This window comes from Epinephelus moara, chromosome 7 (assembly GCF_006386435.1).
Source record: "Epinephelus moara isolate mb chromosome 7, YSFRI_EMoa_1.0, whole genome shotgun sequence".
Lineage (NCBI taxonomy): Eukaryota > Metazoa > Chordata > Actinopteri > Perciformes > Serranidae > Epinephelus > Epinephelus moara.
In genome coordinates, this window is record NC_065512.1 from 17,586,711 (window position 1) to 17,656,800 (window position 70,090).

The window sequence follows — 70,090 nt, forward strand, 5'->3', positions numbered from 1 at the left end:
CTCTACACAGCCTGCGGCGGTGTTAAGCCACAGCAGTGTCTCCCTGTGCTGCTGGACGTCGGCACTGATAACCAGGTGTGTTTGATCACAGAGCTGCAGGTTGGCTGCGGTGAGATTTTACGAGCCAGTCCAGCACTTCATATCTGCCTCTTATCAGGCGTTGGTAGATAGCGTCCATATCAGACGAGTTTTATGAGTTCTAAAACAGAGACGTGACAGCATGTCGTCTCTTACAGGCGCTACTCGATGACCCCCTGTACATCGGACTGAAGCACAAGAGAATCAGAGGAAAGGAGTACGATGATCTGGTCGAGGAGTTCATGCAGGCCGTGACAGACAAGTGAGTGGGAACAAAAATGATCAACTATGTGCGAGTGACTCCTGACGTCTGACGCTGTCACTCTGTCGTTCTGCAGGTACGGGATGAACTGTCTGATACAGTTTGAGGATTTCGCCAACAGCAACGCCTTTCGCATCCTCCATAAATACAAGAATCAATACTGCACCTTCAACGACGACATCCAGGGTACTTTCACACTCATCAGACAGCCAGTGCCCAAACTGTAGATTTTTACACACAATGCATGCATTTTTTAAAATAAAAATAGACAAAAATAACTCACTTTGTACCACCTAAACATTCCACATGACCTTCACAGGAGAGACACGCAACATTCTCATAAGGAAGAGTAAAAAAACTTAACATAAGATTAAAATTTAAAGCGTTTCCAAGTGGTGTTCGTATAGGCGCCGCTGTTGCAAAGACAACCGGATCGCTTTCCATTTTCCTCAGAGCCTAGAAACTACAACAGTTTCCACAGTTACTTTAGTTGCTCAATCATCCACTATTTCCACTACTGAGGATATGGTTGCACAGTGGTTGATAAACTTCCTCTGTGCTGTAAATCGAGCCTTTTTTTTCCCAGAAAATCGTACTTGATGGCAGACAGAATTGGATAGTGAAAGCGAGGATTATAGGGAACCAGTTTAAATGCTGATGGTGTCATTACTCTACAGCCATCACATTGTGCAATCAACAATTACTTAATTATGATAAGATAAAGCTAAAAACTTTGCTTCTGAGATTGTTAAAGGGATAGTTCACCTCAAAATCAAAGATGCATATTGTTACTCATGAATCACACCAAAACAATCTAAACTGATTAATAGCACTACAGGTAAGAGGACATGTCCCTTTAAGTACAATTCAGAAGTACAGCTATTTGACAGTCTCTTCACCCTATATCCTGTGACTATCCAGAGAGATAAAACAACTCTCACGGAGATACAAGTGGCTCTTAACCTTAGAATAACATCATCAACAGCACCACCATGTGTCTGATCATGAATACTGACACAGTTCAATCTGTTTGGAATTTTTTTTTAAAGGAGCTCATAACTTTAGTAACTTTTCATGTGACATCGTGGAGAACATCAGCAAGGTCACCTCATCCCTGGACCCTGACTTTATCTATTTGATTATTTATTGAAACTTTCCAAACATGTAATTAAAAACTGTGAAAGTTGAGTTCACTGCAGAGATTTATTTGCTCCAGATTTCTAAAAATCTGCTGATAGACTCAACAAGTGACAAAATTATTATGTTAATATTTTTTTAAATTACACATTTTATCATCTTAATTTACCTCTTTGGTCATGATGCACCTAACGCACATTCATACAGACTCTTAAGATACATTTAAGGGCTCCCGAGATGATGAGCAGAATAGGGTAGCAGGAAAAAGCACTTTGCTACAGAAATTTAAATATATTTTTTTAAGAGTACTTTGCTTTTCTGTCTGAGTCATTCATTCATTCATCTTCTAACTGCTTCATCCTCTTGAGGGTCGCGGGGGGGCTGGAGCCTATCCCAGCTGACATCGGGCGAGAGGCAGGGTACACCCTGGACAGGTCGCCAGACTATCGCAGGGCTGACACATAGAGACAAACAACCATTCACGCTCACATTCACACCTACGGACAATTTAGAGTTATCAATTAACCTAGTCCCCAATCTGCATGTCTTTGGACTGTGGGAGGAAGCCGGAGTGCCCGGAGAGAACCCACGCTGACACGGGGAGAACATGCAAACTCCGCACAGAAGGGCTCCCACACCCGGGAACGAACCGGGAACCCTCTTGCTGTGAGGCGACAGTGCTGTCTGAGTCATTTTATCAAATAAAACAAAGTACTCTTTGAACCCCACCTTTCCATGTTAGTGGATGAGATGTAAGACAAACAAGAAGATCAAAATTTGACGTGTACTTTGAGCCAAAGATGACCCAAAGACGGTTTCTGTCATTTTAGGTAGCTCTAATTACACTGATGTATGTTTGATACACTGCGGCTACACTCTCCGATTGCTACTGCGCAGACTCTGGCTCCAAATATCATCACCAGTGCAAGATGGCAGTGCCCGAATCTAGGATATTTTGGCTTCACTTTTGTACAGTAGGAATAAATGGAGACGCTTCTTGCATCTTTATATAGTCTATGGTCACAACTGGTAGACGTATACAACCAGTGATGAGTCACAATTAAATATGATTTATTTATTTATTTTTTTTTTTTTGAGGGGAAAACAATACATATACAACAGAACATGCAAACAAAACTCAACTCAGCTTGGCTCACAGGTCAAACATCTATAAAGGGAAGAGACTCGGGAATTACACACTATAACTATAAGAAAGAAAAACAAATGACAAAACATGTTAGTCCCCCACTACAAAAATCCTCGAATAAGAATAGTTGGAATATCCAATCCAATATAGGATATAAAATTGTTTTCTGTCTTTCCAGGCACGGCCTCAGTAGCTGTTGCTGGAATCCTAGCTGCTCTGAAGATCACCAAGAACACACTCCTAGACCACACAGTTGTTTTCCAGGGTGCGGGCGAGGTGAGAAGATGCTTGCTCACTGGGATTTTGTACAGTAAATCCCTGGGATGAGACTCAACTAGGTTGACTTATCCTCTTTTTTATTCTTGTTTTTTCTCCCAGGCTGCTCTGGGTATCGCTCACCTGCTCATGATGGCCATGGCCAAAGAGGGAGTAAGTAGAGAGGAAGCTGCAAAGAGGATCTGGATGGTGGACTCAAGAGGCCTCATTGTGAAGGTAGAGTGTGCGTCTATCACTCACTCAGCCTTCCCACATGTCCCCTGTTGCAAATAACTACACAGCACCATCATGTTATATTGATTAGGGACGAGGTCATCTGAACCACGAGAAGGAGGAGTTCGCTCATGAACACCCGCACATAAAGACCCTGGAGGAGGTGGTGCAGACCCTCAAACCCACCGCCATCATCGGTGAGTCTGCCTGGACACTCACACTGTGGTTTTTAAAGGTTCAGTGTGTAAGAAAACATGCTTATTATATTACATTTCTGCCAATATATCCCCTTAAATCCTACACACTGGACCTTTACTGGTGTCTTAATAAAAACCTCTGTAATAACTTTTATTGTTTGTTTCGTCCATTTATGGTCATTCCTGATCAGTTGCAGAAAAACAGAGAAACCTATTAAAGGTGAATTTTTTCTCTCCAGCTTTGAACAGCCCATTAACAACTTGGTAATTTGATCCAAATCAACTAATTCACTCACAGTTTCCCAAAGGTTGTCGACGTGAATCTTACAGGTGTAAATTAAAAGACTGCATGAGTGATGAACCAAGGCATTTTAATCAAAAATATGACAGCATCGTTACTGCGTTACAGGATTAAAGAATAAATTATCAGACAACAATTCAAAGTAGAAACTGATCCAAAGGTTTACAAACTACAGTTTGGTGGTTTTAATTGGTCTTGCTTGACAATAATTAGCCCACGTTGGTCTTAATCCTACAAATGACACATTTTGTTCACGTTATCTCGTTGCAGCTTGTTAAATTTAAGTCTTTTTATTTTTTAATTTTTTTTATTATTTTTTTTTAACTCATTTGTGTTGACGGACTGTCCCTCTGCCCTGTTTCCTGCACATGAAGGAGTCGCTGCTATCGCAGGAGCATTTACTGAGAAGATCATCAAAGACATGGCGTCCTTCAACGAGAGGCCGATCATCTTTGCTCTGAGTAATCCCACCAGCAAGGCGGAGTGCACAGCGGAGCAGTGCTACACGCTCACAGAGGTAATAACCAGCCTCACTGTAGATTATAGGTGCTGTAAAGTTTCCAGTCTGTCTGTACTTTGATTTTCTCAACATCTGTTCATCCAATCAACTTCACATTTCTTGGGTGTATTGCTAAGGACCCAAGTGAGTGCAGTGTCAGTTTGAGCTGTAGAGATCGTGTGTATCAGCAGTGTGTATTTACACACTGTGCAGTGTATTGGGAGGGGACAACTACTAACTGTTGAGCCTGATTTATGGTTGGGATCTACATTGCTCGATCTGCTCCCAGTCTGTGTGTGAGCGGCAGATTCCCCTCACTTGCCACACTAGGCTGGGAAATAAAATCAGTGAATCAATAAATATAAACACTGGTGATTTCCTCCTGTTGAGCTGTCATGAAAGCTATTTTGGTTCAGTAAATATCTGCTGTCAGTCGGGCTGTTTGCTCTCTGTCACTTGCTAGACCAGTGGTTCCCAACTGGTCCAGCCACAGGGTCCAGATTTCTCTTTAGTCATTAGTTCAAGGTCCACAGAGTTTAAAATATTCAACGTCATACCTGCGTTTGGCCATGTCGTGGAGCTAGTTTGCTGTCTCTGTCAAGTAGCCGTCTGTTATTTACTCACTCTACAGCAGGAAACGGCACTTCAAAGTAAAAGCTCTGTGCTGGATATTCACTGTACTTAAAAATAAAGTGTCATTTTTTATAAACTTGACACAATCCTGAGTCACTTGCAGTGCATTCAGAATGGACCCGTGTCGCACTTTTGGACCGCCTATCATCACCTTCTCATTGTGCCCTCCTCAGCAGTGGCACCTGAGTGGAGAATTAGCGCCACCTACTGCTTATCACCATTAACCAATATTCATTTTACAGTAGTGGGTGGAAAAGTGCTCAAATTTGCTTTTTTTGTCAGTTTTCTAAAAATGTGGTTAAAATTTGCACTACATTTTGCTGGAAAATCAACAGTGGCATGGCAGGTGTGTTGCTCAGGACTCAAGGAAGCACAGTGTTGAGAGTCAAGTTGTTTGGATGACAGGTTTTAGAGAAAGCCACAATACCACAGGCTGAGGCACATTTTGAACAGGCACTGCACTAGTTGATTAAAATCATTACATTCAGTGTTTCTCACACAAATATAGGCTACATATGTGCTAATGCTTGACGTAAGGATGCTAAATACATATCCTAAAATCCAATTTCTTAAATGAAATCTGAGTTGTTTTGTTTGCTGCCCCCCTTTTTTTCAGATAAATTGGTGCCTCTCATGACACATTACTGCCCCAGCTGTAATTTATATGTGGAACTGATACACAAACAGCTGTTATAGTCTGTTTCATTTAGCAGACAAGGCCTGATTTTGAGGAAGGTTTTATTTGGCAGCACGTCAGGAAATCTGAAACCAAAGCCTCGTTAAAAAAAAAAAAAAAAAATGGTGGAAACAAGACATTTCAAGGTTCAGGAAGAATTTTCCAAAAATGTTAAATTTAGAAGCTGAACTTGCCTTTTTAGTGCAACATACAAAACAATCACATGTGAAAACTAAACTTACAGAAAGATGATTAAGTGTTTCATCATCAGCTGGAGCCATAATGATACAAGTTTATTGTCAGGATGCAGAGTCATTACAATGTGAATCTTTTTCTGTTGACATCTACAGTACGTCCCAGTACACAAACACACACACGCCGATATTTTTCCACAGCACCCTAGTGGAAAAAAAACTCAACATACAAAAAAAAAAAACAGAAAAGAAACACATCTTTCTGTTCTTCTTCAGGGTCGGGGCATCTTCGCCAGTGGAAGTCCGTTCGACAAGGTGACCCTGGCTGATGGACGCACCTTCTACCCCGGCCAGGGAAACAACGCCTACGTCTTCCCTGGAGTCGCTCTGGGTGTCATTGCCTGTGGAGTGCGCCACATATCTGACGACATCTTCCTCACCACAGCCGAGGTATTCTCCTTACTTATCACATATTACAAACCCCCTCCAGTGAAAATCAACCTCGTTAACATGTCCATATCATGTTATAATTAGTGGAATATTTAAAATATAAAAGTAAGGCACACTAAGGGCTATAGCAAGGTAGTACACTTGATCTAGAAAACAAGTGTTGTCTGTACAGAAAGAAAATGAATCCCCAACAATAATCATGCAACAGTAAATACCAGTAAGCTTTCATGTAGCGGTGTGAAGGTCAAAAGACGTCAGAACTTGGCTAAATTTGGTTGAAAAGTGAGAGTCTGTTAGATGATTAAATATAGCAGATGTTTCCACAGCATTTAAATGAGGATGTGTCATTTTTGAAATATAGTCATTTGCATATTAATAGATCCATGCATACCAAATCAGGCAAAGGTGCAGAGCTACATCCAAGCAGTTTTAAAGGAAGAGGGGATTTTGTTTCATGGAAAAAAATATTAATATGTTGTTTTGATGAACAGAAATGAGCCTCTAGGGGTTTAATCAAGGAGAGGAACTTTACATTAACATATATTTATGAGGACGTGATTTCTTAAGCAAAACTAGGTGAACTTCAGCCATGAAGAACTTACCTTCCTTTTGCATCTTTACAGTATTTTACGCCCTCTCTTTCTCAACCTGTACTGCACTGCCTGTTCTTATACTTCATTAGAGTCCAGGCAGGCAGTCCTGCCAGGACCCTCTTGTTTTCCTGCTCGTTCTTTCTTCTTCTTCTTTCGAGGAAATCCTACTTCCCATGCGCGAAAAATCACCAAACTTTGCACAAAGGTCCAGTCCTATGCCAGATTTGCTCAGCTGCAAACACAAGTCAATAGTCCTGATGGTGGCGCTACAGCAAGCATCTAAAGTTCAAAACTTTGAAAATTCACAACAAATCGACCGTATGTGCTACAGCTTCGCAACTTTCACCAAAATGTAGCTCCAATACTGGAGCAACAAGAAACATTTGTACATTTAAACCTATTGCAAATTATGAAGTCCATCAAAAACTGTGAAACGTCTTAAACCTATCTCCTCCAAAAATTTTTGCTCAATTGACACCAAACTTGCTACAGAGCATCTTCAGACTGCCCTCCACAAATTGTCCTCACAGATTTTTGATTTATCAAAAATTGAGCCTACAGTGCATCAAGATGTTTGACTGTAAACAGTACTGTAAACACAAGTTTTCAATTTTCATGAAAAAAAATGGTAGATGATGTTTGGCAAATATCAGAATTTTATATCTAAACTGAATTTTTGACAGCATTTTGAATTTTGTTCTCATGTGAACAACTGGAGTCAATGCAAAAATGGTATTTTAAAACATTAGTTTTTCACGTATGGAGTAAATCAATCATTGTTAAAAACAAATTAACAACATCTCCATGCTGTCTGGATGCAATATGTGTATTTTCAGATTTTTGTCTTCATAACTGAATTTATGACAGCAGTTTGAAATCTGCCTTGACAGCTGCTGTCATCCAGGTGGCTGGCTTAGTCAATTTGTGAAGCCACAGATGAGTTGTCACTTGCTATAATTAGGTCAGTCAGATAGAAGATGCTCCTTGGTGTCAGAGGTTATGAGTTCAAGCCTAAACTGATGCAAAATGTACATTGTAATGGCAACTTACTTGTTGTCCTCCTATTCTGCCTCTTGTTGCTCAGAATTGCCTAAAATTGCCTAAAATTGCCCGGCCCTGACCATTGCTGCGCAGCAGCTATAATCTCAGCTTTGTTGTTCCAGGCGATAGCGGACATGGTGACAGAGGAGAACCTGGCCGAAGGAAGACTCTATCCTCCTCTCAATTCCATAAGAGAGGTGTCCTTCAAGATCGCAGTGAAGGTGGGTCATCTTTCTGTGTGGTCGCAAGGGAATATTTAACCTCGTTTCATTTTTAGCGTAACAATTTAATTAATTATGTTTCTGGCGCCAAAGGTGCCATACCGCAAGTGTTTGGTGGAAACGGGACATAAGAAGCTGATTGAGAACATACGTTTTCAGTATTGTAATTTTGAGTTGATCCAAATGTCTTCACCACTTTTCCTTCTGTTTCCTTCTCTGCCAGATCGTCAACTATGCATACAAACACAACATCGCTTCACTGTACCCGGAGCCTAAAGACAAGGAGGCGTTTGTGCAGTCTCACATCTACAGTCCAGATTACGACGACTTCTCTCTGGACACCTACAGCTGGCCGCAGGAAGCCATGGAAGTCCAGGACGTGTGATCCCGACTCTGTGTCTTTCTCTCAGTATGCTGCCATGGTGTCGCAAACGTTTCTGCATTGCCTCCATTCAGACATGTTGCCAATGATTTACGCCGTTTAGCTCTTTTGTTTCTTTGTTTCTTTCCTTAAGTCTCCGCCCCCTCTTACAGATGGACAGTGGTCATTAGCGTAGATGTCTCTGTGACGTCTTAAGTGTTGAAATGTCGAGCTGTTTCTTCTTTCAGTTCTGTACTTTGTTGTTTTATCTGAAAAATACTTCGCCGCACAAACAGCATATCGTATACCTCTGTAACGTCACAACTACACTCCTGTCACTAGAATATCCGCCTAAGATGTCATCGTATTCAGCACTCACAGCAACTCAAAATCTGTTTTTCGAGATGACTCAGAGCTAATGCATAAAATGAGAGCACAGTGGCTCACAGTAACGCACAATGCTTCCTCTTGTCTTGACACAAATCAACAGAGGACTTATTCTGAAGCTTGAAAAAAACAAAACAAAAAAAAAGATAGAGCATAAACTTTCAGTGCCTCTTTCTGTGTGACCTCAGGACATCACTGCTTCATGTAATGAATTAAAACCTTTGTCGAGGCCACATATGACTCCTAACTGTAGCTGCTTCTTTGTATTTTACACTCCGATTTATCTGCACACAAGTTTAAAGCTGCACACACACAACTAAAAACACTCCACCACACTAACTCTGTCTCCGTCTCCCGTGAGAATCATGCTCTCAGCAGAGGCTCTTCCGTTTTCTTGAATGTGATCAGAGGAGGCATTGTTTGGATTTTGTGTCACCATCAGGATGTGTTTTTTTTGTATACAATGCTGTGTTTTCCCTTAGTTTTGTACAGAGCTCTCTGCCTGTTGTGGTGTTTTTGCCAAAGTTATTGATGAACTGTATCTTATCTTTTACTCCTAGAGAACATGACGCTCTGCAAGCTTTAGTACGGACAGATATGCCTGAAGTTTTTAAAGGGAACATGAAACTTTTTGAATAAAATTGTCAAAAAATTATAAGTGATTTATAGCATTTTGTCATTTTTAGGAATCTGTTTGATGCAGTTTTGCTTCTTGAGAGCTGCGAAAAATATTTAAGCACTTAGTGTGAGGGTGTAAAATATAATTTGGTCATTTTTTTCTTTTTGGAACTTTTTATTGAATTTTTAATTTTAGCAGAAAAATATTCTCTGACATACCCAGACCTCATAATAATAATAATAATAATAATCATGGTAAAATATATTTTTTTTTAAATATAAAAATTTGGAAAAAAAAAAAAATACAGAGAGAAAGTAAGAAAGCAACTCTCTTAATTGCTATAAAATAATAATAAAAAATACATTTAAAAAAATAAATTTAAAAAAAAAACAACATAGAGGGAGCATGCCATTGGCATGCTGACTGCAGGAATCTCGACCAGAGCTGCTGCCCATGAACTGAATGTTTATTTCATGACCATAAACTGTCTCTTGTTATTGTTTTAGTGAATTTGCCAGTACATCCAACCGACCTCACAACTGCAGGCTAAGTGTAACCACACTAGCTCAGGGCCACTACATCAAGCGTCTTCACCTACAGGACATTTTCACATATTATCAGAAACTGTCTTTGGGAAGTCCTCCTGCATCGTCATCTTCCTCACCAGGGTCTATTACCTGCCAGCAGTTCATCATCGTAACCAACTTGAGTGGGCAACTGCTCACCTTCAATGTTCTCTTCACAGATGAATCCTGGTTTCCAGTGTACCAGCAGATGGCAGACAGTGTATATAGTGTCATGTAGGTGAACGGTTTGCTAATGGCAGTGCTGTGAGTGTGAACACAGTGTTCCATGGTGGCGGTGGGGTTATGGTATGGGCTTGTTTAAGCTACGGACAGTGAACACAGACGATGGCAGTTTGAATGCACAGAGATACCGTTATAAAACCCCCACCATCATGCCATTTATCTGCTGCCATGACCTCATGTTGCAGCATGATAATGCTCAGCCCCATGTTGCAAAGATCTGTACACACTTCCTGAAAGCTGATAACATCCCAGTTCTTACATGGCCTGCAGACTCATCAGACATTTCACGCATTGAGCATGTTTGGGATGCTCTGGATAGGCGTGTACAACGGCATGTTCCACTTCCTGCCAATATACAGTTACTTCACACATTCACTGATCAACTCCATGTGAAGGAGATGTGTCGCACTGCATGAGGCAAATGGTGTCACACCAGATACTGACTGATTCTTGAGTATCTGTGACCAAAAATTGCATTTCTGTGTTGCTAGTCATGTGATTATCTTGGAAAAGGAGAAGTGTTCACAAATATGGATTTTTAACAAATTTGCGACCAAAATTTGACAGAAACACATCTAATGAGAGCATAAAAAAAGTTTCAGATCTTTTACCTGTGAAAAATAACAGCATTTAAAGTTGCAACATTATTTCACTGTAGGTCACTGAGTAACAACTGGAACTGAAGGTAAAGGTAGAGGGTGGTGCAGGCTCTCTCCCTGCACATTTAGAGGAGAAAAATGTAGATAAATATCACAGTGTGGGAACTTAAAGAGCTCAGAACAGCAATTACAAATCAACGTCCAACCATTCTATTCCTTACATTTTGAAATTCTCTGCTATTTGCCACAGTTGCAACACATTTGTCTTGATCAAGAGTGAGGGTAGAATGGAGCGTGAGATGGATCGGTGGTTTGATGCGGCTTCTGCAGTGATCTGGGGATGAGCCAGAAGGCGAAGCTTTCGATTTACTGGTCAATCTACTTCCCAACCCTCACCTATGGTCATGAGCTCTGTGAAGAGAGAGAATGAGATTGCAGATACAAGAGGCCGAGTTTCCTCCATAGGGTGGCTGGGCTCAGCCTTAGAGATAGGGTGAGGAGTTTGGACATCCAGACAGAGCTCGGAGTAGAGCCGCTGCTCCTTCACATCACAAGGGGTCAGGTGAGGTGGTTCAAGCGTCCAATACAATGGAGGGATTACATATCTCATCTGGCCCACATGCTTTGAGGTTCCCCCAGGAGGAGCTGGAAAGCATTGCTGTGGAGAGGGATGTCTGGGGTGCTTTGCTTGGCTTGCTGCCCCCACGACCCAGCCCCAGATAAGCGGATGAAAATGGATGAATGGATGCATCATAAAAACTTCCATCAACAATGCAAAGTGGTCATTAAAGCGCTGAACAGATGTTCCTCTACACAGATTATCTCCATATGGTTTGCTCCACAGGGCTAACTAAGCAATGTAATTCCATCGAATGAGAGATGAAATGTGATTGAGGGCTGCAGCCGCTGAGTCCGAACGGCAGCTGCTGGAGGCTCCTTCAAACTGACAGATGGTGTAATGTTCCTCTGCTTAAACTATATATAACCAAAAATAAATATTAGAATGATTTCCTACTTCAGTTCAGTATGTTCACATTTTAATTTGGATAAAGAGCACTGTAGGATCTTTGAGTCCAGTGTGACACATCAGATGCAGTTATTAGTGTTCATCATGTTTTAGCCTGTCGTCAACATGAATATGTGGGAGGAAGGTGATATGAGGTGAAAGCACGCCAGTCGCTGACAAATGAGGGTTGCTGTTTTTATTTTCTTTGAGGGGGCGGCTCAGCAAAGCATCTGGGGAATAACTGATCTATTTTTTCTATTGTGTGACAGTTGTATTAGCCTGTTTATATTGTGTGTATTCATTGTAGTAACAGGGTTTTGATGCTGCCTTCTTAGCCACACTTTTACCTGTTTAATACAGAAAAAAATTAACTAGGGAAGGCATATTAAAAGATGCATCACCAGCATGATCCTGACGATCGTCTTAGTGATATAAATACCGTATGGATATATCATTCAGCTTCATCTCAAACCTGCTTTTACTGCTCGATATAATATTATCTCGACTTTGGGTAGGTAAATGACACAAATACAGTCACGACTTTGCTCCTTTTAAAAGTTAAAAAAGCACACGTTTGACAAAAGCAAATACTGACAGCAGCTCTGCTCTTACTAGTCATGACAAAGTCTCTTATTAGTCAGCCTCTGATCGCCGTTGGGGACAAACAGGTTGAGACAGAACACAGGCACATTTTCTCTTTGTATCACACAGACCTGACACCTCCAGTCGTCGCTGTCTCCCCATGATGAACACGTGACAACACGCAGTATTTGATCATGAATGCTGTGTGGAACAGTGTGTTACAGACGTTACCAGCGAGAGGTCAGCTGATACAATGGCTGCAATTCATTACATGGCCCTCTTTCACTTCCCCTTCATTCACTTCCAGCCTTAGGTAACAGCATATGTCACACAGAGGCCACTTATGCCTCTTTTTCACCACCATGGAATCGGTTTCGTTGCAGTTCCTGCACCTAATTTAGAAATTGTTCAGAGCGTTCACCAAAAAGAAATTGGTTTAGAACCTGAAAAGTTTGTTCTCAGCCAAAACCAAAAAGAAGCAGGTTTTTCTTAACCTGAAGTGCGAAGTCAAGTGAGAAATTGTCTGGGGGGAAAGGAGGATGCAGTGGTCTCATTAACAGTTGGTCTGTCCTTATATATATCTGTAACAACAGGACAAAAGCGGGGGAAATAAATGGTACGCACCTGCCCTTGAACACTTTCAGCCTAAACTATAACAGATCGCCCACAAGTTGAAGGTTTAGCGTTATTCTGCCTTTTACAAATCACCAGAAACACCTGCAGACTCATTTCAGTGACGTTAAAGGATCTTTTGCAATACAGTGCTGCAGGGATGATGTTTTTTTGGTAGGCCATCATAGAAGTTAGGGTCACCTGGTTCCCTTCTCAAAAAGCCAATGGTATCTTTCCATTGGATTTTGGATCACTGCAGAATATAAGCCCTGTGGCAAACCAAACCTTACATGTTGTGTTCACCAAGATAATCTTCACAAATGAGCACTGCATTTATTATTTTTCAATCGTAAATGCACTTGCCAGAAGTACAAAATTAACATCAGACTACAAACAAACTACACCACAGTCACGACTTCAGCCTCACCATCACAACAAGGCTGTAAAGCCACGTTAGGTGTGATGACGCTCTGTAGTCTCATTTAGCCACTTGTTAGCCACTGCCATTTTGAGGACACATAAAACCTTATAAATTAATGAGTTGGGTATGTACTGACATATTTTTTGTCGTAGAACAAAACGTGTTAACCACAGACCTTATTCCAGGTATCTAACCAAAAACCCACTCAAACATTCCATGGACTTCAAGACAAAGGAACCAGGAGTGCTAAAATGCTAACCCTTTACTAGTTCCTGGAGCACTCTATACATTAGTACCCAAGCTGCAGCTTCTGAGGCTGACATCTATTGCACGTCTGTCCATCCTAGAGGAGGGATCCCTCCTCCGTTGCTCTTCCTGAGGTTTCTGCCGTTTTTTCCCCCCGTTAAAGGTTTTTTTTGGTGAGTTTTTCCTTATCCGCTGCGAGGGTCCTAAGAACAGAGGGATGTCGTATGCTGTAAAGCCCTGTGAGGCAAATTGTGATTTGTGATATTGAGCTTTATAAACAAAATTGATTGATTGATTGATTGAATTTTTATATCAATCACCCATTAACATTTTATTAGGACACAATTGTAAACAAATTCAAGGGTGTGGCTGCTCTGAATGACAGGCTGTGTGTGGATAGTTGGAGGACAGTCGCAGTATGTGCGTATCTTGGATGTGTGCTGCTTACAGTCTGGCACCTGGTTGCTAACTTTTGTAAAGCCCTGACCTCACCTGACGGCTGTGGGGGTACACGCCCATCAAATAACAAGAAAATTTAAAAATACAGGCAGGGGGCAGAGTCTCTGCAGAAAAATACACCACATACTTTTTGTGGGTCGTAAGTGATGACTGAGAGGGATTACTTCTGTATGAGTCTTTGTTTTTTTTTAATGGGAAAAAGAATATATCTACCTTATTTAGACAACAAAAGAATTGTAAAGCGCTTTGGATAATAAATGCAACCATTTTCACCTTTTGTTTGCTATAATGATTTACAGTGATGTCCACCATGAGGACTATACACACCTAAAATATAACTTAAAACTATAAAACAAATTTCACACACATATAGATGAGATTTAATTTATGTTATTTTTTTCTCCAAAACAATTAACCCAAGAAAGCTGCATGTCATCATTTTAAATAATCAGACACAAAGAACAGAGTGTGGTCAACGTGGAGCGTAAGAACACGTTTTCAACACTGAGCAGCCTGAGGGAAAACCTTAGGAATCAGAACTCACTGAGACGTCAGCTTTGGCAAAACTAACAATCAAACATTAACAAATATAAAGGTTAAACTGAAAGAACAGATTCATGGCAACTTATGTAAAAATACTGCATACACTCACACACATAGAAAAGACTTTGGTAACAACAGCAGATGGAAAGTAACAATCACTGTGTGTTACGGCTGTAGGAGTCCCTTTTCCCTCTGTAGATCTGCCCAGGTGTGCTGCATTACATAACGAGGTGCACTGCACAAAGAGGAGAGATGCCTCTGGCTTGGGAACTGCTGGTCCTGCTGCCTCTCAGCCTGGGATTTTACTGTCTTGTCTGCATGGTTTGTTGTCATGGATTTGACTGTTTTAAAGGTGTCTTATGTGGTTATTTTTGGCCAGCGTTGGAGTGTTTTGTTCACCATAGGGCCGCCCAAGGATGGGTCGCAACAAATGGGGGCTCATCTGGGGCCGAACATCCACGAGGTAATGTAAATGCAAGTTTTTGTAACTTGTGGCCTTTGTTTGAGTGTAGAGGTCATCCCTTTTGTCAGACCAGTTGTGGTTTCAATTTTTAACTGACTGACTAGGTAGCCATTGGGTAGGTTTAAAGAGCTTGCCACTTTGTTATTTTGCCTTTTTTTTTCTGGTGGCAATCCTGAGTGGGGGCACGCTTCAGTGTATTACAGTTGGCTATTTCTTTGGTCTCCTGTGATGCAGTAAATTCAGAGTTTAAAGCCACCTCGAGCTTGGCAGGCCACTGAAGACTACCTAGGGTTAGCTTGCCATGTTGGTAGGCAGGTCAGTTTTCCTAGTTTTGCACTTCAGCAATTTAGTTGTGATTTCTTTTTGTTTGGTCACTTGTGGGCTGCTGTGTAAGCAGGATTTATACCTCTATGTCAAACTGACGCCGTACCTACAGCATAGGCCTACACCATACCCTACGCCGTGGTCTGACGTACACCTCCTCAGAAATGTAACTACACGTCACGGCGACGCAGAGCTCCTGTCTATTTTTGTGAGGTGAAACCATTTCCCTCGGTGGAAACAAAGCTATTATTTACTTTAATTTCACAGATAAGAAACAATAACTTGTGAAGACAGTAAAGCCTCCACAAAATAAACAATAACTTGTGAAGACAGTAAAGCCTCCACAAAATAGCATTTTAAGTTGTGTATGATTATCCTGGCTTCATGTGAGTAGAGGAAATCTCCACTTGTCGCTAGGCTAATTCATACAATGTAAAATGCCATAGGCTTGTGCTAAAAACATTAGCATGTTATATTTGTGGGGAAAATGTGTCCAGCAAGAGACAAATGTTTTGTCTGTGAATGCTGCAGGTTATATTGAAGCTGATTTGTGTACTTGTTTTTGAAGCTGTAGCTATTAAGCCATATCTAATGTGTGTTTTGAATCAACTAAACTCTACAGCACTTCACAGAAGCTATGCCGCTGACTAGTGTTATGGAGGTGTAACTGCAGAGTGACACAGACACACCACTGTACAAGTACAAATGCTCACAACAGTGTAGGCCACGTGCGTAGGCTATGGCATAAGGCTCTGCACAGAGCTGACGCACAAGTATGAATCCCGCTTTAGGTGTAAGTTCGCAACATCTGTGTAGTGGTTAACTACATCGTGACCATTTTGTGATTTTCCACTATTTGGTGTGGTCACTTGTGTGTTACTGCTGTTGGGTATTTGTTGTAGCAAATTAGTTGTGACCTTTTTTGAGTTTGGGATGTAGTCACCCCACAGATCATTAGATCTTGTAGTGGTGGGTGTGGCTTCCCAATTCATCAGGTCCATTTGTGTTGCTGGTTTCCTACATCCATTACAGTAACTTGTGTATGTGGCTGGAGACCACATGGTGTCATCCATTGATTTGGCTGGTTGACTTAGTTGGCCCTTTGTATAATAAGATCTTGTTTGATCCAAATTTGACCCAAGTTGACACCTTCTGTCAGCAGCAGTCCCAATCTGTTGTGACTTAATTACACCATTTGCTTTGTATTGAAGAGATGCTTGCATGTAGTGTTGGGGAAACTGAGCATCATTGTTTCAGATTTGAGCGCAAACTAGATTAATCTACATACTCAGAGTTACCGAGGTGTTTTTCTGAGTGCTTTTGATCTGTGTTTACCTTTAGCATAAAGCCTCTGTAAGGAGCACTCATTTCCTTATTGTTAAGTACACTTAATTTCAATGAATAAATAGTATTTGTCACTGAACTATGGTTTGTTACAGTCGTTCTGTGTTAAGCTTTAACTGCCTCAGTACTTGTGTGTGACTGAGCGACAGTGTGACAACCTATTTATTCATTGTTTTAAGGGTGGGGGTGTTGTGGCTATGTGTGTTCTGTGCTGCTGTCCCCTTTCCCTCTATTGCAGATCTGCCCAGGTGTGCTGCATTGCCTAATGAGGTGCACTGCATCTGGCATAGGGAGGAGGTGCTTAAGAGCTTCTGTGCCAGCAGCAGAGGAGAGAGGCCTCTGGCATGAGGACTGCTGGTCCTGCTGCCTCTCAGCCTGGGATTTTACTGTCCTCTTTGCAGGATTTTTGTTAATAACTCCCATGGATTTGATTTAAAGGATGTGGGTATTTTGGGTCAGTGGTGGAGCTTTGTTCAGCCCATAGGGCCGCCCAAGGGTGGGGCGTAACACCGTGCCAAAGTCTTTGACTTTTTCCAGAATAAATTTAGTTTTGTTGGATTGATAATTAAATTTAACAGGCAAGTAAACAGAGATCAGTCCTACATTAGAAGTCTCTCAGTATTTAAAGGGTGTGTAGCTTTGAAGAGCGCTAAAAAGAAGCCTTACTGTCGTGAGCTGAAGAACCGGTTGGCGAATTGACACATTAATCTCAGTGTCCTTCAACAAGATCCATTATCGTCACTGTTCCTCTACATCAGTTGTCTTTGCTCTTTGTCTTTTCTGGGCAAACGTAAGACAAAAGCATGTCTATCATGTTCTTGACAATGACTTGAGGAGGATGGAGGGCGTGAGGAAGGTGGTGAGCTGAACTCATTTGCCAGGCGTCCACCAGCAGCACGTTCAGTCCTTTAAACATGGACCGCAGCACCATATCGAGCTGTAGGGAGTACCAGTCGCTGTTGTACAGGCTCACCTCTTGGTCCAGGGCTTGGAGGTTGCCCGAGCGGATCACAACGATCGTCCCAGGCGCTCGGTCCAGAAGCTGCACCAGCGAGCGTCTAATGTGACGGAGCCGCCGTATGTACACCTCCACAGGAAAGGTGCTGAAATGGGCCCAGATGCTGAGGACGACGACGGTGTTAGGACCCCCAGAGAGGTTGTCCAGCTCATTTGAAATGTACCGCAGCTCTCTGGACATGACAGTGGAGAAGCGGATGGGTGGGCCATGGCAGCGGTACTTCAAGAGAATATTATGGGTGCTGTCCACCGCCATGAAAGGCCCGACGTTTTTAGGACTGTGCAGGTTGAACTCCTTTAAACCTGGGGAAAGTGAAATGAATGGAATTTGCAGTGGGAAAGATACACAAGGCAGAGTGTAAAGATAAAGATGAGACAAAAAGGCATCACTCACCTGGTACTAAAGCAATGAGGTACTCAAACCACTGCCTGACGGTCGAGTCTCCATACATGTTGATCACCTTGTTCTTCAAACACTGAGTGGTGGCAGATGATTCATTGAACTGGCGCATTGTAACGCCATTTAATGGCCTCCATGTGTCCTCGTAGTAATATCCAGATGGTTCTAGCTTAATAGGTTCTGGTTTTATACTGCTGTTTTCTACCTCTACTTTATCTGATACAAAGCGAGAAATGTTGCAGACAAAATTAAATTAATGGAATAAATCAAATCATGTAACATGACGCACAAAAGTTTCTCTGCAGGTATACTGTACCTTTCCTGGGAGGCAGCACGATGATTCTGTCGGGTCCTGAAGCGTGTATGTGAACTTTAATGTTTACACCACTACGATAAAAGAAACAGAATTTAGTGTTAAAACACTGTCAAAGGTTGAATCTGGTCATATTCTATATTTTTGTTACTGTGAACAAACCCCATGAAAAAAGACCCAAACCAACAGTCTTAACACTTTCCGCTTTTTTGTACCTGACTGACAGTCAAATCGGATTTCAGGGTGACAGTTAGCCCTCAGAGCTAATGCGTGCTAACTACACCGACGATGGATCGTAAAGGTGCAACATTTTTGGCCGGCACTAGTTATTAAAAGTACGTCAGAGGCAGTATCGTTGCTGTGAGCTGTAAATCCAGCACTTCGAACCACAAGGCAGAAGATAATGTTATCTCAGAGCCCCCCCTCCTCTGGGAAGCTGCCTCCATCTCACACAGACTCACCCTGGGTCTAGGTCTGCAACTGCCTGTACCACAGAGGAGCGTAACAGTGAGGAGCGCTCACTCTAAGCTACAAGTTGGGACCAAAACATCCCCTGAAGAACACTGCACAGTGACTGACAGAGAAAAATAATGACTGCTCGATTTGAAGAATGTCAGTAAACAGGGTAGGAAAAATCCAGTGTTTTTACTGGTTTTAATTACCTTGTCCTTTTGTTTTTGGAGATGAGGAGACCTCTGCAGATAATTCAGCTCTCTGTAAAACCTCCTGAACAAAGACCACTGAAGGAACTCTAACCAGAAGAAGTTTAAGCTGGCTGCAATCTGCAATCCTCACCACTAAGTACCACTAAATCCCCATGAATCTTACACACCGGACACAAATATAATGTATGTCATATTATGAAATGTTTCCCTACAAACCTCTGGAAGAGCAATGCTTCTTTGTTGGTGATGAGGTGTTTCAGATAGCCTCCTTTGGCGTGGTTGATTCTGGTGTCACAGCTGAGCATCTTCGGCTTGTAGCAGTACCAGGGCTCTCCTGTGTAAAGGTCTGTGTAGTTGCACAGAGGCTGCTGGTCAGGGGGGAGGCACATGTTGCACACAGTAGTTTCAGACAGGAAGCCCAGGCGAAACAGGCTCTTAAAAAACACTCTATCAGGCCGTTCCTCCCTCAGCCGTCGCAGCACAGCAACAGCCTCGCTCGAGTGCACCAATGTTATCTCAACATGTGCCGTCCCCTCCCAGAGGAGCGGGAACATAGCGGAGTAAAATCCATTCCTGTGGTCCAGCACTTTACCTGCTACACCTGCTCCAACCTCCGGGGAGTGCAGTCTGGCCAAAAGGAAATCCCCACCGTAGCGTTTGGGGCGCCCCTGGAAGTCATGCATTTGGACGAGTACCTCCAGCTGGTCGCCCAAATGCCACTCCCTTCCTCCCTTAGTGGGAAGGATGGCGAACAGGCTGTGGATGGGGTCGCTCGTCTGGCGCAGGGAGGTTGGCGCAGAGCGAGGCGGAGGCCCAGGCCAGGCAATAGAGTCCAAAAGGTAGCGCTCTTCCAGCTCATCTTCAGGGGAGGGTTTCTGGCCCAGATGGGCACAGAAGGTGCGGTTGTGATGGTAAGTGGGGAGATTCTCTGGGACGAAGGATGACTGGATCCTGCTCTGGAGCTGGTAGAGGGCTGAGACGGTGTGGCAGTTCCAGTTCTGAAGAGAAAGGGAGATTTAAAAGGTGCTGCATGAGAAATGAACATCAACCTATGACTGGCAGATACAAATGTATAAAGGAGCAAAATACTGTTGAGGTTCTGTGCTTTAACTGCCCCCATGAGCTTCAGTGTTATTAAAAAGATCAATAAAATGCCGTTAAAAGATAAAAGGGTAAATGATCGTCCATCCATTCCCCTTCAAGTTAACTGAGGACTCCCACGTGTAGCCCAGTTTTCTGCTCACCTCCACAGTGTGGATGTTGCGCAGCAGGAAGATGAGGCCAGACAGGGCTAGGAAGAGAAAGATGAGTGCATATTTGGACAGATTTCGGCACATGGTGACCTTCTTCTGTCTCCCATGATCAGGCCCTGTGTCACTCTAATCTGTCACATCTGCGATGATGGCATCATTTCGTCATCAGCAACCGATCCTGGCGAATGAACTCTGTCAACGAGAAGGAGGCACAAACAGACAACTGTTTATAAAGAAGCACAAAAATCATACTGTCTTTACATCTCTGTGTTGTCTGTCATGATCATGCTTTATTCTGCCGTTAAAGTTGCAAAGGCTGCATTTTCCACGGCTCTTTTTAGTTATCGTTAGTAATTTTTTGTAGTTTTTGTGTAGTTTTGCCCTCTTTTCTGGTTAAAAGAGGTTGTATTTTTTATAATTGATATTCAGTTGTATGCAGAGACTGCAAATGTCCATCTTTAGAAAAGGAATTTATTGTTAGTTTGGACATGAGGGTGATGTTGTTTCACGAGTGTAAATGTATAGCATCCAAATTTATTTAAAGGGACAGTTCACCCCTATGCAAGAAATACATATTATTCCTTGTATTCGTAGTGCTATTATCAGTCTAGATTATTTTGGTGTGAGTTGCCGAGTGTTGGAGAAATCGGCCGTAGAGATGTCTGCCTTCTTTTTAATACAATGGAACTAGATGGCACTCAGTTTGTGGTGCTCAAAACATATTTGAAAAACTCAACAGCATTGTCTCTTTCTAGAAATCATGACCCAGTTGACCTTGTGAACAGTTTCATGCAGGAACAATTTTCTTTCAAACTACACCCGCAAAATGAATCACCACGCAGAAGGAAGCATGCATCTAATCCTGGACGAGAGGCTTGTGCTCAAGAGATGTAAATATTAACTAATTAATGTAAAACCTCAGCTAGCTCAGTGGTGCTACGTGAACTAGCAGAAGACACTTCCCCCTGCATGGTGATCGAGATGGTGGGTGTAGTTCGGTACAAAGAAAATAGTTCCCACATGAAACTGCTCACAGCAAGGTCTGTGGATTATCTTGAGTGACCAGGTCATGATTTCTTTTAAGACAAACTGTTGTTGAGTTTTTCAAATGTATGTGTACGGCTGATATCTCCAACGCTCAGCAACTTACACCAACAATCCAGACTGATAAATAGCACTACAGGTAAGAGGAAAAATATGTATTTCTAATTTTGGAATGAACTGTCCCTTTAAGAAAAATGACATCAGTATCATCATGATTGTAATTATACATGAAATTATAGTGTGTTGTTAATACTGATGCATTGTGTGAGCAGCATTTTTCTGTTGTATCTGGTTGAGAGGGAACTAGTGGTTTTACCTCCTCTACACACAGCTTGGTGGTTTAGTCCATGTTCCCGACCTAAAATACGATACTGCACTCCCCACAGCCGCAGGTCAGACACACACTCGCACATTTGAGGAAGCACGGCAAGTTACAGACAGAAGCACAAATATTTACAGCTTCCTGATCACTTGCTCCTGCAGAAATCAGCTGTATCCTGGTGGCCTGTTCAATCATTTGTCTTCCTCGTTAAAAGCAATTTTGTTGCACTCTCTCTCTTGCAGTACATAACCACACTATTTCCTCTCTTCCTTACCTTCGCCCACTCGCATGTGTTTTGGTAATGGACTCTGACTGACGAGCAAAAAGAACTGTTTTCCATCACCAACTCCTTTCTATCACTGTCTTGGTGAAGAGACTGCCATGACACCCGGACACAGATACAGACACACACAGCCTATAACTACTCTACCACTCCAGCACTGAGTCCTCCTGGAACCAGACCCGTGTTACCTCATTCTTATTGCTTCATTCACCACCTCCAAAGTTAGCGGTCGTAATGTGTAAGAATCACTCACTTCCTCCACAAACAGTAACTTGAAAACCAACCACAGATGTTGATGCAGGAAGTGGTAAAAAACATTAAGCCATCAGTGGTTCTCTTCTTGAACAGGGTGCTTTAGCTCCAGTGCTTCATGCAATACCTTCAAGCAATTAATGTGATTGTTCCTGTAACACCCACTGTGCCTGATGTCAGCTCCATTTTAGTCTCATTACCTCTCAATTCTAAATTCAGTGGTGCACTTGTGTTCAGCCTCTGTTTCTATTACACTGCACCCTGGTAGCCAGTATCTTTTTGCTTTCATATTGTAGAGGAGAATAGTTCAAAACCCCTTTGAGTAACCTATGATATATACGCCACAGCAGTGAAGAAAGACCGTCATGGCCTTGTTATGCCTGCTGGCAGTGCACTGGGGCCCATGGGGTGGTGATGATTCAGATTGCCACCTTGGAAATACACCTGTGTTCAAAGAAGAACTCAAAAATGGAGTCATTTGCAAACCCAACTCTGTCATGATAAAATTACATGAATAATTCCTTATTTTCTTGCCATATACAGGTAAGCAATGATGATTGCTGGTTAACATGTATGTTGATCATGTTGCCAAATGTCTAGTCTCTATTTGATCATGTGAAAAGACGATGATACGGTGACTAGTTCAGGTTTCAAACATGAAAGCAGCAGTAAGAAAGAACAAGAGAAAAATGACCCAGAAGAAAAAGTAGCAGAACTCCCTCGATTAAATTCGTTTGGCTTTTTCATAACCAGTTGGCAGTGGTGTGTGTTTGCGCGCCTTATAACTAGTCACTAGCGTGCAATGGGGCCCATTATGCCACTGGAGAGACTTATGTCCTCAAGTGCGAGCCTGTGCAAGTCTGGAGATTATCTGATCGTGAGAAAAGTAGATTAGGTGTCCATTTCCGACCAAGTGCTGACTGTAAGAACTGCTCAAAAGGTGTAAGGGAAATGAAAATGAACAAGAGAAATTAGGGCACATGTGGTGCCAAAAGAAAGGGTGGTCACAGGGATTCCTTTGTGTCACCTAAGTAACACAATCTACATTTTCTGTTACCCAACCATCAAACAAGGTCTGGGGTAATTCCTCCCAAAGGAAATTTTTGGAAACTTAACAGCTAAACTGAGTATTTTAGAGTGCCATTTTAGGGAACCTGCATATGATGGACGGCCTGTACAGGAAAAAGCACATAATGAATTCTTTATGACATTTTGTTTTATATACACTTTCATATACTAACATTTTACAGTGGGACAACAGCCTCTGGGGGACTTTGAGCATTTGAATATTGGGGACACCACATTTAGGCTTTGCTGCACCATTTAATTAATTCTGCTTATCTTAGACCTGTTGTCCTCGTTCGTGGACACTTTTTTTCGCTAGTGGTACTATGAGCACAATACACTGATACACTAATCCATGTTAAAACAAGATGGTAGCCATCTCTGCCAAGTCAGTCTGCAGCCGACCCCGTCACAAAAGTGGACAAGGTGCAAAACCTGAAGGCATTTTATGATTGAAACTTGTTTATTTATGCTAAACCAATCTGACCAGTTTTGGAACAGTAACAATCGGAGACGCTGTTAATTAGGAAGTATTTGTTAGAGGACATTGGAGCTTTATTATGGCAGCATATTACACAGGCCAATGAGGTGTGACTGATTGTTCTTACAGACAAAAAAGACATTCCTAGCTTGGAGTATGGAGCAGGGAAAATTTGTACGGAGTTACAAAATACAACAACACAGTTAAGTTTTTGCACAGCCATTGAAAGGAACAGTGTTAGGGCACTGAAATAAACAGTTTTATACTTTAGTACACACTTGTAAGTATTAAAAATAAACCGCATGTCTCCATATGAGGACATCATTTAGTTCAAGTAGTTATCACATCCTACTGATGCCACATAGCTTGGAGAAATTAAAAATGTGTGCCAAACAAAAGCTCAGGTCTCAGGAGGATATCATAATTACTCGTCTGCATTCCATTAATCTATCATTTGGGCTACAAGATGCCAGAAAACAGTGAAAAATGGATCACATTCCCTGAAGCCCAAATTAATATTGATATTCTGGTTTTTGACCCAGAGTCAAAAACCTACATTTGATCTTTTAAACAGCAAATATTTATGATTTATGGACATTTTCCCCCCCAAAAAACAACAACTTAATCTATCAAAATTGTTGCAAATAATTTCCTGTCATTCAACCTATCAGTTAATCGACTAGCCGTTGCAGTTTAAACCCTACATATGCACAAACACTACTTTAAATCAAGGTTATTGAGCCTGCTGTTTAACCTAAATGTTATCGACGCATATTCATTATGTTAACAGACATACTGACTGTCTTATAGTCATTACGTTGCTTTTAAAAATAGCTCTGATGACAGTAAACACTCCTCCTTAGTCCAATCTTCCATCTTGAGATTCATCACTAACGGTCCGATGTTTACATTAACATATCACATGAACGGTGACGACAAAGAAACGGACGGTTATTAATATTTAAAACATACATAGAAATTACAACAAACATGTCTATTACCATTTAAAACACCGTCCCTTTGTTAGCTAACGTTAACACCGGTGATGCAGCCCCATAACGTTACTCACACATTACGTCGACGGATTAGCATGATGTCGGACCGCAGGTTGATGAAGCTAACGGCTGCCCGGAGGAGACGACACAGAGGCGGCTTGGCTGCCACATCGGAGGCGGTGTAGTAGACTGGAGGAGTGTCCTGGTTATTGAGAGGTGCCAGTGATCATGATGGGAGGAAAACAGGACCCGGTGGGCGGTGGGTTTATGGGTGGTTGAAGGTGCAGCGTCCTCTGCTGGTCAATAATATACAACTTGAGTGTATAAAAGCTGTAACATGTAAAAAGTAAGAATTCTAATATTTAAAAGTAATAACATCCTGCAAGCTGCACCCTATATACAATGTGGTATTTGTAGCCTACATATGACTGTACATAATCATCCAGTACATGTAACTTTATATCCATACAGTATTTATATGCTTTACAAGTCACAAACACTCTTGTACATAGACATTTTATTTGAGTCTTGTTCTTAATCATCACAGTATAACACCAAGTCAGTTAAACTTCAGAGATATCAATATGTCCATTTAGGAAGCACAAGTGATTGTGAATCAGTTCAGCTGCTTTGGTGCAAATGAAAGTGCAAACAGGTGCAGTGGAGGGGCAAAAACAAGACCCAAAATAGGGAATGGTTTTACATGTGGTGGCCACAGACAGTTGCTCCCTCCTTATCCTTACCGACTGATTCTTCTCTAGTTGTGTGTTCTGCTAGTGTCCTTGTCACTACTGGTACCTGCAGCCCAGTCAGGTTGCACAGGTAGTCCAGCTCCTCCAGGATGGTACATCCATACGTGTGGGTGGAAGAAGGTTTGCTGTGTCATCCAGCACAGTCTCAATGCCGTAGAAGGACATCAACCCAGCAGAAGGACCGGTATCTGCTCCTTTGTGTGAGGAGGAACAGGAGGAGCGCTGCCAGAGCCCTACAAAAGGACCTCCAGCAGGCTACTGGTGTGCATGTTTCTGACCAAACTGTCATTACTGAGAAACTATTTGAACACTTCTTCAACTCATGAGTATCAATCAGGCCACCTACCAAAATGCTCCACCACTACAATTTGTAGTTACTCTATTTCTGGTGATTAATACCTTCTTTATAGGAGGATGTTTGACTGGTCAGGACGGAAATGACCAGCCTCTTCTCTCATTTAAATCTAGTAACTAAAGTACAAGATCCAGGGACTGTTCAACCTTTGACATTCCTATGCACCTTTTAAGATGAAATGAACTACAAACTGGCCTCAAACTAGAGTCTTACATTCCATTTAGCTTTATTAAAGCTTTATTAACTGATGTTTTTATGATACTTGTAAATGTTTTTTCTTCACTTCCTGTTTGTTGTGTTGTTTCTGTTTTGCTGATTGTGTTCTTTTGAGGGTTTCTTGTTCTCAAGTCTCTCTTGAAAAATAGATCTTTTCCTCAATTAAACTACCTGATTAAATTAAATATTATGAAATAAATAAAAAATACAAACCATCATTTGAACATAATACGAAACCAAATAACAAAACAGGTTTATTTACATTTTTTAAGATAAAGGTGCTACAACATTCTTAGATGAGTGAGCTTAAGTTAATAAAACAGTTCAGCTGTTAACACAGTATGTGCTAATAAATAGTGTGGTTATTGTTTCATGTGTAGAATATATCCGTGGTTACAAGTGCACTACGTTTAACACATCAACTGCTAATCTGATTAACTGTAGTTTATCATGTGTTTAATGCAGGAGATATTGATAAAGAGAATAGGATATACCGTGCTTGGTCTTTTGATCAGTAGAGGTAGCAACCTATTGTGAAGTAATTGCTTTAAAGTTACTAATATGTTATGATGCTACACCACAGTTATTGTCTTTACACAGATAGGAAAATGTTAAATAACAGAATCAAGTAGTGAAGTATAAAAAACGTGAGTTACATTCACAGTAAGGTGTTGCTGTCAAGCCTGTCCTGGGATCAGTCTTGATGAACAGAAACTAAGCACACTGCCATTTGAGATCTGGGTCAGTTTGAGATGAGTGCTTTTGTCAGACAGTCTCAGGAGGGAGCAACGCATCTCTATCTTACAGTCAGTGCAAATGTACACACACTCAGTAGTTCTGCACAGGTGTGTATTATGTGTAGGCTCTCAGACAGGGCCGGGAGTGGTGTCGTTCGTTCTTTGCACTTCTGCTTGGTTGTCTGCTGCCTTCTGTGGGGTGGAGTTAGGGATGGACTGTGCTGTTTTGCTGGGTGATACTGGTGAGGAGGGCTGTGGTGTTTCTGTTCTATCACTGACCGCCTCCTCAGCCTCCTCCTCCCTCTGCTGTACAGAGGAAAGGTACTGCTCCAGCAGGCTGCAGTCTGCACTGTCCACACCGTCAGCGCTGCCTGCGAAGCCGCTACGAACAGGGCTCAGTGCTCGCACCGTCTTTAGAGAGTCTGCTGTCCCACTGCTCAGGAAGCTGTCTTCCTGCGCTGCCTGCTGATCGCTTGTTGACTGGAAGCCAGAGTCTGGGAACGAGGCGTCTGTGTTGGGTGGGTTCGTCGTGCTGGATGCAACAGGCGGGGTGACTACACATAGTCCAGGAGCTGAGATCTGAGCCGGAGGGACAGCTTGGCTAATGCTGGCCAGCTGCTGCTCCACGGACTGCTTCCACTGCTGCATAGACTGGAGCTACAAGGAGAACACAGGAAAAGTGTAACGAGGCAGCTGTGTGAAACACTGCAAAGCTATTAACAGAAATTTAAAGGCCATTATTTTAGTAAGTCAGCATGTTTATCTGTCGGTTGATTAGTCTGTCAGCCCATCACTTGGTCCAGACTGAAATACCTCAACTACCACTGGATGGATTGCAATGATAAATGACAATCTTAATCACTGACCTGTTTCCACAGAAACTTTACAGCTTCCTCCTGAACCAGCCTTTGTAACCTCTCTTCTTCATACTGCTGCTGCACCCTGCAAACAAATCCCATTTTTAACCATTATTAATCTTTGAAAATTTTAGCACAACCATATGTGATATCTATTGAAGTGCAACCATTTTAATATCATGAATAAAATAGAAAATCATCAGTGCTGAAGATCAGTCAGTTACCTGTCCAACTTTTCAGACAAGAAGAGGATATGGTCTTGCATCCTGCGCAGGCGGATCTCACTGCGTACCTCTCTGGCCATGGGGTGACAACACCGTGTGTGCTGTCCCCTCCACCATGACTGTATTTTAACCGCTGCCCTGTCTGCCTCCATCAAACTTGATTTACTGGCACATGTATCAACTTCTTCCTGCTTGGGGGCGTCTCTCATCTCTGCTTTACCAAAGTCGAAGGTTGTTTGCAGATCATTTTGTGGTGTGCTAACTTTGATGCCCACTGCTCCAGGTGTCGGAGCTGCACCAGAAATAACTTCCTCTTCAAGACCCTTCACTTGCTTATCTGATGAGGGTGAATGATGCGTCTTGTTTGCGTTGTGCTTTTTGGGCTGTGCTGGCCGCTTCGGAGCCAGGGAGTCAGGTTCAAATGTCTCTGTCTCATCCTCACTGTCAGAGTGGGTGGTGTGGGGCTCCAGGTCGGATGTGAAGGGGAGGAACGTGGATTCTGAAGAAAGCATGCTGCCACTTAGTTTCTCCTCGTCGGTCTGCACATCCTCTAAATAGATGTGCTCCTCTCGGGGCCTCGGGCTGCGAACTACCGTCAGTGACGGGTGGGAAGAATCACAGCTCACCCAGGTGTTAAACTGCACGACTGGTTCTGTACAAAAAAGGACACACCAAACAGTTATCATCTTGAAATATAAAGCTCTACATCACAACTACCTGTAAAGAGAAACAATAAAAACAAATGCTCCGGGAACGCCCCACAGAGAGACAAAGAAACGGTCTTACCTGTCTCCCGCACTGATGGAGCAGCTGCTGGTGCAGGTGCACTTGTGTGCTTCACCTCTCTGGCTCCCTCCTGTGGGACTGGGTGTGTAGGACTGTGCCTCTCCACATCTAGCTGAGTTGGACGAGGAGGACTAGGACAGCCTCCTCGGGTCTCCTCTAACAGCTGCTTTTGGTGAAACCTGAGAGACAAAAAGTCATTGCAAACATGTAGTAAGTTTGCGTGTTGTTTGTTGTGTAGCATTACTGCTGAATTCAGATTCATACCTCTGCTTACTGAGGATCTTCTCCAATTTAGCGTCTTCTGCCGTTTCCAGGGCTGGTGATGACGACAGAGGGCACACAGTGGCAAGGTACTGAACCAGCTGAACATGCTGACCTGGTCGATATGAACGTCCTTTTCCCTGACTGTAGAGCCACTCTGCTTTCAGACTGTCATTGTGACAATAATACACAGTAAATAGAGATTCAAACATTTGGATAGTATCCCTGCATGAATCTTAACAAGCAAACTAACAGCACAGGAATGTACGCACCCTTCTTTCTGTGACACCACGTAGCCATCCAGGACCTTTAGGCTCAGACACCAACTCATGACATACGGCCGATAATCAAAACTTGGCAATGAGGGGGTTGCCATAACACAAGGGTTGCTCATAATGGACAGCTGCTCCAGCTCATGGAGAGGTGCCAGGTATGATGCCTATGGAGTAATACAAGTAAAACAGGTCAATGATAATTAGCCTCTGTATAATATAAATGGAGATCAGTGCTGCTGTAACAAGTAAGGGAAGAGATAATTACTTCATTAAGATCTCTTATCTCATTTTCTGCCAGGGAGAGAATGGATAAATGGGCAGGTAGGTGAGCGGGAACAGTGCGGAGTGTTGTAATGCTGTTTCCATGGAGTAACAGTGTCTGTGAAATTGACATAATACTCATCAAAGATACACAAAAGACAACTGCGATAATAACTGTACATTATTAAATTGTTATATTTTGGTTTAGACTCTCTTTTGACCTCAGAGGCTCCAGCGCTCACCTTCAGTGCCACCAGTTTAGTCAAATCACCAATGGTAGAAATGTTATTGTCAGACAGATCCAAGTGTTGAAGGGAAACACAGTTGTTGAGTTGCTCAATAACCTGTGTAAAAGCATGTACAGTTAGTAAACATATTAAGACACGGGCTGAAACTTATGGTTTCACATATGCAACAAGATGAATGAGATATGATTTTATTTGAATCTCTTCTGTCCTCACCTTAATATTGTTCCCGGACAAATTGAGCCATTTGAGGTGTGGCAGATCCCTGAGCCCCTCAATGTAACCGATACTGTTATTGGGAAGATTGAGGACGGTCAACTGGGTTAACCGAGACACGCCCATCATTCTCACCAGACGGTTACTTGCTACAGATAACTAAGGAGAAAAAAAATAAAGATTGAAATCAAGAAAATGTTAAGTAAAGTATTTAGGCACCAAATTATACCTTTAAATAAAAGCAGTAAAACTACCTGCTGAAGGCCTGGGCTCCTTTCCAGATGGTCCAGCTTCATTATGTGGTTACGGTCCAGGATGAGAGTGTGAGTGTCCTCAGAGCAGACGAAATTAGGGTCCAGCTTTTGCATACCGCAGGCTGAAAGATCCACCACAGGACCTTGAAGGAGCAAAGGAAGAGGAGATTCAACAGACTAGAACAACACAACTACTATCATTTTGCTAATCACCAAGGCCATATTACACACAGGAACCTAAAGCAGTTACGCATACACACAGTACACAGCTGCAGTAAGCTGGAGGGCAGATAGACACACTAATTTTAGACATAAAAGGTCAGTTTGCAGCGGTCAGGGCTTCTTGAGAAGTTAAATAATTTACAGAAACCCTGTTATCAACTGGGTGCATGGAGTTAATATAAGGGCACTGACTAGACTAATAAATGATGCTACTTAGCTGCATTATGGGAATTGGAAGATACTGCGTTTTTAAAGCTTGACTGATATAGGGACTAAAAGATAGGATATCTCAGCCATTTATTTTGTTTTAATATGTCTCTGCAAATCTTCCAACTACATTACAGTGTAACACTAAATCACCAGAGTAACAGGAAAAGGAGCGAACAATCAATTTTGTGCAGTAGACAGAGCTACCTCTGTGTAATCACATCTAAATAACAAAAGAAAATACCTGAGTCATATCAAGTATCGAATTCTTACACTAGCTAACATTACCTACACAGAATGCAGAACATTAACACAACACAAAATGAGTTGGTCTAATATAAAGTTTTGCTACAATTTGATACAAGACAATTATTAAGTCTAGCATTAAGTTAAAGCATCGACACGGGAGGTTTTATCTGCATCCTTTGAGACTTAACGTTAGTTAGCTAACGTCAGTACTATAGAGGTGATGCAGCTAGCTAACGTTTAGCTAGCAAGTAATAAACACTCACAACAGCTACCGCTAAATAAAAATGAACTATCTTTGCCTATTTGACCAAAACAACCGTGGAGACCACTTACCTGCATTTGTATCGACTTGTAAATCCGATACACCCATCCTGTCGCCTTAAGCAACACCTTTAGCTAACAGCTCTACTAGCTGCAGACTGTGATGTGAAAGGCAAGACGCGTCTGCCGCTTGTCAAACGGTTTTACCCAACGAGGTTCTGGGAAATGTAGTTCATACACGCTGCCTCGCTCATTATGGAACGGCGTCTTTGCGGCGTGAAAAGACTACAATTTTCATCGTTTCCTACCGCCTGCTAGGTTTAAGAAAAGAAAGAATAAGCTAGCTAAGTGTGGTTAATGACGAAAATATCTCGCACTGACGGTAATTATTCTCTAACTTCATTTTTAATTTGCTTAGTTCAACTCTTTATGAGAATTATTACACCATAAAGTACTGCCTGTCCGCTTGCTGTTACGCTTCCTAGGCAACCGTCAGATTGTGACGTAAACCTTGTAGTGATTGGCCAAATATTAATTTGAGTAAACTATTTTTACAACAGCAAAAATAATTTATATTTGTATTTCACATGTGAAGTATCAAAAGCACGTCAACTGACCGAAAAAATATTTAGTCTTTATTAGTTCTTAAATTTCGCTTTGTGGTCTCCTAAGTCCGTTTCCGCATCCGTCATCTTTCTTTCCGGTTTTGTGCCCTCTCGTAGCCATCATGAAGTGAGTGTACAGAATAGTATCAAAAGCCATCTTAAGACTTAAACAAACTATCTAACGATGCTATGGACACAGAGAGTAAATGTATACCCTTTTCTTTATGTGATGCCTTGTATTTGTCGTTTTCAGGGTCGAGTTGTGCAGTTTCAGCGGGTATAAAATTTACCCCGGCCATGGCCGCCGATACGCCAGGATAGACGGAAAGGTAACCGCTCCACCCGACACCGGCTCACATCTGCTCTGTCTGTAGAGACGTGAAGTACAATTTACCGCATTGAATCTCATGTATTCGTTGTATTTTGTCGCTTAATGTGAATGTGTATGACATAAACAACGGTCTTTGACCCAGGCCCAGCCGGCGCCGTTGAATGCTATGAAACCTGCTAGCATTAGCTGCTAGCATAAACTGTCAAGCAGACTGCAGAACAAAATACTGTGTTAGCTGTTACTTCTGTTAGTACGTGGCATTTAAGCAACACTACTGCATTGGACTGCTGTGTTGTGTTCGTACAGAGCCACTGAAGAGCTTGGGAATGTTTTAAAAATGTTATAGTGTTTTAATTAGCTAGCTTGATGTGTAAATTGTGTCAGAGGGGCATACACTAGTCTCCTTATGGCTAACTTCAATGGTATGTGAAGAAAACTACAATAAATCCAAGCTCAACCATTAGTTAAATGTTTGCTTTTCCCAGTCCACATGGCTGTGCTTAAAATCACTCCCTATTTAGTGTATAAAGGTCTGAACTCTTACTTATGTACTAAAGTGCTCCCAAATTCCCACAATGCAACAATAGAAGTTGTAAATGGCATCTGCATTACTTTGTACTAATAATCTCACGCTACACATTTTGTAGATGACAAAATACAGCTGTCAGTAATGGTGCAAAAGTTGTCTAATGTCACAATGTACTGCACATTATAGAGTAAGCGTGTGAGAGTCAATTAGATAGAGATTTGCAAATTACTTATTTAAGGATGTGATTGTCTGTCTTCATCAGGTGTTCCAGTTTCTGAACGCCAAGTGCGAGTCTGCCTTCCTGGCCAAGAGAAACCCCAGACAGATCAACTGGACTGTGCTGTACAGACGCAAGCACAAGAAGGGCCAGTCTGTAAGTAGCAGGCTGTATTTGTCTGTGTTTATAGTAACTAGGTGATGTCTGTGTAAATTGAAATTTACACATAAGATAATCCTTTAGTTGTCCCTCAGCAGCAGCGGGATAGTGAATGCAGAACACAAAGCAATATATAAGTGTATCAATAAAAAGAAACACAGGTCGGTGTAATAAGTAAACTGCACAAAACAAAGAGTAATATAATAAGCAAACTGTATAATAGCAGCAATATAAAAGAAGCAAAATACAAGAGAGACTGGATGGTTGATTTCACATTTATATGGCTTCAAGTCTTTATTGTTATTATTATTATTATTATACTGTGTGATAAAGCAGCCAATACCTGCATTCAGTAATATTTGTTGATTGTCTGGTGCTGAAGTTCGGCCGATTTACTAATTTGGCATCTGGGCTTCTTTTTTGCACTGTGTGCTTATAATGATGTTGCTTATTACAGCACTAAAAATGGCAAACTAACATGATAGTGTTTATCAAATCGATTGCATTTGTTGTAGGAATTTTATGAGTGTGTAAAAGCACTGCTAATATAAAGGGTAATACACAGGGAATTGTTTTGTTTTTTTAAGGTTGTTGAATACAAGTCGAGTTCCCACTCATTTATACACATTGATTTGGCTGCGGGTGGACGGTGTGCATGGTCTTAATCTGTGTTACGTGCTGTTGCCTGACTGTGTTTTGCAGACCGGGCAGCAGTGCTCACTCCACACCTGCAGCCATAGAGCAACAGGAGATCATAGTACTGGTCTTTGACGTCTTTGTTGACCTTTTACCATTGGCCAGCCTCCAAACTCTCCTACATGCCTCACTACTTTTCACCTGTAACTGTATTACGTGCAGTTTGATTCTGTCACAGCTCACACTTTTAAGCATTTAAATGATACTGTCAGGCGTAGTCTGGTTTTACTCTGGTTAGTGTTGGCATTTAAAAAATGTTTGAAATCCATTGACACTGATAGTTTTAAGAGGAAGAGTGCTCACCATAATATACCAAAATGTTTCATGTATGTTTGGCACATGCTTAGACCTTAATAAGAGACGCTCTCTACACTCTGCTTGTATTTTGCTTTGGTAATTCCTGGAAAAATGTAGTTAAAACAAAGGTTTGTGACCTTTGTAAAGTTTAGAGTCCCCCTATAGCCACAGAGCTTTGGACTGCAGTTAGTATCTTTGGAAGGTTCCATTCAACAAGTTCTTAATTTTATAGTTCCCTGTTCTTATTTTCATCTGTCATGTGGCAGCATTATTGATTCAACACCTGTAGTGTTTTTCATGTGACTTAAACCAGAAGAGAAACAGTGTAAGCTGCTGTTACGTTGGATACTCTTAATCGTTTTTTGTGATTCAGTGAACAGAGTCAGGGATGTGTTGACATGACACTGATATGGGTCTGTAGAGTATTTTGTTAATACTGAGCTACAAATAACCTAAGGTCTCTCTGATGTGTTTCTTAACAGGAAGAGGTGACAAAGAAGCGTACCCGCCGCGCAGTGAAATTCCAGAGGGCCATCACTGGGGCCTCCCTGGCTGAGATCATGGCCAAGAGGAACCAGAAGCCCGAGGTCCGCAAGGCCCAGAGGGAGCAGGCCATCAGGTGAGGACACAAACCATACTGTCATGTAGTTACTCAGTTTCTTGGTTTCTCTTGAATCAGGCCAATTAACTCAAACATTGAGGTGCTGTAGTTTCAGCAGCAAAGATATTATGCTTGTAGAAGTTTTGGAATTTGAGTCTAATTTTCACGCACCACAGTTGGCCCTGTAAAGAATCCAATCTTGCAACGCCTTTTTTCAGTAATTAAATCGGATTCAGAAAAACATCACTTGGGTTCATTTTAGTCTCGACCAATATGTTAATGTGGGTTGCAGCATTTGAAAACTTGACTGTCATCAATCACTATTTAAAATGGGTGGTGAATAAAATGAAGACACATCTACATAGTCTACAGGTTCAGACTTGCCACCAGGCAATTCTGGGGCCCAAGAACATACGGCCACTACCATGAATGTTGAAAAAATTACTGCAGGGGTGGGGAAAAAAGACCTGCTGACTGCGGTCGACTTAGTAACGGGGACAGTCTAGAAAAAATTGGTAGGACTAAATGTTGTTCCTAGTAGGACCCCGATAGATACAAGTGGAAATTTTAGGAGAAATAATAAATGTTGGGGCACTCACCAAAATCATTTTCGTTTGTCTTTCCGTTGTTCCAGCAATCACCAGCTCTGGTTTGGTCAGATGAACCCTTAATTTAATGTGCTATATGTGAAAATATGCTGTTTTTCCTTGTGGTCTTGCTTGGCCATCGCTGACTGGCTTTCGGTCCTGTTATCCCCACCACTAGCAGTCGCCATCTTTCTCAGCCCAGATGCCTGTTCCACTAGTAAAGACTGTGGTTGTGTGTTATAAATCACCCGAATACAGCATATCCGTGTGTCTAGGAGAAGGGTTTCGAAAATCTTGTCAGGATTTTATAAAGACCCTGGTATATTTTAATACCATGATTCAGCCCAAGTCAATTATTAACTGTACCTTTTTATACCGAGGTACATAATCCTTAAATATCGGTAGGTGTATTACGTCATATGTGCAAATCAAAGAGCAGGACTACTTTATGGGTCAAATAAACCTCTAAAAAACCTTTTGCATCAACGTGGTGATGTACCTGCATTGATTTGACAGATACTTCATTTATCAGCTGCAGGCTCATTACTGTGTGGTTATTTTATCCATTAACTCTTTCTCAGTTGTCTTTTTCCCCTCCAGATATTTTTTGTCACATAAGATTATACAAGATGACTGAGTATTTTATCCATATTAATCTCTGCTACTTGTTTAGTTTGGCTGATTGTTTCTCTGTTTCCTCTCAGAGCTGCCAAGGAGGCCAAGAAGGCGAAGCAGGCAGCCAAGAAGCCCGCTGCTCCAAGTGCAAAGGTAAGATCTCAAGTCTTACAGGAGTGGAAGTGTATATAGTTAAATCCTGTCACTAATATTAAAGCTGGGAGACTATATTGCACACATGTTGTGAATATTAAAATTCAGAGTACCATTTTTGTCCTAGGAAACAAAAAGCTTATGTTGTGACAAGGTTAAAAGAATAAAAATTGCACACTGTGCACTGTGTTTGGCTTTAAGCTGCCTGCTCCTCAGTGTTCACTGGATTAATGACTAACTTTATTGCCTGCTTCAACTGTGTATTACGGTAATATGTAACTGAACTTAATGTTTTTGTCCTCCCTGTAGACGTCTGCCAAGACAGCACAGAAACCCAAGATCGCTAAGCCCATGAAGATCAGCGCTCCCCGCGTCGGTGGAAAACGCTAAATCTGACTCAGTTTGTGGTTGTTAATAAAAAAAATTTGATTAACCATCATATGTGTGATTTGTAATTTTTTAAGTCAATGTTGAAGCAAGAGCATATTTATTATTACATCAAAGCTGTGCAGATATCTAATGTTTTAACTAACTTGCAGCAACCTGCTTATGTGATTGATTATTTCAACCATACTTTTACTGCCATCACATGTTGAAAGCTCTCGTTAGGAAAAAGGATATCATCCTGAAGAGTTCATTGTCATAGTAAAGCTTAATCTGAGACTCAACTTTAAATCCAGATCTTCCCTCTGTGTTTTCCTCTCTGTCCTCGTGTAATCGGTCGATCCTGTGTCATACACACTGGCAGGCCAGTGTTGATAAGCAAAAATAATCTGTCATGAGACCCTTAGAAGTTTGAGGCCATAACAAGAATAGACTGAGATGAATGTGGTGCATTTTTGGCACCTTTTTAGTCTGAAGGTTTTCTGACAAACTTTCAGAGTATGATTTTAAGCTGTGTTGAACTGGTGGATGTTAGAAACTGGGGTTTGTTGCTCTTACATGCAGACTGTCAGCAGCAGAGGGTGATGAAGTTTCAGTGATGAGTTTATGGAGTTTGTACTTGAAACAGTAGCTCACATCTATCATGAAGCCTGACACAAATATATTCAGCATTTGAATTACAACTCACACCTTAAGTATTTTAGCAGCAGGGGTAATGTATATGTGTTGGGGCTACAAATAAATGTTTTCTGTTTTTGAGGAAACACTACTTCAGTTTACTGTTACGTTTGTAAAAGTCAGAAAATTGTTTGAAACTCACCATCAGGTGACTTTCTCACAATGCTTGTTAAGCTCAGACCTACAGTTCACTGTCATATAAAGACAAATAACCACAGAAAGTTGTCATAATTATGGTATTTTTGCTTGAGAATTCACAGGGCCAAAATTATAGCAGAACTATTTGCGAATGTGTGGAGTTTTGCAACAGCATCTCGACCCATGTGTGTTTAATTAAAATTCCAAATGAGTAAAAGAACCTCTAATGTGCAAACAGATTTATGACTGTGTGCAGGGATCTGTAAATGCATACTCAGGATTAATTTGTGCACGGTCAGATTAGGAAATGTGTAAAAAGAAATCTCAAAATCTGTACTTAGATTTGCAAGTGTGCTGACTCTTGAAACTGTAGATAAATCTGTAAATGCGTACATAAATGTCACGCTTATAATCACAGGTTGTTGCCGCCAAGTCTCAGCTCACATCTGCTGATATCTGCTACAGCAGAAGCCTAGAAAAAGTCGGTTGTAGAAAGACGGCCAACTGTTGACAGAATATTTACAGGGTTACTAAACTTGGCTTGCTAGGGGGCCATTTTTGCAAAATGACAGTAGTCAAGGGGCCCAGTGTCTATGAACTGTTGGGAGTACGGGGGATCTTCACCTAGCACAGGGGTTGGCAACCTTTACTATCAAAAGAGCCAGTTTGGCCAAGAAAAAAAAACCAAGAAAAATCTGTCTGGAGCTGCAAAACATATTTGAGCCTCATAATAAAGGTAACACAGCATTTTAAATTGAATCTAGCCTATCAACATTACTAATAGATCTAAATAAGCATCCATTAATGTGTTTTAGTAAAAGGTGGCTACTCTGCAGCGGACTATTTTTGATTATTTGGTACTTGAACTCTGTCTCAGTTTTTGTCAACACATTTATAAATATCAAATATTGGTAAACATGAACAACTCTCACCCAAATCCAATAACTAGAGTGCTAAAACTCAAATGTGTGATGTCATCAAGTATAAAGTCTGGAGCTGCTCCATAGACATTGAATGGTGAAAGATGTTCTACGTGACACAGAGCACTCAGGGGAATATTCTGAGTATATGGGAACATTTTCTGTTTCAGAAATGAGAACACTACAATAGAATAAAGCTCATTTTGGTAGAAAAACAAAAACAAACATACTGTGGGTCCACAAAATCAGTCTTTCACTCATTGTCTGTGGAACAGCTCCAGACTTTATACTTGATGACATCACAAGTTTGAGACGAACATCTCTGGTTTCTGGCTTTAAGAGAGAGTAGCTCACATGCTACAGTATATGTTCACAAATATTGATTGAACTTTCCAATACCATAAAAATAACATTGGAATTCTTAATTTAGGTGGTGCTCCCCTTTACGTTACCGTAAATAATTAAAGGGGCGCTCCAGTGAGTTAGTGTTGCCCTGTGATACAGTTGAGGGACTTGAGAGAGAGATTTAAAATGGAAGCACCTGAGGCCAGAATATCCTCACTTTTAGACCCTCGTCGGGTCAAACACAATTTTTGCTCTCAAACAACTTCAGCTTCAGTCAGTGAGACGTCCGTACTATAAATAAGCTGCAGGTGTTAAACAGGGTTTATTAGTATTACACAGCCACAAAGCCATCGTGAACCAACCATTATAGACCATCATATTGCCCTTTGTTCAAACAGTCAGAAGATCAAGAATTATCTAAAAGTGAAAACATCAATTATTGCTAAAATATCCAAGGGATTAGATGTGTAACTACAGTGGAAACATGTCAGAGAAAGTACTATTCTTCCACAGCAAAAATATAAAACACCTTTCTAAGAATAAAGAGGCATTAGCAGCAGTGTTTTGATATTAAAGAGATGCTAACATGTCAGTTTGTCAGCTGACTCTGCAACAATCAAACAGCTGCACAGGTTAAATATGTGGCATTGGTGTTACTGGTAAAGAATTAGAAAATAACAGCATCTTTCTATACAGTTTTCACTACAAGAGACATTTTCAATCAAGTGATTATATAAATTAGGATTCGCTCTCACACAAATTAAAGCCATTAAAATGGAAGGAATCATTACATGGTAATCAATCATGATTTAATAATCAATGAGGTACAGATGCTGTGACTGTAACCTAATTATAAATAAGTAAATGAAACAATAAATGTGATGAAATCCGTCTTAGATTCATTTGGAAAAAAAATAAACATTCCTTTAAACTACCTTCAACACAAACCCAAGAGTTACCTTTGTTTTTGGGAAATTAATGCATGAGGTACTGATTGCTACACCTGAACGATGACGATGATGGAAGAAAAGCAAAAACTTCCCGACTAGTGCACAACACGTAAAGCATGAAGTTAAATTAAAGGAAGTACAATCATACATGTTGTCGAACGAGCAATACTTGTGCGTTTATGACCATGATTCTTGAAGGTGTGTTGACTACAGTTAAAAAAAACGCTCTGTCCTTTTTTTTGTTTTGTTTATGACACCCTGAGGAAATCTGAGACTGGAGGAAAAGTTTCCAACAGGGACGACAGGCTTAATGTGGCAGATTAATGGTTATGGCATGGGTGTTATGGAGACGACGTGACATGATGCAGAGATGATGAGAAGGAGGGCAGGTTTGTGCCCTGTGTGAAGTCTCCCTTTGTATCCACTGGAGGAAGTGGAGTGTTGGCACCAGCAGAGCACTCAGGACTGTTCAGCCTCTTTAGCCTTCAGAGCCTGGTTGTACCTGTCAGAGAGAAAACGATAAAGAATAAATAACATTAAGATTTAAATTTGAACAACGTACATTTTATTTGCAGACTGTTTTATGACCTGCTTGATCACAGCGAGTGAAGAGATGTGAGCTCAAGATTTCTCTGACTACATTTACATGCACAAAATGTTCTGGTTTTTGCCCTTATCCCTAAAAATATATTAACAATAACATTCCTAGAGTTCCCACACAACAAACTTTCCATGACTTTTAAGGGAGCCATGATAAAAGTTCCATGTCGGAAAAGCACGTGGTTCACTGTGTCTGTGGCACATGCTGACCCCATTATGGTACTTTTCTACACAGAAGCACCAGCAGTCTCACTTTGCGTGACAAACGTGACTTATACATGTAATGTTTCTTAAAGGGGAGGGCACGGTTGGTGAGTTTTCCTTTTGTATTAAGCAGCAAATACGTTCTTTCAGTTATTTTGCCGTACTTGACACTGCACATCCTATGATGCGACATATTAGACATATTACAGCTATCTTACAAAATATAATAAATGAATGAATGAATGCCTTTATTGTCACTGCATGTTCACATACAACACAATTTGCTGTCAATTCACTCAGAACACTCACTGTTGTTGTTGTGGTGGTGGGGGAGAGAGTTCAAATTATGTTTGGCTGTGGGGTACAAACTGTTTGCTGTTATATTACATTACATGGAAGGATATCACCAAAGATTACTGTAACAATTAATGTTATTCTACAAAACAAATTTCCATGACTTGTCCAGGTTTTCCATGACCCTGCGAACCCTGCAAACTGGTTTGACTGTGCGAACACAGCCTCCAGCATTCATTCCTTCAACCACCTTCTTGAAAAGGTTGGTGTTGTGATATTTCTGTGTATCCAAAAGCTGATGTCAAAGTTGGTGTGTTTCTCGTTCTGGGCTTTTCTTTGGGGCATGCATCAAAACCTGACGTAAAGTGCTGGTTGGTTGGTTTGAGTACAGTGCAGCCATGACATGTGACAGCTGACTGTTAACAGGTGTGTGGCGCAAACTGTAGTTAAAACCCCAACTGAGAGGCATATTCTGAATGCACTGTTTACATGCAGGGTTCCCACAATCATGGAAAACCTGGAAAAGTCATAGAACTTTTACAATCACATTTGTATGTATTCAGAGAACTGGATACAGCATTTGCAGCAGGTCCCTAATCATTCCTTTGAGAGAAGCTCAGAGGCGCATGAAGCAAAAATGGTTCAACTCCCATGATTAAATTTCCCAGATGATCTGCACTGCTTCTGCATTGTGCGACCAATAGAGCAGCCGCACTTGAGACTTACGGTGGCTAAGCGCAGCTGAAGGTCTGCCTTCTGCTGGCCGAGCAGCTAACTTCCAGTTTAGCGCTTCATTAACTTGAATGGGGATAAAAAGATTTAATCTTGCAGCTTTTCTAGATTTTTCAAATGTAATCGGACCAAATGGATCAAATCCTGATAGTGAAACAAGTCATTTCATAGGAGTGGTGAAGCTTAAAAAAGTGTATCGACTAATTTACAGGCGTCTCTTTCCCAATATAAGTCAACGAGAAAGTCTTTTTGGGCCGCAAGGCATTAAGTGACAGATCCCAGAATTTGCAGTACCACTGTTTGGCTGCTACAAAAATTGGCTTCACAGCCTGGCGCACTTCCCTGGGGTCTGGCAACCATGGACACAATGAATATCTCTCTTTCTCTCAAACTCAGATCAAACTGCTGATCAAATATAAATTAAGATTCTTTTACCGTTACATATTTCAGTGCACCGTTTGGCTGTAACAGACGACCTCACACTTCTTTTAAGTCTTCATGTCATTAAATGAGTTTCACTCCTAATGGCAAATATTAAACTAATTTCCCTGATGAAGTTAATTGTTGACTAAACCCAGATTAAAACTACTGTGTGTTACATATTTACTACGACACTCACTGTATTAGCTGCAATGGCTGCTCACTTAATGTTGTAAATGAACCACAATAAACACACAAACCTCCAGATCCTAAAGAGTTGGGAGCTTCCGCAACAGCCTAGGAAGAAGTTGACGCAAAACAGGTTCCAGTTCTTCGGGATGATGACCAATGAGTATCTGGACCAGATCAGGCCTGGTGGAAGAAGGAGTGAAGGTTATGCACATAATGACGAACCAGCTGTTGCTCTTGAGAACAGAGTCTATGCTTTGGCACAAGAGTGACAGATAAGATTTGTTTGATGACACATATTGCAAAAGCAGACGCACTAGATGACCTTTAGCACAGACTGATCAAATTCTCTTCGAACAACAGACCGATAATTTTGAAATGTACATCGAGGATTCAAGGTCGAGACAGAAACACAATTCAGGGCCACATATTGGGATAAAGTTAGACCAAGATTTCTGATGTGTATATTATCTTGTAATATAAACTACATTCATTTTATTTTTTTAGGTCAAGGACAGACTTTTTCTGGTACCAGTTATATTTTCCCGAATCACATTAACTGTTTTAAAATTAAATAAACCTACGCTGCAAATGGAAAAATTGTGCCATCAGAGGCTTGATGGTGAACATCTGGAGTTCATCTTACCTGTGGCTGTCAGCACTGCAGACTGGGAGGTACTGAGTTTTTCTGCTGGTCGAGTCATATCAGCAAAACCAGCTGCAACCAGGCCCTGCAGAGGTGAAGACACCACAGTTAGCTTTTTACTGTATTTACTGTACAGGAAGTATCAACACGTCACCTGCATCCCTTCGAAAATCAAGAAATGCCACTAAATAAGGAGGGGTATTATTTTTTCTTTCATGTTCTATTGCTGGAGAAAAAATCCTGACAGTGAATGTTATTGTTGGATCCTGTAGTCATGTGAACGAGGCCCTCTGAGACGATAAAGTCATCCAAAAAACTAAGGGAATTTGACTCAGACAGCTAAATTTAGAGCAGAGCAATCTGAGGCTCAGATGTGAAACATTTTATTTTACAAAATGTTTTGTTTTGTAACAGTATTTAAGCACTTTATTTAACAAAAAAGAACAACAGTTCAATGTGATACATCAAATTCACTAATATTCATTACATTTTGAGTGTTTTCTCATCAAATTGTCATTCAGATAAGCTCAGATTAAAAACACACAGAGGATATAGAGCCAAATAAGGAAGCTATCGGTGTGTAATCGTATTAGATTGCTATAAAATCCTGCTCTGCTTAAAAATCTCTCCCAGTAAAAGACACAAAACGAACCTTCAAGATTCACCTTTGTGGTCTAAAATGTACAATCTCAGTAGGAACTTATACACATTGTGTCTGGCTCTGTCCTAAAATTCAAGCGTACTGAGTAAACATTCTGCAGGATATGGGACAAATCATTGGTGTTGCTTTGTGTATGAATCCTGTCTCTTTACTCCTCAGTGTCAAGATGCTACTGTTGGTTGCTTGAGCAGAATGTACGACATTCTTGTATATGCTGCAAGGAAGAATATCGATAAGTGACAAACCACCATCTAAGGCAAATTAGCATAAGATAATCATGGAGGATTACCCTCTGGAATACCTGTTTGGGATGATTCATGAAAATATGGACTCCATACCTTCATTTCTCACACTATACTGTGGCTTGCTGCACCTATGATTGTACTGGTGTTTTATGTTCATATCCAAATGTTTCGTCATTTTTATTCTTGATGGTTGTGCAGATCAATGAAGAAAAGTCAATAAATATACTTGGGGAAAAAACACACACACACAGAGGGAGTATGATGTCATTCTCTGCCTCTATATAAATACTCTGAATGTCACATACTGAACCTTTAAATTGTAAAAAACAGAAGTCAAATAAACAAAAAAAAAAACATCTTTTCCTTCCTTACATCCTTGGTGTTCTGCCTGTGAATTACTGGGTAATTTTACATCTTCATGCCCCTAAAAATATTCACATAACACAAAATGCATCATTGACTGAAGTGGCCACTCTGCACAGATATAAATAATCTGTGACGAGGGGGTTTCATGTAGACAAAGCTTTGTTTTCACAAGCCAAAAAGAATGGGGACCGTCGGTCTAACGTATATTTACAATTAAACAGGTTAGACTGTGTGAAAATGCACTTACCCATTTAAACACTGGGGCCCAGAAGAAAACTGTTTTTGGACCTGAAATAAAAAGAAAAGAGAAACATTCAATTTTGGCAGCTGCATTTTCACAGTTTTGTCTAGGAGGCAATAATCCGCCTGCTCTGGTTCTCTAATGGGATATCTGGGAAACAGATACCAGGACGCCTCAGTGTGTCCAAACACAGAGGAAGCAGACTCAGATAAACTTAATCGGCTCTGTGTGGTTTGCTTCACGACAAGAGAAGAAAACTGTGAGGAAACATGAATGTCCTGCTGATTTCTAATCTACTGTCCTCATATGAAAATCACATGTAAAAACCATCAAACTGATCAGATCACACTCTTTTAGCACTATTCATTTAGCTAGTTTTTAGTCACTTGAGAAAAGAGATTTAAAGACGTCACCATGAGCATGTTTTAGAAACAGAAAACCATTTAATCAAGAAACTCATCGACAGATTTATTATGAGAAGAGCCTTCAGTTGCAGCCCGGCACAAGTTAAATAAATAAAACACCACATGGCAATCATGTCGGTATGGCATGGCTCAAATTTTTATTGAGACTTTGATTGTTTTATATTTTTCATGGCGATACCTTTGAACTGCTTTTATACCCCGAACTGAACACCACTATAAACTTAATGCCATATTGGCTTTAGGACAACAAAATGTTGCAAAGCAGCAACACCAAATATCACATACTTTACCATATCATATCAGTGAACATCAAAAAACGTGGCCAGCCCATGATAAACATGAAATGTGGTATTTCAAGTTTCCAAGATATTACATAACATGGTTTGATTTCATTGAGGTTTTCTCCTTAAATTAGTTAAACTTCCAACCAGGATTTTATAACTGATGAAAAGATTAGGCGTAAAACTGGTAAAACAGCTGAGAGCCTGGGAATCTGTAACAAATACTTGAACACTCCAGGGTGTCTGTGCTGCTGGGAGCAGACAGACACACTTAATTAGCAACAGCACATGAAAGGACAACACACGGGACCATTAAAAGCTGCTGGTCTGGAATCATCTTTCCTCATGTCCCCGCTCTGTGCTGCAGGCTAAACAAAGAGGAGGACTTCTGTCCCTGCAAATCATCACTGAGGGAGGGAGGTGGCTTTAGTCACCGCCCCTTCATACCTGGTCAGAAAGTTGTCCTTGACAAATGGAGCTCCAGTACAGTACAGACGAAACAGACTGTCCCCAGTGACGCCAGCGACTCCTTAATCTCTGTACCCTCTAGTTAAGATCAGTGTCAAAGAGATCTGAATGTGTGTGCTTGCAAAACAGGAGAAACACAGTCCCTTTATTACATCCTCCTGTCTAAACATGATGCAATGATGCAATCTAATACAATGAATTAAAGTTATAATGTTCAAGAAAAGAGAAATAGTGTCATTATTAGTGTAGAAGTTACTTCAAAGGTTAACCCTGTATCACAAGATTTAGACATATAGAAATGCTATAAATCATGATTAGATCTTAAAGGTCCAGTGTGTAGGATTTGGGAGATATACTGACAGAAATGAAAAACAATAAGCATGTTTTCTTTAGTATATAATCACCTGAAAATAAGAATCGTTTTTTCATTAGCATAAAATTAGCTGTTTATATCTACATAGGGAGCAGGTCCTCACCTATGGAGATTGCCGTGTTTCTACAGGGGCCCAGAACGGACGAACCAAACACTAATTCTATATAAGACCATTCGCGTTTTGTGTCGGCCAGCACTGTTAGCAGCCCCTCTGCAAAGAGAGCGTTGGAAAAACACTTTTTTTTTAACTTGAAACTGCTTTATTCAGTGTTTTTGTTGGCTTAAATCAACGGGTCTGTTTGTTTCAGAGAGGAAGAGACCTCTGCGGATAATTCGGCTCCTGGTAAAAACTTCCTGTGTGTCTGGATCTTAAGTTATCAGAGAAAAAAGGTCAGCACATATTAGCAGGTGCTGGGCTACAGGCCCATCTAAGACATGCCAAGCAGCATCTGCGAAACACTTAATTTAACATGAAACTGTTTTATTCAGTGTTTTAACCGGTTTTAATTATCAGGTCCATTTGCTTTGGAGGGGATGAGACTTTTGCGGATAATTCGGCTCACAGTAAAAACCTCCTGAACAATAAACACAGAAGGAATCCTAACCAGGAGAAGTTTATGATGTTTGCAATCTACAAACCTCATCGCTAGATGCCACTTAATCCTCCTAAATCTTGTACACTGGACCTTTAAGATAATGCTACGAATAATGATTAGAGCTTAAGCTACAAGACGATTGACAGAAAATTATTGAGCAACAATTTGAGTATCAATTACTTCTTATTAGGCATTTAATTAAACACAAAAGTCAAAAGATTTGCTTTTAATCAGCCTCTCAAGTGGGAAGGTTTTATATACATTTTATGAGAATTGATCGGACAAAGCAAGACATTTATAGGTTGTACCTTTGGTGCTTATGCTCATTCTTCACTATAGCCTTTTGTTTTTACATTTCAGAGACTAGACAATTAAACTTAAAAAAATAATAAGCAGATTAACAATTGGCAGCTGCCCAATTAGAATAAGAATAAGATTTGTTGCCAAGCAGGTTTTCACCTACAAGGAATTTGCTTTGGTTTCTAGTACATACATTAAACACACAAATGAATGAATGAATGAATGAATGAATGAATGAATAGTGCCAATATCATTGCATGAACATAAGATTATATTCAAGTGCTAGTAACCAGTTTGATCATGTATGATTTTCCACATCATGAAAGTACTTCCTATGTCTATCGTCTCTTTTCTGGGTTGCCATATTTGTATTTGCACAAGTTGATATAATGACAATAGCAAGCTCTGAATAAGGAGCGGCTCAAATTAGAGTAAATTTAACTTTTTTTTATGGCAATGAACTTTGAACTCCTCTCAAACTACAGTAAACTTGGTGACTTTAGAGTCCACAGACGCTGCCTGTCATAAACTCAGCTCTTCTTCACAGACTGAGCTGCTTAGCTGGAGTGATCCCACCAGATTAGGGTCTCCCACAGCAACCCTGACTGACACATCAAAACAATGACCACCACATACTTCAGGCATCAAGAATAGACAGGAGCTGCTGTTTGATCCACTACACGTTAGTGCATCCACATAACTGCCACCACACAGCTGCACGGAGCCCCGCATCCGTCCGCCAACACATAACAAACACACCCAACCTGCTCATCAGGAGCCGGGTGTTTAAACTCTGCCTTACCTGCCGGGTGGTTGTACATAGGTCTCAGTTTGGCGGGCAGCATATGCTCGACCCGGTCCAAAATCCTGTGATAGGACGCTCTCAACGCAGCCATGACTGTGGGTAGATGCTCTGATGGAATTACAGACACTGAGCGGAACTTGAAGCTAACGCGCTAAAAACGGTTAGCTAGCTAAAAGCTACAGAATGCTACAAAACCGTTTGCCTCCGTCTGTTAGCTATATATTGTCATGTAACTGAAAGAAAGGAAGACTGAGCGATAGGAGAGGATGCTGTTGTCCTACTGTCGACCTTCTCCCGGCAGCAATGTGACCATGCTAACCCGGCTAGTTCCTCTGTAGCTTCTGTCTGACCGTCACCAACACGACGAGGTGACTTTCTGTGCGATGCAACCTACCGCGTGAGGGGCGGGGTTACACGTTATCTTGCTCTCATTGGTTCGCCAGGCCAACACCCCGATACGATTGGTTTAGAAAGGGTTGTTGCTTTTCTTTGCCCGGTGTATCCCGACTGAGTGGAGACAAATTGTCGTTTTTTCCCCAACTATTTTTAGTGAAGAAAAAGAGAAGTATTCAGATTTTTAGAGTGATTTTTCAACTCTATGAACACGATGAAAAATTAGATATTAATTGATCCCTAGAGGAGAAATGCAGGTTCTCTCAGGAGCAGAAAAATAAGCCACTGGGTCACATATGGCGCAGGGGCGAGTACCTGCAAAGGTGAGCCCTTTGCACGAACACTTATAGTTTCTGCATATACATACACAAACATGGACCTTATTCAGCTGTATTTGATCTTAGCTGGGACGGACCAGTAAAACCACTGCAGAATAACCTAGAAATAACAACAACCTTCACAGTTTTCATTTTCTTTTAATGTAAAAAGGTACATTTTAAGAGCTTTTATCTGTTTACATAACAGATGATGAACAGCCTGAGATATCTCAAGAAAAAAAAAGTGCAGTGTCCTCAAAATGTCTCAGTTTTCCACATTCAGCTAGTCTAATTCTCTCTGTCATTACATTTTCCCATACATTTCCACTCTTGCAGTACTATTGGCATCACCACACCAAACTAAAGTGGAAGATATTCAGGAAGCAGGTTAAGTTATCCCCTTCCTTACAAACCTCTTACATATCTAAAGTTTTGGCCATACTTTAGCTGCAGGATTCCACCAAAAGTTGAAAAGTCTGATACAGATTCTTTTGTACTGAAGCTGCTGGTTGACAATATTTTGCACAGTGTTCAATATCTTTAAATAAAATAAAGTAGAATAAATGTTCTGGTCAGGGTGGAAAAGCCTCTGAAGCAGCTTTAACTTGCCCCTGAAATCTGCACCTCTTCGCCTTCACAGCTGCTTCAACAGTAGGTGTGCAAAGTCATTGGTCAAGTCATTGGACCCTTTGGTGGGCTCCGGCGATGCAGACGTTGGTGGGCTGCCCTTCATCAGACATGATGAAGGGCAGGGGCCCGAAACGTAACACATGAATAAATTGTTCAAGGAGCAGTTTCTGGTGTGCGGACTTTATCTTTTATTCCACAGTCAACCTGTTAGACCACAAACTACTCACTTTAATTTGTGAATCAGACTAATGACGGGCTGCCAGATTTTCTGAAAGAGTTCCTCCCTGTTTGACACAGTGAATCTATTTTTCTCTAAGTGTTAAACATGACCTTATTCCTTCAGCCACATATCAGATATTGGAAGCTCCTCAGATTTTCAAAACTGAAGCACTAATTTGCGAGCAGTGCGGACAGAGGACAAATGTGGACAAGTGGGAAATGACCCCCGAGATCAGGACCTACTGAAGTAAGATATCAGTTCCTCTGTTACAGCCTGATGTTGTGGCCCTGTCTTGTAGAGGGGGCCTGACACATGTCACAACAGCCCAACAGCCATGTTTCGCCCTGGGGCCCCAAACAGGTTAATCTGGCCCTGTCTTGATGGGACTCCGACAAAGTCTACAAAACTGTGGGACATGTTGTCAAACAACTTGTTTAGTTTTCTTTAAAATTTGAATGAAAAGGCGGTTTACTTCTGTGTGCGAAGGCTGGATTAACACCAAGCCCACAGCTGTCATATGTAGCATTATCCTGCCTCTGGAGTCTGAACCATCTACTGTAAACATACAGCAATGATCAGTAAATTTAATTTATTTTGTCAAAGACAATATAATAGATTCCAGGGCTAACATACTGGATACAGATGTGATTCAATTTCAGATATAATTCTGAACAGTGCAACTCTTGGTCTTGGTAGATTCAGGCTTAGTGTGTTTAGTTTGTATTCGGTTGAAAATTATTTGGGTAATATGCATCTCAAAAAGACAACATCGACTGAAAGACCTTTATTAGATGGTTACTGCTTCATTTCCTGAACGTAGGGCCCGGTCCCGAAGAGGGTCACTGTGTCAAAATCACGTTTTTAAACCTTCATAATTTCAGTTTTGTTCCTATGTTGCATCGTCTGAAATGAATTTGTTCAAACTACCACACTGCAAATCTGGGGCCAGGTAATATTCTAACATAGAAAAAACTGTATATACTGCTCAGAGAGGAGAACAAACTGAGGTTTAATATGGGCAAATATTTTCAAATTCAAAGTTTATGATTACATGAGATGCAAAAACAGGGGCTATTTTTGGGTAATTATGGCAGTTACTTTCACTGGTGGAAAGTAACTAAATACATTGATGTAAGTCCCATAAGTACAATTTTCAGTACTTTGCAGTTTAAGAGGAAATATTGCACTTCAGATTAATAATATAAATTAACCAATTAATAAAGTATGATGTAATATTATAGGCAACATGAGACCTTATTGATCCTTTGGTGAAATTCACAAGCTACCAAGCAGCATAAAATGAATTGGGGTTTGGGTGTCCTCCGCCAGAATATTTTGATCATCAAACACTTGATTTCCTGCACTGTGGTGAGTTTTTATGCACCAACTGTACATTTTCTGCATCAATTTATGATGTAAATGTCTTGAATCTTGTCAAAACAAAAGTCCTCTGCTACGTTAATGTTTTTTACTGGGGAGACAAATGTACATGTTCTTAATATCGCTCCCAAAATCCACACCAATGCATTAGTCTGAAACTGACCAGTCTGCATAATGAGTACTTCTCTAGTATCTTCGTCGACATAGGCCGCCACCTATAGGCCACATATTGTATTACACATACCATTTTTTTTATTTTTTATTGTTTTAAAATTATTATTATTGTTTGTGAGTTGTTTATCTGGGCTGATTTCTCATTAGCGCTTGTTTTTATTAGTAATAGAGACAATACATATAGAGGACAATAGTAATAATAATAATAATAAGCCCCATACTGAATTGCACATACTGTTCTTTTGTTGTTTTTATTCATTTATTTTTATTGTTTGTTAGCTAAGTTGTTTATCTGGGCTGATTTCCCATTAGCACTTGTTTTTGTTAGTAATAAATATGATTTCCCATTAGCACTTGTTTTTGTTAGTAATAAATAATAGAGTAATAGTAATAAATAGTAATAAATCTAGAGGATAATAATAATAATAATGATAATTATTATTATTAATAATAATAATTGATCGTGATTATTATTATTATTATTATTATTACAATAATTATTATAATTATAATTATAAGCCCCATATTGTATTGCACATACTGTTCTTTTGTTGTTTTATTTATTATTATTATTTGTTAGCTAAGTTATCTATCTGGGCTGATTTCTCATTAGTGCTAATTTATTATTGTTATTATTATTATCATTAATACAATTAATAATAACAAATTATTATTATTATTATTATTATTATTATTATTATTATTATTATTGTTATTATTACCCAGGGTGCTTAATGCGCTAGCTCCGGCAGTGTATAAGTACATATTGATGCAAATACTTTTGTAGTTTTACAAAATTAAAATAAGGAATGCAGGACTTTCACAGGAGTATTTCTATAATGAGGTATTGCTACTTTAAGGTGAGTAAAACATGTGAGTTCTTCTTCCACCCTTTCCAAGCGTTCCTGATTACACTCCGCCCCTACAGCTGTTTGGTTTCCTAAAACGAGCGCTCCCACCCTCTCAGTCAAAACACGGAGTCTCTCGCGTTGCTTGGACACAGCTGACCGCTGCCTGCTAGAAGAAATAAACCAGGCTAGGCTAGCAGGACAGATAGTTAGCAGCGCAGGGAGCAGGAGGACAGTGTACGTAGAGCCGTGAGGACAGCGGAGACAGGACAGGAGCGAGTCTTTCCCCTCCGGCGATGCAGACGTTGAGTGTCGCAGCGAGCTAACGTTAGCGCTGTCCCGACACACAGGGACGGATCTCCATGGCAAAGCCCAAGCGACGATAGATAAAAGGCGACATCAACAGGAACGGGTTAGCTTAGTTTCAATGTTATTGCTAATTAAAAAACACATATGGTCACAATGTCCTGCTCTGGAAACCTGGTTTGGGATGTAAATAAACGTTTGATTGGATACAACGAGCCTAACACCATCCGGACCAACTATTTAGGTAAGAACAACACAAGCCTCTGTGATGCTAACGATAACGTTTCATGTTAATGACAAGACAACATGTATTATTTTGACACTGTACGGCAGGTAACCTCACTGCAAGCTGTGTGTGTGGCGCTGGATCAGATCCACTGACAGCCAGACATGACTGTGCCACAATCTGCTTAATAACAACAGAGCTGCTAAGTTACTCCTGCTGCAAAGTCAGAGCCGTCCAGGCAGTGTAAACTCAGCCTGTGCGTTTCATTCACTCATGTAAAACACGACATGTGGGAGTCCACGGCTAAAGCACTGGATAGATGGGATTAAAGATTACATAAGCCCTAATGGTGCAGCTTTTTTTATGAGGTAATAGCTACAGATAAATCACATTTATATCCTCATTCAGATATCCCATTAGTTGCAGAGGAGATGCAGTTTGCAGTTTCCATGGATGATGTGCAGAATCAGAAATATTACAGGCCTAATGCCAAGTAAATTTGTGCTTAAAAGGAAGATGACATGGTGCATAACATTTAAACACAGCGCAAAAATATAAAGAAATAATATGAAATAACATTAAGAAAAATTATATAACAATTTATTTAGCCGATAACTGATATCGATATATCAGTTATCGCCACCTAATTTTAGTGATCATCAGTTCTCCTTGATAGTGGAATTAATATCACATTATGCATGCATACTCTTATGGTGATGGCCCAACAACAGATGGAAACATGAAATACAATACTTTTAAATTTATGTAATAATTATTAATTGTGCAAATTGAGAAAAAGCATGTTGGCCTGATCGGATAATTCATTTTAAAGCCAATATCAGTAGATACCGATGATGTACGGATATTATTGTGACTCCTTAAAGAGAAGAAATCCTTAAAAATTAAAATTGAATATTAAAAAAATGTATTCATATATATCTAAATTTATATATAAGCATAGGTAAATGTGTAAAGATAATAAAGTACTGTTTTTACGACTGTACAGTTGTTCGAAAATGTGCACTTTTTTTTGTCCAGGGGATGTAAAAATTCCCAGTATAATACAGGAACAAAAATATGTGCAAGAGAGATGATCGTAATGTCAAGCAGCAAAGCAAAGAAACCATCTACAGGCTGCATTACAATATAAACATCATATAGATACTGAACTCTTAGGTATAGCACTAAAATGGAAAAAGAGTTAAAAGCAGGGATCAATCATGTACTGTATTTATAAATGTGTGGTGCTCCATTATAAAGTGCTTTCAGTCTTGCAGTAATTTGTAGACAGTTGAAATGAAAGTGCACGCTCCAGCAAACATCTGTCATAATAATAAACTGTCAAAGTCTGAACTACCAGAGATGACAACATTAAAGTGGGGATATACATCTGTCTCATAGAAACTCATCATGATACTGCATGATGAGAGCATTTGTAAGTATTTTAGGTTTCCTGAAAGATAAACAGCTCATGTATGATCTATATGACATGTGACTTAAAGCGAAGTCTTGAATACAAACTGATATTAGTCTTCATAACCTTTACGAAAAATCCTAGAAGAGAAAAAAATAATATGAAAACAGACACAAGTACAGAGGAATATAGTAAAGAAATAAAAAGAGAATAATCTTATCTTAACCAAATATCAGGCCTGAATTCAATATAGAAAATTCCCTCATTGAATAAAGGAAGGGGGCTGCTGTTCCTAACGACTAATTTCCCCTTAGCTTAACCAGACATTCAAACTTAATCTAGTTGACGAGTTTAAAAGTAAGAAAACACTCAAAATATATACATATTGTGTGTATAGTAAGAGCCATTTAAATCATTAATCAGATTTGTTCAACACCCAAATCATATTTTAAATGCCGCTGAAATGTGTGTCACTTTGCACCGTACATTATGAACATGTCCTACAAAACATGACTACACTTTACTGAATACAAGTTAAAAAATAACATCAAGTGGAAACAATTTTGGGCAAACTCTTTAGGAAACATGCCTGATTATTACAATGGCATTTTCATTTGTGAATGCAATCGCATAAGATAATATTTATTTTTGAAAATAAGTGTTAACGAATAGTATTTTTGGTGCTTACAAGCGAGGGTAGCAACGTTTAATCGACTATTCGAGCATATTCCAAGCTCCTTTTATCCATAAACTGAACCAGAGTAATAGATCAGATGAAAATAAATGCTGACTTTATCTCATTTTCATTTTTCTTAGATTATATTTATTGAGTTGAGGATCATAACAATACAAAATAAAGGGCGTGGGAGATATACATCGCTTCATATGTATCCTCTTTTTCAACTTATTGCCAAACTAACACAGAACACATTCTCCTCACTTAAAAAAATGTACATATATATAAGTCAAAGAATCAGTCAAACAATATGACCAAACCAAACCAAACAACCCCAAAATAACCCAACAAACAGTCAATAAACAAAAATCAAAACAAAACAAAACAAAAATAAATGAATTAAAGAGATAGTGGCATATTGAGCACATAAACCTACATGGAGACATGTTTCAAGACCGCAGTCCCCATTTCCATTTTAAAAAAGTACTTTAAAAACTTGTCATGGTGCTGCAGTGTATTTAGATTCTCACAAGAGACAATATAATGTATTGCCATGTTATTATGGCACTTATAAGTAAGAGCATGATAGGCTGAGTTCAGTCTTCAGTGTGTAACGGTATCTGTGCCATGTGGTTTAAAAATAATCTAGTTTTGTTTTTCATTCAAGCTGAAACTATAAAACTCACAGGTCTGAGTTTACTCGCAGTGAAAGTCCTCATTAGTGAGATTTTCCTGTGTTTAGCTGTACGTCTGTCTCTGTGTCGGTTGTTAGAGAACAACATAATAAAACAACAGTGACCACGGCGGTGCAGACAGAGGACCGCGCTGCTGGCACACAGCGAGACGCAGAGGTTTATAAGACCTGTCTGTGATGTGGTTCGTCAAACAGTCAGCACCTGACAGTGGTTGACTGAAAATTTACAAGGCTGTAGAGGTGGGGCAGGTGCCACAGAGCGTTAGTCAGCGCTGTATTTAGCTTGACTGAGATATGGTTGGAGCTGTTATTGTGTTGTGGGTACATGCAGTGATGTGTGGGTCAGAGCTCTTGTAGGTTATATTTAGCCTCAAAAAGGGGGGATGGGGGCAACAAGTAGTGGTCTGCATCGAATTCCTGAGGCACTTCCAGGGAGGTTAAAGGAAATGTGTGTGTGCCGCAGGGCTTTCCCTGAACTTAAGAACGATTTAAGTATTAATAATGACACTAAATCCTGGTTTACATGAAGACAGGGACACAGAGTAACTCTGATGAGGAAAAATAATGCCTTCCGTACACTAAAGACTCTGAAAGAGAAATAGAGGATTATTTCCCATCCTGCTGCTGGTGGAAAATATTACACCAACCTCTCTGAAGAAATACGGCATATTAACAGCTCCTTATGTGTCTGCAAAACACCAGAAACACAAGATAAAGGGCGTCGTATGTCGTCAGTATTCTTGCCAACATCAATGTGATCTATGAACTGTATTTGTGTACAAACTTTACATTTTGGATGTTGTCGCCTTTTTTAGTGGGAGGAAACTGCGGGAATGAGAGCAATTAAACACAGACTCTTGTTCACATCACAACTCCACCAGTTGCCTCTTCTTTTCCACAGCACAATATAACTGAGACTTGGGGCGCTTTCCATTTTGCTGACATGTCTCGTCGCTCCCCTCACTAGTGTCTCTTCCTCATGTCTTAGCTCCTCCCATCGAGGATGTGACTAAGAGATGCGAGGACTGACGACCCAAAGCTGCCAAATGAGAAATCCCACAGCATCAGTCTTAAGTGATGCCAGTAACATAAGATGTGTTGTGGCATTTATACGTCACGCCATGCCACTTGATAAAAGACTTCTGCATGGGCAACACATTCTCACTCCGACCTCGTCACAAATAGGCATTTGGTCATGGACTTTCCATGTCCAGTTATGATGTGAAAGGTACCCTGGGTGTGTTGGTTGTTGACATTCTGGGACACCCTGTCAAGTTCTGCCTGTTACATGCATTGTCTTCTTTCAAAATACACTTCTGTTTTCACAGGAAATTTAAGGTTTACATACAGTCTCTTTCAAAATAAATGCACTACGTCACCATGCGAATTGATGTTTTATTTCCTTCACCCACTAAGGCACGTGGTTGGGTTTAGGAAAAAACAACAGGGTTTGACGTTATAATCTTATGGGTCGCAAACACCGCTCTCCTGGGTGAAAGTTGGTGTTTGTTGGACCCATCCACCACCCCTCCCACCCACACTTGTCGGATTTTCGCTACCTTAACTTTCGTTCTTGTCCCGCTGAGTGCCGTTAAACTATAATGGCGACCTGCCGCATATGCTGACAGCTTTTTTCATCAGTGTCTGATGCTGGTCACTGCCCAAGCGCCAGATTTCAGCGACTTCGTTGTGAGACCGGTTTGGTGTAGGATACACCTGTGTTTCCTCGCTCTAAGCTCCTCCAGAAGCCTCCTCTCTATTTTCATGTATAACTGTCCAAACACAGGCTATTTGTTACATTGAGAGACAGTTAGTTTTGAAACAGACAATTTATCTGTTGGTCAATATTAATTTCTAATTATTTTGATAATCAATTAATGCTTTTGCCTGATAATCTGTTTATGTCATTGTAAATTAAATATATATTGTTGTTTTAGACTGTTGGTTTGCCCATGGGAAATAGTTATGGACATTTTGTTTTTTAAAATTCTGGCTTTCTATAGACCAAACAATTATTCGATTCATGAAAAGAATAAGAAGGAAACAATCATCTGAGAGTTAAAATAATTTGTTGCAGCTTGAGACATTACACAGCCTATACTTGCATTTCTAACCAACATATTTAGTTAATTTTGAATTTTCTTTGGTGCCAAAAGTCAGTAAATAAAACATTTGTTGTATTTTTAAATTGTAACTTTCAAGCACATTTTACACAAGATATCGCACGACACATTATAGAATAAGATTAAAAACAAAAAACATCTTGTATGAGCAGTCTGATCGTGACTGTAGTGGGAATATTTTCATATTATTAAGCCAGCATGTTCATATGTGACATCATGATTATTAGTTGTTGTGATTGGCAGCTGAAGAGACTACAGCTCCTCATTTACAAGAAACACTCAACACAAATTCAGGCTTGTCTGACATCTGGAACACTGGTGAAACCTGTCGGAGCAAGTTAAAGCTCTCGATCGGATGAACAGCAGCTTTCATAACTTCTCTCTGACACATTCGATTATTATTCAGTCAGAATGGAAAGACAACACCCCTATATTAAATGAATGAAGCTACTGCATCCTTAGATTATCTGTCTCGGAGTGAACAAATAACAGTTACTGGCTTCATGCTGTGTTCACTATTGTGTGCATGTTTCTGGGTCTTGCTGCAGACCTTTGTCATGGACGCCACTGTTGTTGCTGTGTCCCAATGTGCTGTTTCTGAACTTAGAATACAAGAAATCACCATAATTAACCGTTTTATACTAGAAAAGAAAATGAAACGATAAGTGAATCATCGGACATCAAGATGAATTTAAAAAAGAGGCAGCAAACTGTAACAATTATTTTGCGGTTTCCATTTTTATCAGCCAAGAGCATCTCCTCCATTTCCCGTTATGTGTTGCGTTGAGGGAGAATAGTGTCAACAGCATACTTAAAGATGAAGTATTATTTTTTTAGTCTGCATGCTAACTGTTTTAAGTACATTGAATTTTATCCGCCTGAACACACGGCATCACAAAAACTGTTAAGAGTTAGAGTGTAGCCCTGGATTTTGGACACAGCTCTTGACTTAACAGTTAGGGCTGACCTGAATGTTTCGAAGCTTTTACTGTTGCCATGGTAATCAGCAACCAAATTAGTATTTGAATGCTCTGATGTTTGTTGTTTTTTTATTATTATTAGTATAACTAAATTACCTCTAAAACCCTAAGTAGCCCATCCAATAAGAAATACTAATCCAACATTATTAAACACTGGCAGAAGCTACATGCGTATTATTTATTCATTTGTTTATGGGCCTACAGTGGCTGTAGATTATTTGATGTGATTATTGCACATTTTGTAGCTGTTTTTGCTTCAATAAAATGGAAAATCCTTGATGTACGTTCAGGGCAGCACTATTAAAAATGACAAAAAGTATCTCAAAATAGCTTCATTATTGCCAGGGAAAAAAACTCCAAGACATAAAGATGTGAGACATCATCTCATCCTGAAGCTGCACTTTTCAAAGACTTGATTGATCCAGAGATTAAAACATAAATTGAGTTAGTGTTGCTATCTCACAAATCCCCCGTGGATCCTACTGTTTTAATGTGTTTTATTGTCACTTAATTCTTTCAAAAGAAGATTTCTTTCTCTCATTTCATGTCACAGCAGAGATGTACCATAAGCACAGCCCACTTTTCCCTGCATTTATAGTCTCATTTTACAGCAGCATGAATATTTCCCTTTCCTCTTTTTAATCTGTTTGTGCGTGTAAGTGCAAGGGAGGCTTCCCCTGCATGAATAATACAGTACATGATACGGAAATACTGAATCCAAATGCTTAATGTGATATTTTATACCAGACCGCAGATCTACTGCACTTAACTGGAGTGAAGTGAGGCACGAAGATGGAGTGATGGATGGATGGATACAGTGAACAGAAATATACACGCTATTGTTGTTAAAGATCTTAGACTCTTTTATGCACACAAAGGATATATTTCTCTCAAATTTTGGTCACATATTTGTTGAAATCCATGTTAGTTAGAGGGGCAGCTGTGGCTCAGAAGTAGAGCTTGTTGTCCACCAATTGGAAGATCGGCGGTTCACATCGGCAGTCCACATGTCGAAGCATCCTCAAGCAAGATACTGAACCCCAAATTGCTCCTGATAGTTGTTCCATTGGTGTGTGTTTGTGTGTGTGTGTGTGTGTGTGTGTTGGAAACGAGGAAGCAGGGGGCACCCTGTACGGTAGCCTTGGCCACCAGTGTATGAATGTGTGTGTGAATGGGTGAATGTGACTCGCAGTGTAAAAGTGCTATGAGGGATCGGAAGACTAGAAAGGCGCCATACAAGTCATTTTGTCGATAGCGCCGTAGGCTCGCTGCGAACAACACTTGACTCTGTAGCTCCTCTTAAAAAGAAGTNAATTGTGATTTGTGATATTGGGCTTTATAAATAAAATTGATTGAAAATTGATTGATTGATACAAGTGCAGTCCCTTACCATTTACCATTCACTTGCACCTTTGCCAAGATAGTGCATTCACCCAGCAGGTGTGGCATGTCAAGGTGAGCATGATTACTACACAGGTGTGCCTTGGGATGGTCATGATAAAAGGCTACTCAAAAATGTGTGTTTTTATCACTGGATCCAATGCCACTGATGTCACAAGTTTTGAGGGAGCGTGCCTTTGGCATACTGATAATAACTGAATGTTCATCTCACGACCATAAGCTGTCTCCTATGTCGTTTTCTATGAATTTGGCGGCACATCCAACCAGCCTCACAACTACAGACCACGTCTAACCACACCATGTCGTCTGAGACCAGCCACATGAACAACTGATGCAATAATTAGTTTGCACAACTGAAACATTTCTGCACAGACTGATTCAGAGAAGCTCATCTGCATGCTCGTCCTCCTCACCAGGGTCTTGACCTGACAGCAGATCGCCTTCGTAACCAACTTGAGTGGGCAACTGCTCAGTGTCGAAGGCCTCTGGCACTTTGGAGAAATGTTCTCTTCACGGATGAACTCTGGGTGGCCAAGAATGCATATCTGTAGCCATATTCATGTGCAATCCATAGTTCAGATTGTCCTATAAATGTCTTTTCTGTGACCTTTTATTGTGACCATCCCAAGACACACCTGTGTAGTAATGATGCTGTTTAGTCAGCATCTTGATGTGCCACACATGTCAGGTGGATGGAATATCTTAGTAAAGGAGAGATGCTTACTAACATGGATTTTAACAAAGTTGTGTGCAAAATGTGGGAGAAATAAACGCCTTCATGTGCACAGAAAAAGTCTTAGATCTTTAATTTCAACTCATGAAAAACTGAAGAGAAAACGTCACCTGTCACCTGTTATTTTATATCTTCTTTCCTTCAATGAAGGTTATTTTAACAGAGGTAAAAACAGTATAATTCAGACACCAAATATATTGTAGACATTTGAAGTAGATTTGGCTCAAAAAGGAGAATAATTACACGATTCAAGCATTTATTCGACGTCCTCATAGTGTTACATTACAGGGGAGAACGCTGTTGGAACTATTTCCTCCCAGATTCTTTGAATGCTTTCCAGTCCAGAAAATTTTAAGTGACTCTCGATCATTACTGAACCACAACAGTAAACTGAGCTCTAAATATTTAAGGAACGTTACTCTATGGGCCCTCTGCAGTATACTCACTGGTTCGATTTAATAGGTTTAAACTGTGATTTGTCAGTCCATATGTTCAGCTGATATTCTCGGATCCATTTCCAACAGTGCTAACCCTCTTTTTTCTTATTTTAAAGTTTTAAGAATTGCTTTGCTTCAGCAACACATTGCCTGTTGATTGCAGGCTGCTATAAACATTATTGTGCAGTAGTTGACACTAAAACAGGAACTTGTTTCTATTTAAATCTGCTTGCATTTTGATGCTTAACTTCCAGTTTCTCTTTCAGTGTCTGGAGATTTATTTTGTTCTTATTGAACTGTTGTTTGTCTCTTTTGCCTTTTTGGTTATATTAGTTATATTTTTGTGTGGCAAAATCGTATCGAATCTTTTTTATTATATATAAATACAAATTAAACTTAAGATAGCCTGATAGAATAATATAATCAACTGCTTTTTAGTCCACTGAATACATTTCGCTGCAAAAATGGCTGAGGTGAGATGAACAGACCGAAAACTTTATCTTATTAGATGAAACAGATGTTGACGAAGTTTTCCTTTGGGAACATTTTTTACAGTTGAAAAAAGGTAATAAATCACAATGTATTTTAGCACAATATTCAGCATATTGCAGCATATTTCAGATGGTAATAATATTGTATCGTGTCTTACGTATCGTGATAATATATCATGGATCCTCTGGTGACTCCCACCCCTGCTGTACAGCGTTGTGTTCTCCATGTGCAAAACAAACCCTTCATACGAAATTAATCTGTTTGTAAGAAGCCTTCCTGTAATCTAAAAGCATGAAAGACCATCCAAACATGTAGAGTCGTCCTCTTAGACATCTGACATCATCCTATTAGGCTTTTGTGGCAAGACATTACACACTTTTTAATGACGAGTATATAGGTGGATGGATAAATAGAGGTGTCATTCAGCTGGATGAGATGTAAATCTAGTAAACCTGTCATTCTGTTACAGCTGTTTTTTCTCTTTCTACAGGTAGAAGAGAATTTGTCCAGAGACTCAAACTTGAGGGGACACTGAATGTACACGATGGCTGCGTAAGTGCCCCTGCTTTTCATCTGTTTGTGCATTTTTATGTCTAAGAAAAACAAATGTCTGTGTCGTCTTGAAGAGAAAAACAACCCATCGTGCCTCTCTTCCTCAGTCAGTCAGTCAGTGAGGCCTCGGTGTCTGACAGAGAGCAGATCTTTGACTTCAGGCCAGGTGGTTAATACCTCTGAGAAACCTGACGCTGATATAACAGTCACACGTCCTGTCACACTATCAGCCTGGACGTCAGTCGGTCCAGAACATCACAACAACCACAGGACAGCTTCACTTTAATACCTGTCTCCTTCCTAACCACAACGGCTACAGTCATAAGAATTTTTATTGCATGTTGTAAATATATTAGGAGTTTTAATTTAAAAAAAAAGAAAAGAAAAATATTTCGGTGACGAGGACTTTTTTGTTCTTTTTGCTGTGGTATCAAAAGTGTTGTTTTTTATTTAGATGAAATCTGGTGTCCTCACTATTTTAAATGTGTTCTTTTTATCTATTATATATACTCAGAACTTTTAAATTTGCTGGTGTTAGACGTGAAACAGTATTTTGTTTTTATGTTTCGTTATAAAAATAACAATAAAATGAATTTGATCTGATCATTAGTGCACATTAAGTTAGTCTGAAGGTCCCGACAGGTCCATAATATCTGAAAAGTCAGGTTTTGGCTCATTTGTGGGGAAAGTAACAGGCTGAAGAAGATAATTATCTTCTTAAAAATATATATTCTCAACAGTTTCATACAGTCTTGGTTGGAGAGGGGGATATTTGATACAGAAGAGATACCGAAGTCGAGCAGATTAATTTCTCAATCAGTAGAAAAATAGTATAGGCTACTTTGATAATCATTAATCATTGTAGCCCGATTTCAAGCAAAAGTAGTGAAAAAAAATTCTAAAAAATTCTCTGTTGTTTCCGGCTTCTCTAATGTGATAATTTGCGCCTTTTTTGTTGTTCATTTCATTCATTTTCCATAACTGCTTATCCTGTTAGGGGTCACGGCGGGGGCTGGAGCCTATCCCAGCTGATATTAGGTGATAGGTGGGGTACACCCTGGATAGGTCGCAACATATGAACAACAGAACATGCAACCTCTGCACAAAAGGGCTCCCCCACCCTGGGTTCGAATCAGGACCCTCTTGCTGTGAGGCGACAATGCTATCCGCTGCATCACTGTGCCGCCTTCTCTAAGACAAATGAGACCTATTTGAAGACATTAACTTGGGTTGTTTTTTAAATAATCATCAACTACATTTACATGCACACTAATATTCCACATTTATATTTGTATATATTATTTGTATATATTGTCATGTAAACAGCATGTTCTGTTTAGATATTCAGAATTAGGCCTTTTATCGAATTTATCATTTTCCGATTAAGACATGTTTGATATGCTGGTGCTCTTCAGGCTTTTTCGGAGCATACTTTGGGCATGTATACTGCACATTCAGAATATGTGTCTCAGTTGGTGTTTTTTTGGCCTCTTGCCTTTTTACAGTCAGCTCTGAACGTTGTCATGGATACATTATACACACATCAACTTGACAACATGTTTGCAAAGCTGGTGTAGAGATGCATGCCCAAAAGGAAATCCCGCATTTCTGGTCGGAGGGAGAAACAACAACTTTTAAACATTAAAAAAGTCTTGGGTATCAACAGGTTTTTGGATATGCACAGATATCACAAAGGAGGCTGTGTGCCCACGGTTGAACCAGACGGCTACTGGTGGAAAACTCTGTAAAAATGCTATTTTGATGCAAAAAGCAAAATGGCACAAGCAGCTCCAGCTGTTAAACTTAACCTTGTTTTGACATGATGAGTGACACGTTAGAGGATGTTAATCAGAGTATGTATGGCTGCATGTTAACGGGAATATTACTGGAATGTTTATTATGTATTTATTTTACAAAATACACCAAAACAGATAGACACACCTCCACACTTTTCTGTTGCCGCTCTCAACACTGCAACACTTGTCACCAAAGGGCTGCGTCCTCTCAGTGAGTTGATGATCTGAGTGTTTGTGGCTGAGCTCGCCTCAACCCTGTCAGCTGTTGGATGAGGTGATCAGTGGGCAGACGGGCGTGAAAGAGTCACACCACAGACATTGCAAAATTACTAAAAAAATGGGGAAGCTGTACTTATATCAGTTGCGAAAAACAACTTGCTGCTGTTTGTGAAAGAATGAGACATTTGCTGTTAATTCCAGTCGACACAGAGTTAAAATGTAAGTGTTAGGAAACATTACAGTATAACATGGATGTAGAATTTGCCAGATCTGATCAAATCTGCCTGTAGAAGGTGATTAAGCTGGTGAGGCCTCTACATTGTGCCATATTACACAACATACTCAGACCTGTGTTTAAAAAAAGGCTCGATGATACTCCACATGTCCTCATCCCCGCGTTTGAATCTGCTGCTCGGCGTCTGTTAATCTTTCATTACACGAGAGACGCGAGACAGATTGACTTCATTCCACCTCAGAGTCAGATAACATTTTACTTCAGATGATCAGAATCGATTGAAACCTGTTTAAAATGTATTATAAGCCTGAGCCTGGGGTTCAGTTTGCAGGATGTGGTAAATGGACGGGCAGGCAGTGTGATTTCACTAATTGCAGCAGAGTGAGTCTGTGGAAACGAGGAGTAACAAGGTGATGATGAAACACTGAAGCTGCAACAAACAGGTGTTAATGAAATATTGATTCACGGAGTGACAGCAAACTGTGAACTGAGTGTCTTTGTGCTCCACTTTAGATTCATGGGTGGATTATGATTAAGTTAAATGTGTGACCATGATCTGATTGTTATCTCAGTAAGTTAAATGTTAACGGATGTGTGAAGGAAAGAAATTTGAATTGGACTTTAGAGATTAAAGCACTATTATAGCTGTCAAACATCGTTGCATGTGTATATACTGCACATCCTGCACTTCATGCTTTAAAAAGTGCACCATTTCTCTTTGTTCCGTTACTATGATTTTCATCTCGAGATTGTTTTTTGATTCATATTTCAGTCCAGTGTGACCCAACCTTTTCTGGCATGTGACCCTTTAAGGCCCTGATCAGACAGGTTGCAAAACGCGGGGCACACCTCACAGCCTTTTTTTATGTTAATCCCTATAATTTAAAAAAAGAGCAACTTGCTACATCTTTTTTTTTTAATTCTCGCTCAGCAACCACTGAATCACCTGTTATAGCCTAACTGTTAATTTTCGGTGAAGTTAACTCACAGATCTGTACCTTTTTTATTTTAGGTAGTATTAATTACTATTAATATTTATTTCATTTTAGCTACGATTAGGGCTGCCACGATTAATCAACTAATCGATGACTTATCGACTATTAAAATAATCGGTGACTATTTTAGTAGTCGACTAATCGGTTTGAGTCATTTTTCATAGAAAAGTACTATAAAAGTACCCCAAAATACTCTTATTGCAGCTTCTTATGTTCAGATATTGGCAGCTTTACACACTCTCCCATGACAGTGAACTAAAACCCTTTGGCGTGAGTATGAAACAAGACATTAGATGACATAATTTTGGGGTTTGGGAGAGACAGACCGACATTTTTCAACATTTTAACACATTTTTCGATGAAATGATTAGTCGACTAATCGAAGAAATAATCGACAGATTAGTCGACAATGAAAATAATCGTTAGTGGCAGCCCTAGCTACGATTGGTGAAGTCATTTAGCGCCGGGTATCTCTTGTGAATGTTGTCTCTTCTTGTCCACCACAGAGAGCCCCACTCTCAATTCACCCCAATGGAGAATGGCGAAAAAAACATATACTGCATAAAAATAATTGATGTAGCTACTGTGATGCCACCCATTGCTTTGTGGACTGCTGTTTGATGCCTCAAATTTGTCATTTTGGCCGTCGCCATCCTGTTTTTTTGGAGCCAGAAAACACCATATTTGGATGAGAGGGTGGAGCTGTGAAGGAGTGAGGGGTGGATCTGACTTAAAGACTAGCTGTACCTTACAGTCTGTCACTCAAAGCAGCCCTGCCCTTGAATACACATAACTTTAAGCCTTGATAAAATGTTAACATGTGAGTTATATAAAGCTACACCCCTCGTACAGTTGTCTTGACGGGGGAAATTAGCTATAGAGACCAAAACGTTTTTATGTACCAGGCTGTAAACATGTTTATATCTGCTATAAAGTTGGGCATTTTAACATGGTGGTCTATGGGGGTTGACTCATTTCTGGAGCCAGCCTCAAGTGGCCATTAGAGGAACTGCACTTTTTTTGACACTTGTACGTTTGCTTTATTTTCTAGCCGTAGAGGTTTGCGTTTGGAAAAAACGCACATGATATCAGGCACTTTTCCATTCTGAGCTGTAGTTTTTTAACTCAAGGTGTTCAGGGCGCTCTGGGAAGCTTCACTCATAGAAAACAATGACAAAAAGTTGCCCCAGGCTGCTAAAAAGTGCTTTGTTTGAACAAGGCCTAAATCAGGCTTAAGGCAAACCAATGTTCAGGGGGATGTGTATGTGTTGTGATAGTTCAGTTGATTTTCTGTTTTAGATTGTTTCATTTAAATAATTTTAGAGGTCTCAAGTTGTGACACTGCAGTATTTCACACACAGATAAGAGAAATGTGGAAAAATAAATACAATTCCCAGTAGGACGTTTGTTTTATATTTTCCTGCTTTCATAATCACATCATGACCGCTTAAATTCGTCCTGCAACTCCTCATGAGACTCCTCATGTCCAGATACCCAGATCAGGAGCCTCTGGTTTAGTCTCTATAAAATGTCTTATTTTATTTTGAATGACATATTTTCCCATAGCCCAAAGTGACATCTGCACAATGCTTTTTTTAAAATCAGTTTACAGTTATACAAAATGAAAAAAGTCAGCAAATACTCACTTGAGAAGCTGGAGTCAATGAATGCTTGGTTCAGAATAGTCAGTGGTTCATTTTCTGTCAAATAACTAATCGATTTAATGAACTTCTCCTTCTAGCATGAATGTAAACTCTAAAGTAAATATCTGTTTGTTAACAGGTCAACACTATATCCTGGAACGACACAGGTGAATATCTCCTGTCGGGGTCAGACGACACCTTTTTGGTTATCTCCAACCCGTACAACAAAAAGGTAGGTGGTGATTAATAAAGTGACAACAGATATGCACACTGAAAATATCTCACTGTATGAAAGAACAACAAAAGGAGGCAAATTAACTTTTGTCTATGAATGAAAAGCAGATGAAGCCGACTATTTTACAGCTGCATTTGTCATTTTAACTCTTTTTTCTTTAATTTAAAGAAAAGCCAAATCATTAGACTTAATCTCTGTCAGCTACACGCTATCATGTCACTTGGAAACACTACTAATACAAAAATGATGTATCATAGAATCTCTTTTTTGCACTTAAAGCACATTTTTTGTGCACAGCAGATGTCCTAAATAAATTAAAAACGACGAACTCACTAAATCTGATTAATCACTTATTCATATTAAGGATTTTGTTCAAGGATTTTTTTTATTTGGGATAAAATGTGATGACAGACATTCAAAGCTTCATCAGAAAACTTCAACAGAGGCTTCAAATTTTAAAAAATGATGTTCGGTACAGCCTTTCGTTACTTCCCAGCAGCCATCGTGTATTTTTGCTTCTCTTCTTCAGGTCAAGAAGTCAATACGTTCCGGTCATCGGGCGAACATCTTCAGCGCTAAGTTCATGCCACACACCAACGATCAGGAGATCGTGTCCTGCTCCGGAGACGGCATCATCTACTACACAAACACAGAGAAGAGTCCTGAGCACAACCGACAGTGTCAGTTTACCTGCCATTATGGGACAGCTTATGAGGTACTCAACACAGGAAACACTGGTCAAACATCTCACAGAGCAAACATATCTTTCCTCTTCATGGTTTCTGTCTCCTAACCTCCTCCCTTTCTGCTTTGTCAGATTATGACGGTACCAAATGACCCCTACACGTTTCTGTCGTGTGGAGAGGACGGCACGGTGCGATGGTTTGACCTCCGCACGAAGACGAGCTGCACTAAAGAAGACTGCAAAGATGTACGGTGACAGCTTTGATGTTTTTTCTTCTCAGTTGTTTTATCAATCATCGACACTCAGGGTGGGTGGGGCAGTCTCAGTAGGTGTTTTTGGACCAAATAGTTCTGTAGACGTCCCCGAGAACATCCTTGTCATGTTCAAAATCACAGTGTATTTCATCTGTAAAGCCTGGACTTTGCTGTTAGTCCATTTGTCTGTCTTTTCTTCCTTTTTTTTGTCCATTATGAGCAGCTGTTGCATGTTTTCATGGCTCACGGGTTTTAAGAAATGGCGGCTTTGTTTGCTCTATTACTGAAAACTTACGTCTGGACCAATCAAAGTACACTTGCATCACTCACAATGCCTCTGACAATGCCTGTCAGGAGAGTACCTAATGTGAAAAGAGTGGTGCAGCTGTGTTAGCATTTTAGCATATCCTGTTCCCTCGTGTCGAAGTCAGTTGGTTTTTGGTTAGGTGACTGAAATAAGGTCTGTGGTTAACACAAGCTGAAGAGTCTTTCACATTTTGTTCTACAACACAAAGTAAAGCCATAAATACCCCCGTGGTGAGATGTGAGGCTTTCAGGTGTCTTTAAAAAGGTGGTTGCTAACAAGAGGCTAAATGAGACTACAGCTCTTTGGCTTTTGGCTCTTGGACTTTGGCTGATTCATTTGGTATTGAAGACCTCCCACTTTTCTAGTATGAGTTTGTCCTCAGTATCGTTCCTCACAAACAACTCTCTGCCTCTGGAGCAATTCAGAAACTGTTTTATTGGCTTGAGGCCAGAATTCATCAGTATGTGCGTGTGTGTGTGTTTGTGTAGATTGCATTGCATCTTCTCATATGTCCTGCTCTAGATCACTGCCTGTGACCTTATACTGTCAGAGTAGTTTTACCAGACTCTGTTACCTCCCTCTTAATTACCCTACAACCTGTTAGTGTAACAAGTGGACTCGGGGATGTAACTAATGATTATTTTCATTATCGATTAATCTGCCCAGTATTTTCTGACCAATCGTTATGTCAAATGTGATTTCTCAGAGCCCAAGGTGGTGTTGTTAAAAGGTTTTATCCGCACCCATTAGTCCAAAAATCCAAATATGTTCAGTTTACTATCATATATGACAAGAAGAGCATCAAATTGTCCAATTTAAGAAGCATTTATACAGCAAATGTTTGGCTTTTTTGCTTTAAAGATTATTAAAACAAGTGGAAATCCAAAACTGGAAAATGACAAATACTTTGGAAATATTTTTTAAATATTTTTTATATTTATATATTTGATATTTTTTATAAAAAATTTTAAAGAATTTTTTTTATATTAAATTTTTTTTAAAATATTTTTTTTATTATTAATTATTTTTTTTATTTTTTCAGCTGGATCAAACTGTAATGATGTCCTCTATATCACTGTATGTGCTGGTTATTAAAATGCCTCCTCTGTTGGTGCTGACTTTGTGATTTTGTTTTTTAATCCTTTCCTTTTGTGTTTGCTTTGATTTCAGGACATCCTGATAAACTGTCGAAGGGCAGCGACCTCTATTTCCATTTCTCCTCTGGTGCCGTACTACCTGGCGGTGGGCTGCTCTGACAGCTCCGTGCGGATCTACGACAGACGCATGTTGGGCACCAGAGCGACAGGTAAACTGTCCTGCAGGCTGACAGCATCACTCAGCTCCTTCTTTCTTTATATTTATGTTGACATATTAGAGTCACTCTGAGTTTTAGACTCGCTGTATGGTTTTCCAGAGGCATATCTCTCCACCTCAGCAACCAGACACTTACAGACTCTTTGTCTCATCCCCAGGTAACTACATGGGCCGGGGGACGACGGGTATGTGCGTGAGGTTCGTCCCCACTCACCTTTCCAACAAGTCGTGTCGCGTGACGTCTCTCTGCTACAGCGAGGACGGTCAGGAGGTGCTGGTCAGCTACTCCTCAGATTACATCTACCTGTTTGATCCCAAAGACGACCAGGCCCGAGAGCTGAAGGGTCCGTCTGAGGAGAGGAGGGAGGAGGTGAGTGCACGGGGTGACTCGAGTCACGCAGCTCTCATCACATCACACATCACATGAGTCCTAATAGGAGCTGTGTGTTTGTAGTTATGGACGGTGATGTCTGTCAGCCTGTGTGTTAGTCCACTGCTTTGATCCAGGCTGAAATATCTCAACATCTTCTGGAGGGATTGCCATGAAACTTGGTTCAGACATTCATGTTCCTCACAGAATAAATTATAATGATAATTTGGTGATCCTCTGACTTTCCGTGTAGCACCATCATCAAGCTAATTGTTAATTTGTGCAGTACTTTGGGCTATGATAACGATGCAAAATATCTGATTTTTGCAGATATGCCAATATTGTCCAACTCATTTTGACCGATTGCTGGTGCCTCTATATCTATATAATTTTTCCACCTCATTGCAGAAAACATCGAGTCTCTCCTTTAGAGAATAAACATATTATTTCTACTCTTGTGATGGCCGACTGGAAGATGTGGACATGAAATATAATGCTTTTCACTAGGCAGAATAAGAAAACTGCTTTAATTTAGGTTACATTTAAATTATGCCATTTTGGGTGGTGCTTTCCCTGAAACAATCCTGACAGCATCAAGGGCAAATCTCACCTATTTCAACTAATTAAATTACATAGTTAGGGACGCCCAGTAGCTCAGTGGATAGAGCAGGCGCCCCATGTCTGAAGGCAGTGTCCTCGCCGCAACCTTTGCTTCATGTTGTCCCCCCTCTTCCTCCCATTGCCCCAAACTGTCCCATCATTAAAGGCAGAAAGCTCCAAAAAATAATAATAAAATAAAAAGGTTACATATTAAAAACGTCATCTTATT

At 40.3% G+C, this 70,090-nt stretch overlaps 6 protein-coding genes and 1 non-coding gene across 13 annotated transcripts in view; 4 read left to right on the top strand and 3 right to left on the bottom strand.

Annotated features, from left to right (window-relative positions):
- Nucleotides 1-9,328, top strand: part of me3 (malic enzyme 3, NADP(+)-dependent, mitochondrial) — a 17,928-nt gene extending 8,600 nt beyond the window's left edge. Inside the window, exons 6-15 of the mRNA XM_050048741.1 lie at nt 1-75; nt 237-340; nt 417-526; nt 2,803-2,900; nt 3,003-3,116; nt 3,205-3,310; nt 3,986-4,128; nt 5,890-6,063; nt 7,820-7,918; nt 8,142-9,328. The exon at nt 1-75 is cut by the window's left edge and continues 87 nt beyond it. Of these exons, the coding sequence (XP_049904698.1) occupies nt 1-75; nt 237-340; nt 417-526; nt 2,803-2,900; nt 3,003-3,116; nt 3,205-3,310; nt 3,986-4,128; nt 5,890-6,063; nt 7,820-7,918; nt 8,142-8,303 (1,185 nt within the window). The 3' untranslated portion in view covers nt 8,304-9,328. The remainder of the gene's footprint in view (nt 76-236; nt 341-416; nt 527-2,802; nt 2,901-3,002; nt 3,117-3,204; nt 3,311-3,985; nt 4,129-5,889; nt 6,064-7,819; nt 7,919-8,141) is intronic.
- Nucleotides 9,329-15,658: 6,330 nt separating this feature from the next.
- nxpe3 (neurexophilin and PC-esterase domain family, member 3) lies at nt 15,659-25,008 on the bottom strand. 3 transcript variants are annotated; one of them, XM_050048742.1, is made up of 6 exons: nt 24,858-25,008; nt 20,333-20,533; nt 19,305-20,086; nt 18,427-18,497; nt 18,105-18,326; nt 15,659-18,013 (listed from the first exon to the last, which is right to left on the bottom strand). In XM_050048742.1, exons 2-6 carry the CDS (start codon nt 20,423-20,425, stop codon nt 17,448-17,450), a joined length of 1,734 nt encoding a protein of 577 aa, XP_049904699.1. In that variant the 5' UTR covers nt 20,426-20,533; nt 24,858-25,008; the 3' UTR covers nt 15,659-17,447. The 3 variants fall into 3 exon arrangements, with proteins under 3 accessions (XP_049904699.1, XP_049904700.1, XP_049904701.1); XM_050048743.1 differs by lacking the exon at nt 24,858-25,008 and adding an exon at nt 21,982-22,126; XM_050048744.1 differs by lacking the exon at nt 24,858-25,008 and adding an exon at nt 21,702-21,917.
- Nucleotides 25,009-25,338: 330 nt separating this feature from the next.
- On the bottom strand, nt 25,339-31,554 carry cep97 (centrosomal protein 97). The gene is made up of 11 exons (XM_050049670.1): nt 31,234-31,554; nt 30,223-30,365; nt 29,969-30,127; nt 29,750-29,851; nt 29,512-29,625; nt 29,244-29,410; nt 28,975-29,139; nt 28,711-28,889; nt 27,925-28,576; nt 27,710-27,785; nt 25,339-27,500 (listed from the first exon to the last, which is right to left on the bottom strand). Exons 1-11 carry the CDS (start codon nt 31,268-31,270, stop codon nt 26,973-26,975), a joined length of 2,322 nt encoding a protein of 773 aa, XP_049905627.1. The 5' UTR covers nt 31,271-31,554; the 3' UTR covers nt 25,339-26,972.
- Nucleotides 31,555-31,819: 265 nt separating this feature from the next.
- rpl24 (ribosomal protein L24) lies at nt 31,820-36,390 on the top strand. Its single transcript, XM_050049259.1, has 6 exons — nt 31,820-31,893; nt 32,020-32,095; nt 32,889-32,999; nt 34,478-34,614; nt 35,888-35,951; nt 36,261-36,390. The coding sequence occupies exons 1-6, from the start codon at nt 31,889-31,891 to the stop codon at nt 36,339-36,341; spliced, it is 474 nt and encodes a 157-aa protein (XP_049905216.1). The 5' UTR covers nt 31,820-31,888; the 3' UTR covers nt 36,342-36,390.
- LOC126393641 (small nucleolar RNA SNORA23) lies at nt 33,644-33,824 on the top strand. The gene has a single exon (XR_007570286.1). It is a non-coding gene; the product is annotated as a small nucleolar RNA SNORA23 (small nucleolar RNA).
- A 2,324-nt stretch (nt 36,391-38,714) lies between the features above and the next one.
- On the bottom strand, nt 38,715-47,588 carry mpc2b (mitochondrial pyruvate carrier 2b). The gene is made up of 5 exons (XM_050048772.1): nt 47,210-47,588; nt 43,971-44,011; nt 42,452-42,536; nt 41,877-41,988; nt 38,715-39,868 (listed from the first exon to the last, which is right to left on the bottom strand). The coding sequence occupies exons 1-5, from the start codon at nt 47,301-47,303 to the stop codon at nt 39,826-39,828; spliced, it is 375 nt and encodes a 124-aa protein (XP_049904729.1). The 5' UTR covers nt 47,304-47,588; the 3' UTR covers nt 38,715-39,825.
- Nucleotides 47,589-51,315: 3,727 nt separating this feature from the next.
- The window catches only part of dcaf6 (ddb1 and cul4 associated factor 6), a 36,405-nt gene continuing 17,630 nt past the window's right edge, over nt 51,316-70,090 (top strand). For 3 of the 5 annotated variants that reach the window (XM_050048229.1, XM_050048230.1, XM_050048231.1), the window contains exons 1-7: nt 51,317-51,724; nt 61,147-61,208; nt 66,236-66,328; nt 66,861-67,046; nt 67,149-67,262; nt 68,748-68,883; nt 69,050-69,261. In XM_050048229.1, coding sequence (XP_049904186.1) covers nt 51,628-51,724; nt 61,147-61,208; nt 66,236-66,328; nt 66,861-67,046; nt 67,149-67,262; nt 68,748-68,883; nt 69,050-69,261 — 900 coding nt within the window. In that variant the 5' untranslated portion in view covers nt 51,317-51,627. Of the gene's footprint in view, nt 51,725-61,146; nt 61,209-66,235; nt 66,329-66,860; nt 67,047-67,148; nt 67,263-68,747; nt 68,884-69,049; nt 69,262-70,090 lie in introns of all 5 variants that reach the window. The other 2 variants (XM_050048226.1, XM_050048228.1) reach the window with 1 other exon arrangement.

What these genes read in the sequence shown, in the direction of transcription:
- mpc2b (XM_050048772.1), bottom strand. Translation starts at nt 47,303, where the DNA reads ATGGCTGCGTTGAGAGCGTCCTATCACAGGATTTTGGACCGGGTCGAG. An exon ending in TATGTACAACCACCCGGCAG is followed by an intron (nt 44,012 to 47,209) that starts GTAAGGCAGAGT and finishes TTTTTATTTCAG; the next exon opens with GTCCAAAAACAGTTTTCTTC. An exon ending in TGCAGTGCTGACAGCCACAG is followed by an intron (nt 41,989 to 42,451) that starts GTAAGATGAACT and finishes TTCTTCCACCAG; the next exon opens with GCCTGATCTGGTCCAGATAC.
- nxpe3 (XM_050048742.1), bottom strand. Translation starts at nt 20,425, where the DNA reads ATGTGCCGAAATCTGTCCAAATATGCACTCATCTTTCTCTTCCTAGCC. An exon ending in GAAGCATTGCTCTTCCAGAG is followed by an intron (nt 18,498 to 19,304) that starts GTTTGTAGGGAA and finishes CTTTTATCGTAG; the next exon opens with TGGTGTAAACATTAAAGTTC. An exon ending in CGTGCTGCCTCCCAGGAAAG is followed by an intron (nt 18,327 to 18,426) that starts GTACAGTATACC and finishes GCTTTGTATCAG; the next exon opens with ATAAAGTAGAGGTAGAAAAC.
- cep97 (XM_050049670.1), bottom strand. Translation starts at nt 31,270, where the DNA reads ATGGGTGTATCGGATTTACAAGTCGATACAAATGCAG. An exon ending in TGTCCGGGAACAATATTAAG is followed by an intron (nt 29,852 to 29,968) that starts GTGAGGACAGAA and finishes GCTTTTACACAG; the next exon opens with GTTATTGAGCAACTCAACAA. An exon ending in CTAAACTGGTGGCACTGAAG is followed by an intron (nt 29,626 to 29,749) that starts GTGAGCGCTGGA and finishes TCAATTTCACAG; the next exon opens with ACACTGTTACTCCATGGAAA.
- rpl24 (XM_050049259.1), top strand. An exon ending in ACGCCAGGATAGACGGAAAG is followed by an intron (nt 32,096 to 32,888) that starts GTAACCGCTCCA and finishes TGTCTTCATCAG; the next exon opens with GTGTTCCAGTTTCTGAACGC. An exon ending in CAGAGGGAGCAGGCCATCAG is followed by an intron (nt 34,615 to 35,887) that starts GTGAGGACACAA and finishes GTTTCCTCTCAG; the next exon opens with AGCTGCCAAGGAGGCCAAGA.